Source organism: Bufo gargarizans, chromosome 1 (assembly GCF_014858855.1).
Source record: "Bufo gargarizans isolate SCDJY-AF-19 chromosome 1, ASM1485885v1, whole genome shotgun sequence".
Classification (NCBI taxonomy): domain Eukaryota; kingdom Metazoa; phylum Chordata; class Amphibia; order Anura; family Bufonidae; genus Bufo; species Bufo gargarizans.
This window is the reverse complement of record NC_058080.1, coordinates 370,203,652-370,275,740: the sequence shown is the minus strand read 5'-3', so window position 1 is coordinate 370,275,740 and position 72,089 is coordinate 370,203,652. Positions and strand designations below refer to the sequence as shown.

Below are 72,089 nucleotides of genomic sequence, written 5' to 3'. Positions count from 1 at the left end.
ACAAAAATACACCCTTTTTTAACATCATTTCCTGTGACATCATTTGAGAATCGGATTTGAGAATTAATTTAACACGAAATAATCGCATGGCGATTTCAACTTAAGCACTGTTATGTTCCATATTCGTTAATTCTAGCCTACTATGGAATATAGCAGTGCTAAGTAGAAATCGCCATGCGATTATTTTGTGTTATATTAATCGCATCGCGATTTCAACGTTTCAAATCCGACAGTACATTCTAGTATATGGAGACGTTCCCATGGTGATGGGGACGCTCCATTAGTACTGCTATATTCCATATTCGGCGAATATGGAATATAGCAGTACTAAGTTGAAATCGCCATGCGATTATTTTGTGTTAAATTAATCGCATCGCGATTTCAACGTACAGTAATTCTCAAATCCGACAGTACATTCTAGTATATGGAGACGTATATTGCGTCTCCATATACTATATGTAGTATATTGCTTCCTTCTCTTGCTGCAATGAACAGACACAAAATGGTGGCTGATTCCCCTTCCTATTACATACATGCGGATTTTGATGCGGATCCGCATCAAAATCCGCACTGTGTGCGTGTACCATCCGGATTTTAGCCTCTCCATTGAAGTGAATGGAGAAAATCCGCAAGATATCCGGACAGGAAAAAAAAAATTAATTGACATGTCGCGGATTTTAAAATCCGCACGCAGGTCAAAATCCGCGCGCGGAAAAATCCGCATCGTGTGCATTGAGAATTTCAAATTCTCATAGAATACAATGGACATGACCTACGGTGCGGATTTACCGCACGCAAATCCGCACGCAATCCTGATCGTGTGCAGGGGGCCTAAAGCTTCCATATACTGCCTCCATTTTTTTTTAAGAAAGGCCCCGTAAGTTTCGTTTTGGTTTGTTCTGCCTCTATTCGTTCGAGTATCAGAGAATTGTTAGTCTGTTGGGACTTTTGGTAGCAGACAGTGATTCGGTAGACACCTCTTGGAGGCCAAAATTAGTACGTGGAAAGCTGGTGGAATTTTCAGAGACAACTCTGACTGCCCAACATGAAATATTAGGACCGCTGGACCCATACTAATCATTAGATTACACTTTGTGTCTAGCATGTCAAGCAGATCCCTCCAAAAGGTGTGCACCGCAGCACATTCCCACAGCCCATGAGTGACGTCAGTGTCTGGCATGTTGCATTTTGGACAGTGTGTCAATTTATCTGTCAATACCAGATTTGCTGATTTCGGCAGATAATGTATGATTTTTAAATATGTCTCCCGCCAAATCTCACTACCCACCACTTTTCTTATAAGGGTCCACCCATCCAGAAGTTGATCCGGTAATATCAGATTAGGGAAAAACTTGAGCCATGCCTTAAAAAATGAGTTATCCCCCAGTTTAGTGTAAAGATCTCTTAAGTGACCATAAATGGATGCCAGATCTTTTTTTTAGTTCTTTGGAGAGCAGGAAAGAGTCAAAGATGTTGGACGAAAATTCCTGTGACAACTCTCTAATTCTGGAAGACAAAAATTACATCAGTTGTTGGTATGCCAAAAAGTGAGATGTCAGCATTTGGTACTTCAACCTCAATTCCTGAAAAGAGTAGTATTTACCCCCCTCTCGATTCCATACATGGTCTACACTACTTATCCCCTTAGCTCTCCACTGGGCATTTATGGATAAGGCCTTAAATTCTGGGTGGTCCCAAAGGGACATACGTTTGGAAACCAGGAAGGGAAGCCCAAACATCTTTCTCACTGCCTTCCAAGCGGCTATTGTGTCTCTGAATAAAATGCTATGTTTTATATTGTAAGGCATTTGTGCATACTTGGTATGCAGAAGCGCGTTTAAGCCCCAAGGTCTGGCCATTTCCTTCTCTATCTGCAAGACTGAGTAGTGTGACGTATTAAGTACCCAGTCTAAACTATGTCTCAGTAATCTAGCAAGGTTGTACTTTCTTATGTCAGGAAATCCCACCCCTCCCCTATCCTTTTGCCTAATCAGAGTCTTCATAGCTATTCTACTCCTCTTTGATCTCCATATAAACTCTCTGAAAATCTTTTGTAAGTTCTGGATGTCCTTGTGCTTCAGGAGAATAGGCAGTGTCTGCATAGGATACAATAATTTGCTAAAACTCATTATTTTTATCAACGAGCATCTACCAAGCAACAAGATGGGCAAGTTCATCCAAGAATTAAGTTCCGCAGTGATTTTTTAAATAAAGGGGGGTAGTTCAGAGTGTATAATGTATCTGGCGTCTTACCTATTTTTATACCTAGGTATTTAATACAAGTGTTAGTCACCTCAACTGGTATATCCTGTAGTATATTTGGTTTCAGGTTATGCGAAGGGGACAGATTCAGTAATTCACAGTTGGATCTGTTAACTTTAAAACCAGATAGTTGACCGAATTGTTCCAGCAATTTGAAGACTACAGGAATATCAATTTGAGGATTCGATAAAAATAATAAGAGATCATCCGCAAAAAGCGCATGTTTAAGGGTCTGGGACTTGATGGTAATACCTCTAATAGATTGGTCCTGAATAATCGCTCTAGACAATGGTTCTAAGGCAATATTAAATAACAAAGGCGAAAGCTGGCACCCTTGCCTAGAACCCTTTTGTAACACAAACTGTTCTGACAGGAATCCCAGAATTGATATCCTAGCTAATGGGGAGCTATAAAAACTTTCTATGTACCTTCTAAAAGGACCTTCAAATCCCATCACATCCAACACCCTATTTCCACATCAATAGTGAGAAAAGCTGGAGATGGATGAAGATGCGGATTAATTTTGACGTCATCAAGTATCGCCAGAACCTTGCGAATATTATATACCGCTGATCTACCCTGAATAAAACCCACTTGATGTGGGGAGAAAAGCAGAGGTAGAAAAATGACTAACCTGTCTGCCAGAATCTTGGATATATATTTTAGGTCATTATTAATCAGGGATATTGGGCGATAGGATGAAGGTAAGGTACCGTCCTTGCCATCCTTCGGCAGAACTTTTATGTATGCCATATTCATGTCTTGGGGTATCTCCTGTCCTTGCAAGAATCAATTATACAGGGATACAAGAACCGGGGCAATCTGAGGGTTCAATGCTTTATAAAACTCATTAGTAAAGCCGTCTGGTCCCGGCGCTTTCCCATTACTAGAGTCCCAGATGACCTTCTGAACCTCCTCTACAGTTATTGGTTTATTCAAAGTCTAACTCCTCCTGAGAGACCACCGGCAAGGACAAACTATCCAGCCATGTTTTTCCCTGAACTTCAGGGTTCATATCGGATGAATAAAGATCCGAATAGAATCTGTTTGGGTCTTGTGAGCAAAGAACCTTCATTGTCTCTCAGTGTCGCTATTTGAGTAGGGGGGCTTTAACCCTTTCGCTAGGGTGGCTAAGAGTCTTCCCGCTTTGTTACCATATTTATAGTATTTCGCCTCTCCTCTTTTCCCCTCTAATTCCTCTCTCTACCTAATCCAACTGTCGTAAGCCTCTTTAGCCTCAAACCAGATTGTTTTGGTAGATATAGAGGGACATAATAAATATTGCATATATGATTTCCTAAGTACATCTAAGTTCTCTTAATTTCCCATTTACCTTTTTCTTCCAATTGGCAATATTTGCCAGTATCCTGCCTTTTAACACTGCTTTACCTACTCTCCAAACCAATTGGGAGTCACTCGTGGGAGAATTTTCATCCCAGTACTCTATCCACCAATGATTCAGCATTTCTAAGAAATTTTCATTGGAAGTTAGATCTGAAGGAAATCTCCAAAGAAAATCGCTTCCCCTTGGATTCGAATCTGTAATTTCCATGATCACTGGAGAGTGATCCGAAATGACTAGATCCCCTATTTCCGTTGAGATTGTGCGTTGTAGGAGTGGTTCAGTGACCAAAAAGTAGTCAATGCGTGACCAAGAGTTGTGGGGTTGGGAAAAATGAGTGAATTCCCTATCTTCTAGATGGGTGGCCCTCCAAACATCATACATATGCAGATCAGCCGCAACTTTACCTAGTATAAAGTCCCTATTTCTAGGTTTAGGTTGATGATGTGCGTCACTTCGCCTTTCTCTGAGAAGGACATAACCGTATTCATGTCCCCTGCTATTATACAGAGTGGAGTTGTGTCTTGCATGACCATAGTGCGTAGGGTATCGAAAAAAATAGTGTTACTCTCATTTGGTCTATAGACGTTATAAATACTTAAGGTCTCTGTTGATAATTGAATAAGGGCGTGAAGAAATCTGCCCTCGTTATCTTCTTTGCTATCTAGGATTTTTCACTGCAAACGTCTATGTATCAGAAGCAACACCCCCTTAGATTTATCTGCCGGTGAGCCAATGACCTGACCTACCCACAGACGTTGCATCCGGTGAAAATCAGATCTTGACAAGCGAGTCTCCTGGAGTAAAGCAACGTCTGTGCGTAGCCGTTTCAAATGCCTTAGAACCATGATCCTCTTGTGTGGTGACTTTAACCCCTTCACGTTCCACGTTACAATCTTGGTCATTGTTGTGACCTAAAGTAGATACCTTCTATAACGTCCCGAACTCACATGTTAGACAATGACCCCTGAATCTGAGATGAGAACACAAAAAACTTTTCCCCAGAAACAAAGTCCCCCCCCCCCATAGTAACAAACCATATATTACTAAACTCGGACCTCACTTCTTCCCAACATAACATTACAGCGCAAATCATCATCCCGCTGAGGCAATATGCTGAAGCACTATTCCACAATTAGCCCTGTGAAAAGGTTAAAGTAAAAATAAAGAGCATTCACCGAAGGCCTCATTCACTGTAACTGAACAAATGCACAATCAAGTCCGGGAACAATGATCGTGGCGAGCATTTTGGGTATGGCGAATATCAAGTCGCGTCTCAAGCGACTCGGTTCCGGAGTGTGTCCTGACCAAGTCCGATCAATCGCCTTAGGGCGTATAATCCGGTACTCCCCGTAACACTAATTGTGAGAGAGTCATATGAGGCACAATCCTTTCCAGTCATGCACTGACCTTTACACTACTGGAATGAGCGGCTTCTGCTGCTTCTATCTCGTTATACAAACTAAAAAGACAGGGTGGCATTAGCAGGAGGTGCTCAAACCCACATGCAGTCGTGCATATATACAGGGGAGCAAATCCTGCACTTGTGGCCCGTTGCTAATGGCGATCCCCAGCAAAATGCATACGGTGGAGGATGCCCGCGGCGAACCACAAGTACCACAATAGACATCTCACACAAGGTAACAAGGGCGGATGTCATAATCAACAAAACAAAACAATACCAAAGACAGGTGCACTCTGCAGTCTCACTAAACCCTCAAACTGATTTTAAAATTTAGAGATGAGTCAACATGTCCTACGGTGTAGAACATGTCTAAGCCCGGGCACCACGCCAAGGTTTCTCAAGTAGCCCGGGACCTAACACTCTCCTACCTGAGCCATATGGGCAATACCAGGAGCCAGTGGGCAAATTACAGGAGCATGAGGCCGACTCCAGGAATCTATATATACACAAACTAAAAAGACAGGGTGGCATTAGCAGGAGGTGCTCAAACCCACATGCAGTCGTGCATATATACAGGGGAGCAAATACTGCACTTGTGGCCCGTTGCTAATGGTGATCCCCAGCAAAATGCATACGGTGGAGGATGCCCGTGGCAAACCACAAGTACCACAATAGACATCTCGCACAAGGTAACAAGTGCGGATGTCATAATCAATATAACATTTGCTCCCCTGTATATATGCACGACTGCATGTGGGTGGCCATATCAGCCAGTCTTGAGTGGGACTCGCAGACTCCTCCCTCCTCCCATTGCAAGCATGGCTACATGCTGTAGGTAACTGGTGAGCTGTTTGTGAGTCGGCCTCATGCTCCTGTAATTTGCCCACTGGCTCCTGGTATTGCCCATATGGCTCAGGTAGGAGAGTGTTAGGCCCCGGGCTACTTGAGAAACCTTGGCATGGTGCCCGGGCTTAATCATGTTCTACACCGTAGGACATGTTGACTAATCTCTCAATTTTAAAATCAGTTTGAGGGTTTAGTTAGACTGCAGAGTGCACCTGTCTTTGCTATTGTTATATTGCTTCTATCTCGTGGAGAGCGTTCTCCCTCTGATCGAAGTATGTGCTGCAAGGCGCTTCTAGCTTCCTGAGGATCTTGGTAAGTAGCAGTGGATCCCTCTGCATCATGGACTCGCAGGATAAAGTAGGGCGAATTTCACCTGACGTTATAGAGATCCGAACAGAGTGAAGAGAATTCCAGGCCGTCGCCTGGTGACCTCTGCTGAGAAATCTTCAAATAAGAGAGCTCTGGAACCTCTTAACATCAGGGGTGTCTTATTTTTGTAGGCTCTGAGTATAGCCGCCTTTTCTGAATAAATCAAGGTATCTTACTATCACATGCCTCGGCCTTTGATTGAGAGCCGCTTGCGCTGCAGCTTTTCGACCAGGTCTCCCTACCGGTAACTGTGCTTAACCGATTCTGTGAGACCTCTCCACTTTACAGTGAGCAGGTAGGTTCAGTGCCTGAGGAAGTTCTTGCTCACATAGTTTTACCAGCTTATGTAGGGGTACTGTTTCGGCTATACCCACTAACCTCAAGTTGTTCCTTCGCGAACGATTCTCCAGGTCATCTAATTTCAGAAAGATTCTTTTGTTCTCTTGTTGGAGCCTGGAGCATTCGGAGCGGTAGTGTGTCTGTTCCTCTTGAAGGTAATCCTCCCCTCTGCTTCAGTAAGACAGCAGCCATTTTCTGCCAGGTCTTGATGGATCTGCGACAGGGAGGCTGACACTGTAGTAGAGAGGGACTCTTGCAAATCCGGTAAGATACGTGCCGCAACTTCTAGAGCTAGTTGCTTGTAGTTCACTGCGAACTCCTCAGGCTGATCCATCTCCACTCCAGGTTCTTCTTCTGGTTGTATTGGCGGTGTCTCTGTGAGCCGCGTGAGAGGCGCGATCCGCCATGTTTCGCGCCACTGACTGGGATCTGGTAACCTTCAGTGGCCCTTTCGGTTTGTTCCTGCTCCCCATTGTAAATAGAAACCGATCCATATGTAACCAGAAGGTCTCTGTGTGGGGTAGACCCAGATCTTGAGCTCTGTCAAGTTCGGTAAGTCAGGAAGTCAGGTTTGCCAAGTGCGGGCTTTTGCGGAGCTTCACTCAGCACGACTTGCCATGCTGGCGCCGGAAGTCCCTGACATTCTTTTAAATGTACCTCATGCAGTAGGGAGATCCTGGTCCAAGGGAACACCTGGCCAGACTGGCCTGATCCTATGCTACATTTCAAGTGGAGGCATAGGTTTAGCCAGGGACTGACCTCATACTAATGGACTAATAGTTAAGAATGGGACAGAAAAGCCAGTTGCTGCCCAGGAATCCCGCTCTAAGCCTCCCAGCTGTAAGCAAGGGAAGAGAACAGGCTGGGCGGGAGCTTTGCTACTCTTGCCATGAGCCGACAGGAGTCTTCCATGTGTCCTGAGAAACAGGAAACAACTAGAAGGGGTTGTGTCACTTCAGCAAGTGGCATTTACTCTGCCCTTCATTACACAGACAAGCCCTTGACTTGAATGAACACTGAGTAATGGTTAAATTCTTGTGTGGTGATGCTGCAGGTTACTTCCAGGTTTGACCACATATTACAACAAGGATCAGCAACCTTCGGCGCTTCAGCTACTGTGAAACTACAACTCCCAGCATGCAGACATGCTTGGCTGTTCTCACAACTCCTATAGAAAGGAATGGAGCCTTTCTGGGAGTTGTAGTTTCAGAACAGCTGGAGTGCTGGAGATTGCTTATCCCTGTATTACAAGATGACACCCTGCAATCAGCTAATTAGCCTTCTAACAAGTAATGATTGCCCAAACCAGAGAACTCATTTAATGTCAAAATGAAAACCATCCTGTCATAAGAGATCCCTTGGAATATATTAACCAGTTCAAGAGGAAGCCATTTACCACCTTTCCTGACATGGGTAATTTTCAGTTTTATTTTACTGCATGCATACCTAATGTCCCAACTTTTTTGGTTATGTAAATCATTTTGTGCCTTTTTTGGTGACACATGTGGTTTTATTTATTTTAGTTTTTTTTCTTTTATACCCAGAAAAATGTTAAAAAGATGGGAGAAGACAGTCTAATTATTATATATATATATATATATATATATATATATATATATATATATATATATATATATATATATATATATAAAAAGAAACGTATGGCAGCACCAATTCACACCATTTAGACCGGGTGCTATGTCCAGGGAATTCACTGCTTACCCTTGCATATGATCGGAAACGGACAGCAACTCCAAAGATACCAAAAATATATTTATTGGGCCACAGTGGCACAGTGAGGCGACGTTTCGGCCCCAAATCCCGAGCCTTTCTCAAGCAACAAAACACAACTGATAGTGCACAATATAAATAGGTGTACATAATTAAAAAATAACAATGATCAATAATCATAAATGGTGTACAACACAATCAAAAGATCAATATATCATGATTATAAAAGTAACAATATTACGAAACAGATCCAATGATACATAATTATATTTGTGATATACAAAAAATAATGTGAATCAATATGATATGAAATATAAATATAAGTGGCTCCAATATATATCATCTGTTACGAATCCCTTTAATTACATTAAATAAAAACAAGGAGGAGCAAAGAGGGGGCCGATGACAACATACCACAGAGTTAGCGTGTCTTCACATCTCCGCAATGGCCACAGTTGGCGTCTACCTCGATAGAATGCGCAGGCGTCAAGGTCCGTCCCGGCAAGATCGCATCATGTGACGCCTAACTTCGGCGTCCCACGTCACAACCTGCGCCGCGAGTCGCACAATGTCCATTGCTCTCCAGTGCGCATGCTCACACAACTGTGACAGCAAACACGCCATCTTGAGTACTGGACAGAGGGCCCACAATTGATTAATTTACATATTCCGTGGCTAACCGAAGGCAAATAAGGAAACCATGTATCCCTGTCAAGAGATCATGGTAATCCTACAATGGGCATGCAATATGCGCCAGGTCGACACCCCCATATCGATCGTGCAGCAAGTGCCGCCCCAATCACGCCTCCAGAAATCGCCACAAACAGGGTTCTCCTTATAAATATATATATGTAGACACATTTACGGGATCTGTCGGAACATGGCCCGACTCCCAAGCATAAATCTTCTAAGTATAACCAATTTATGGACCAAGTTGGATGTGGGACACGATATATCTCAAAGTGGTAATACTGCATTATCCTCCCATCGCTCCTCTTCTTATGTAAACTAATCATCTGAAATATAAGATGAAAAAAATTTTGAGAAAGAAATGCATAAAAATGCATAAAAATGTAGGTTAGATTTTATAATAACATTTGTGTTTTGTTCATACCTACACACAAAAAACCGAATAACAGACAGTATATGACATCAAAGGGCAAACCACCCTTCTAAACACACACCCCTAGATTAAAATCTACATTGAGGCCATTAGGTCTCAATGTATTCAACGTGTGTATCCAAAACAGCTCCTTTTTCAATAGTAAATTCCTATTGCCTCCTCGTCTAGGTAGAGGAATATGATCTATTATCCAGCATTTTAATTGATGTTCTGTATGATTCATCTCCACAAAATGTTTGGGGACAGGTAGATCCCGACGTTTTTTCTTAATCGTGGAGCGATGATTATTTAATCTAGTTTTTAGATCAGTCGATGTCTCGCCTACATACAATAGTTTACAGGGGCAACTTAAGACATAAATCACGAAATTTGAGTTACAGGTGAGATAAAATGAAATAGACCTGGTTTGACTCAGACAACATTGACACAACGGAGCATGGGATGTTTCCCATGTCTTAGTTGTGTCAATTGTAAACACATTTGTAAAGGAAAAACCTTTATTCATCCATTCACTAATGTGAGATATTCTATTTCATTTTATCTCACCTGTAACTCAAATTTCGTGATTTATGTCTTAAGTTGCCCCTGTAAACTATTGTATGTAGGCGAGACATCGACTGATCTAAAAACTAGATTAAATAATCATCGCTCCACGATTAAGGCTACTTTCACACTTGCGTTGCTTGATTCCGGCAGGCAGTTCCGTTGCCTGAACTGACTGCCTGATCAGGCAAACTGTATGCAAACGGATGTCATTTTTTCTGACTGATCAGGCATTTTTCTGACTGATCAGGATCCTGATCAGTCAGAAAAATGCCTGATCAGTCAGAAAAATGCCTGATCAGTCATAAAAATGCATTGCAATACCGGATCCGTTTTTCCGGTGTCATCAGGCAAAACGGATCCGTTTTTTTTTTTTTTTCATTTTTAAAGGTCTGCGCATGCGCAGACCGGAAGGACGGATCCGGCATTCCGGTATTTTGAATGCCGGATCCGGCACTAATACATTCCTATGGAAAAAAATGCCGGATCCGGCGTTCAGGCATGTCTTCAGTTTTTTTCGCCGGAGATAAAACCGTAGCATGCTACGGTTTTCTCTTTTGCCTGATCAGTCAAAACGACTGAACTGAAGACATCCTGATGCAAACTGAACGGATTACTCTCCATTCAGAATGCATGGGGATATGCCTGATCAGTTATTTTCCGGTATAGAGCCCCTGTGACGGAACTCTATGCCGGAAAAGAAAAACGCAAGTGTGAAAGTACCCTAAGAAAAAACGTCGGGATCTACCTGTCCCCAAACATTTTGTGGAGATGAATCATACAGAACATCAATTAAAATGCTGGATAATAGATCATATTCCTCTACCTAGACGAGGAGGCAATAGGAATTTACTATTGAAAAAGAAGGAGCTGTTTTGGATACACACGTTGAATACATTGAGACCTAATGGCCTCAATGTAGATTTTAATCTAGGGGTGTGTGTTTAGAAGGGTGGTTTGCCCTTTGATGTCATATACTGTCTGTTATTCGGTTTTTTGTGTGTAGGTATGAACAAAACACAAATGTTATTATAAAATCTAACCTACATTTTTATGCATTTTTATGCATTTCTTTCTCAAAATTTTTTTCATCTTATATTTCAGATGATTAGTTTACATAAGAAGAGGAGCGATGGGAGGATAATGCAGTATTACCACTTTGAGATATATCGTGTCCCACATCCAACTTGGTCCATAAATTGGTTATACTTAGAAGATTTATGCTTGGGAGTCGGGCCATGTTCCGACAGATCCCGTAAATGTGTCTACATATATATATATTTATAAGGAGAACCCTGTTTGTGGCGATTTCTGGAGGCGTGATTGGGGCGGCACTTGCTGCACGATCGATATGGGGGTGTCGACCTGGCGCATATTGCATGCCCATTGTAGGATTACCATGATCTCTTGACAGGGATACATGGTTTCCTTATTTGCCTTCGGTTAGCCACGGAATATGTAAATTAATCAATTGTGGGCCCTCTGTCCAGTACTCAAGATGGCGTGTTTGCTGTCACAGTTGTGTGAGCATGCGCACTGGAGAGCAATGGACATTGTGCGACTCGCGGCGCAGGTTGTGACGTGGGACGCCGAAGTTAGGCGTCACATGATGCGATCTTGCCGGGACGGACCTTGACGCCTGCGCATTCAATCGAGGTAGACGCCAACTGTGGCCATTGCGGAGATGTGAAGACACGCTAACTCTGTGGTATGTTGTCATCGGCCCCCTCTTTGCTCCTCCTTGTTTTTATTTAATGTAATTAAAGGGATTCGTAACAGATGATATATATTGGAGCCACTTATATTTATATTTCATATCATATTGATTCACATTATTTTTTGTATATCACAAATATAATTATGTATCATTGGATCTGTTTCGTAATATTGTTACTTTTATAATCATGATATATTGATCTTTTGATTGTGTTGTACACCATTTATGATTATTGATCATTGTTATTTTTTAATTATGTACACCTATTTATATTGTGCACAGTATCAGTTGTGTTTTGTTGCTTGAGAAAGGCTCGGGATTTGGAGCCGAAACGTCGCCTCACTGTGCCACTGTGGCCCAATAAATATATTTTTGGTATCTTTGGAGTTGCTGTCCGTTTCCGATTATATATATATATATATATATATATATATATATATATATATATATATATATATATATTTTTTAACATACAACTAAAATATACTTTTAAATTCTGTCCCCTTTATGTAATGGTAATTTTGATATATGTGAAAATATAGTTTAAGGTCACCAGGGGTGGGGCTACACTAGATCTCTAGACTTTTGAGGGGCTTTTAACATTACATTTTTTTATTACCGTTTTCTCCTGTAACTGGGTGACATTATCTCCAGCTAAAAAGAGGAAATACAATCCCCTGAGATTGCAAAGAGGCTGTTAAGCCTCACTGCACAGCTGATCTGGGTCTGCTAAGACCCAGCAGCTTGTACAGTAATCCAGCCCTCACATGATCACTAAAGCCAGGGCATTTATTGAGCAATGTGTATACAGTGACTGAAAAGGCAGGGACGGTAAAAATGGTCCTTGCCTTTTCTATGGGTGCCCAGCTGTCACAGTGGGATCCCCTAGCCTGCAATTGCATGACTAGTTTAGAAATAGTTTAGAGATTAAATATTCAGGAACGACTTTGTAGAGTTAAATGTGCACAGCATGGATGTATATAGTCAATGGGTGGTATGCAACTGGTTAATAAAATTAAAAGAATAATGTCAACCTTGGGGGGGGGGGGGGGGAGGGAACAATACCCATTGGTGGTTCTGGTCACAGAAAAAAACCCTCAAAACTTGATTGCTGTATTTACAAATGTTTATTCACATATGGAGTCTGTACAAATGAATGTGATATACTGTAATTTCTCTTAAAAAAATTGATTGAATATAAATAGTTGTAAAGAACAAGACAAATATTTTATTTTCCAAGTACATAACCAATTATGAAATATGCGCAAAAATCTGCACTGTGCCTTCAGAATGCTGGCTAGAAAATAAATATCTTAAACAGCCTCTGTCAGCATGATCAACCCCATTAAACCAGGCATACTGCCTGTTTGGGTTGCTCATGCCAAGATAAAAGATTGCTCTGTATTTGAAATAAGTGGTCATGTTAGGGTGCTGACAAATGTTCAGACATTTTGATGCAGTGTTGAACCCAAACTCAGGTGTGGATCATAGGAAAAATATTAAGGGCAGATACAACTTATCCACTTTTTTCAATCCACTCCTGGTTTTGGATTAAAAAACTGCATAAAAAAACCTGAATGTGTGTCAGCACCCTTACTTTATTGCATATGCTAATGATACATTTGGAGTCCTGAGGGACAGGCCTAACCCTACTGAGCACTGCTTCACCACTACCTTTCTCCTTTTTCCACGACCCCCCCTACCCTGACCAGGCCAGACAGACATTCTCCCTCTCTTACTGCTTTCCCCTGTATTCCTGTGCAAGTGCTGGTGAATGCTGAATCAGTGCATGTGCAGTTTGGATCTAAGCAAGCTTTCCCCGATGCAGAGATCCAAACTGCACTGTTCAGAACATATTCTGGTTCATTTTTTTACCGAAGTGCTTACAGTGGTGGTGAATCAGTGATCTAAGGGGCTAGGCCTGCCTATTAATACCCCGAATACATCATTAGCCTATGAAATAAAGTGCAGATTTCTCTACAATAGGGACACCAATTTCAAATACAGAGGAATCGTTTAACTCAGCATCATGGCCTGGCTTAATAGGGCAGATCGTGCTGACAGATGCTCTTTAATGCAGGAGTATTGGGTGCCTAGAACAAACTCTACGTAGATGCAGCTCAAATGAAATACAGCAGCTTAAATAGGCAAACAATAAATGCATCTTACAATTTAAAGTGTATTAGCAAATATGTACAATAGTACACGCTTGTGGATTGGATATTAGAATGCAAGTGGTACTGAAAATCGGTTCAATCTATGGAGGTACAGAAAGGCTTGAACCAACATGCAGCACTGCTCAAACTGCAAACAAACCAAGAAAATGTCTGCTCAGTCTACTGAACATTACCAGTGACCATCCCTTCATATAACAGCAGGTTCTGAGCTCATTCAGTATCATTATTGCAGTCCACGAAAGCAAGTAAGCCAAGATGGCTGGCAGTACAAAATGGCAGTGGCCATACTCTACTGTGCTAGGCCCGAGATGCCAGTCCGGGCCTAAAAACAAAAGGTTTCAATACGTACCATGAACGTAACAGGTTTGTCAAAAATTAATTTATTTAAAAAGTCAACAAACTGACCAAGAAGCACTTTGAAAATGACAGTGCTTGCATAACAAAAAAAAACAAAACAAAACAAAAACACTAGTACATTATATGAGCATATTATATATCAGAACTGGTTAGTGTGCAATGTCACAGGTCAATTGCAAACCCATAAAAAAAATTACAATTAAATAAAAAGAGCATATGTTACATATCTAGTTCCTGCATATGTCACCACTCAATACTTCAAATATCAAATGCTCCAAAACATCTGGTAATGTTGGGTATGTCTTCCTGAGATCATAAAAATAAGCAGATAGGAACACAAGTAACTAGTGACCCAATAGTGGACGCATCAAGTGTGCCAAAATAGCCTTGTCTTCATTTATGCCAAAAGGTGTGAAATCAGGGGGAGATAGGATTGGTACAAAAAATTGATGGTCTTGACATGAAGCCGGGAAGGGACAAGTCAGCCATATTAAATGCCTCCAGAGGATGGTCTTGTTTCCTGACATCAAGCAATACAGGCCTTTCTGGAGGACAGAGATCAAGACTAAGATTTCCACTGCTGATTGGAGGAGGTACTTGATGATCCTCCTGGTTGGGGGAAGGGTGGGAGTGGAGTCCACAAGTAAACTGATCTTTCTCGCAGGAGCAGGTAGTGTTCTGGGAAGAGTTCTGCTTAGAGCCTGCTGTATTCATGAAGAGAAATAGAAATCATTATGACAGCTGATAATATAGCACTAAAGAATGGAGAAAGAGTACAGCACTACATTATCTAACATATCTCCATGTGTGTGATGGGAGCTAGTGGGGAACCCCCAAAGAAAAAAGGAAGCTAAAAAGGTATTCTGTCTGACAATACCTTTCACAATATCTGTATGAAAAACATAGTACCATGCATCTGAAGTAATTATCTGACTCACACTTTGTGCTGGATGCATGAAGGAGTTATCAGACCTATATGATAAAACAGTGGCAGACACTTTGTAATCTCTGTGCTCCTCATCAAGCTTTAAAGGGGTTGTCCACTTTCAGTTGTGCACCAAAGAGGCCAGTGAATGGCTGCAGTGGTCACATATCATCAACCTGATGTCACCGCTGCAGCCAGGTGAACAGAGTCCGGGTAGGGGAACTGGATGCTGGAACAGCTAGGTAAGTACTGCTCAATTCTTTATTTTAGGCTATTTTTCAAGGTTGTCCACTTTCTTGCTGAAACCAAACAACTCCATTAATAAAGAGGACTCCTCTGTCTTAACAGAGACATAATTCACCCAATAGGTGTCAGTATTGCACGGTCATGTGGCGGCCTGCTTAAAACGAGGAGGACATGATAGCTAAACATAAGGCTACTTTCACATTAGCGGCAGCCTTCTCAGACATGTCGTAGTTTTATTCTGGCTGTCTCTCGGCAGGTTTGCCGTGCTGCCGCTGGACCTCTGGCCTGTCCCCGTGATAGTCAATGGGGCCGAAGCATTTTATGTTGGACGTCACTTGTGGGTGCCACTGTATTTGGAAGCTGTGTGGTTATAGCCATATATAAGGGAAGGTAGCTTTTACTGTACAAGATATTGCCACTATTTGTATTCAGCGGATTACACTCTTGAAGGGGTGGGGAGAGTGCAAGTATCTCAGATGGCAGGACACAAATTTGGCCCACATTAAGGCCCCTGTATTATGGTGGTTTGACCACTACAGGTATGAAACCTTCTCACCTTCACATTATTCGGAGGTTTATGTTTGAGCATTATCTATTAAACTGTATTTAATATTAGAACACTGACAATACCTTTAAAAGGGGTTGTCCGCTTTTGTAATATTGATGGATAGGTTATCAATATCAGATTGGTGGGAGTTTGACACCCGACACCCCGCCGATAAGGTGGTTGAAGAGAAGGCCGTGCGCCGTGCCAGCGAGGACTGGTACCTTGGAACCGAAGAAAAGTTCGGTTTCAAGTTTTAAAGTGGTTTTCCACTTTAAAAATCAACTACCAAAGTTATTCAACGAAGTCTTGGGCAACTTCACAAATAACTAACTTCGGCTCATCGGAGGCCATACATTTTAATACTGTATGGAGACAGATCTCTGTGCAGTATTAATCCGAAGTTTTGAATGAAGCGACTTTGGATGTAACTTCTGAAGCTCTCTTCGCTCATCACTATCGATGATGTAACATTCAATGTGGCTAATCCATGTGTGGATAGCCATCGCAGCCTCTGGGCAGAAACAATGCCAAGCAGTAACATCCTTTTTAGATATAAATAGCAAATTTGCATTAGAGAAAAAAATAAAAAATCTCAGTCATGCTGATTCCCATAGATTTTTTTTTTTTGTCTAGAAACACATAGGGCCACATTTATCATACACTTTTTCAATGGCACTTGCGCTGGCGCATGTGCCGTTACTCTGCCAGCCTCACTACTTTCCCGAAAAAGGGGCAAAGCGAGGATGGGACCACCACATTTACCATCTTCTACTGCAGGCAGGGGATGGCTTACATTTCAATTCAGGCTCACGGACTGCTGGATGCTGCACCTAATTTATGATAAAGCATACACCTCATCATAGAGCAGGCACAGCATCCGGAAGCACGCCTGGTTATCACAACCCAGCATACGTGGCCAGGCTATGATAAATTTGCCCCATAGATTGAATGTCATAATTTACAGGCAATAGGGATGCAATTTAATTAGTCTTACCAATACCATCTTTTCTTAAGGCCAATCCCCGCAACCCAAATCGACAGTCCAAGTTTGGCACATCACATTCATACTCTCTAGCAGAGGAGAAAAGATACATATTCCACATTATTTCTAGCTGTGTGCATGAGTGCTAGACCAGCACATAAAACTGCCACCATTAACAACTTACACTGATGTAGTGGTCAGCAGCTGCTTCCTCCTGCCCAGGCGGCTCTGTGAGAAATGCTCAAAACGCTCAGATTTCTTCCAGGTGTAGTAGTACTGCACACACTCCCCCACTGACCGTGTACGCACCTTGGAGAAAGAAGGAGGACAGGGTTATTCCGTCAGAAAACAACCCATCGCGATTCAAAAATGCACACACAAATAACAAAGCAACTCTTACCTTGTTTGCCTGGATAAGATGGAAGTTTTTACCATAGACCCGAAACCCTTGCTCAAAACTTCTACATTCATCCTCACTCCATGCACATAGATGACCTAGATAGGACATAGGAAAGAATACATAAAGTCCAGGTAGGATTCTTTTTTACTGCGTGCAACTATACAGTACAAATATCTGCTCATGGCTAGAAAAAAAAATTGATTCCTCATTACCCCTTAAACTATGTAACTGCACATCCCTCACCTTGTACAACCTTGACATTAAAAGACAGCCTCCGCAGAGCCTCGTCTGTGTTAAATCTACATTTCACCAATTCGTAGAGAGCCTAAAAAAAGGTGGTGGAGAAATACTAAATGGAATGGAAATAAGAGGGAAGTCAACCGGTTGCAAATGTAAAACCTCAGAACATCACATGCAGTCATTAGTAAAGGAAAAAACACAGAATTAAAGACCCAGAAGTCCTCTTCATACAAGACAGATAAACGTCAGAGACATCTATATAGTCACCTGTTCATTATCCTTGACGTTTCCTTCATCTTGGCAATATCTCCCCCCGGCTTGGTTTTGATATTCTGCTGCCTGACTGAGGTAACTCTCCACTTCTCTTTCTGGTATGACATTAGGATCCCACAGCAGTTGGTCCTTTTCCTGAGAATCTGGCATTCATGGAGATACAAATGTATATTCTACATTTTCTATGCGTCATTTACAAAGGAACAATATGGGGCAAATCTAATACACTTATGCCTAGTACAGGGGGCCGAGCCAACTTTAGAGGTGTCAGAATTTTTGAGCTTCAGCTTAGCTCTAGCAAGATGGAAACATATCACAGTAAGCGCTGGACCAGGGTGGCCAGAGTTTGGGGTGTTTCACACTAACTGTAAAACAGATACAGCAGGCTATCCCGGCCGAATCTGAAATGCCCTTGCCTGGCGCAGCTAGCAATCCATCTGGCTCCATGTGGCTGGACCTCCGCTGGAACCCATTACAGTCAATGGGGCCGGACGGATTGCCAGCTGCGCCTGGCAAGGACATTTCACACAGGCTGTTCTCGGCCGGAACATCCTGCTGTATTTGTTTTACTGTTAGTGTGAAATAGGTCTTACAGAAACAACTGAACGGAAAACGAGGAGTGCTGGCTGCTCAGCTGTTTCCATAACTCGGCCTCTCTGGGTCAGTGCTTACTGCAACATATTCCCATCTTGGCTATCAATATCCCTTTAATATCATATTTTTGCAAGCAATCCTTTTATATCAAGTGATAACAGATGAGAATTTTTAGGGCTAGATTTGATTGTCTCCTAAATATAGCTGTATGGTGGTTAAGACCTCATGCACACAATGGTATCTGTTTTGCAGTGATCTGCAAAACACAAATCCTGGCTGTATGCATGCCACCATTTTTTTTTTTTTACTCCTGTAAAAATGTATTTTCCTTGTCCGCAAAACATTTTCACTTTTTTGTGGGGCCACAGAACGGACCTACACATGTGGACAGCGCACTGTGGATGTTGAAATGAATGCGGATTGAAAAAAAAAGATCGAATACAGATCAATATTTAAACACAAAAATATTAGGGTAGGCTCTTAGAGGTCTTTTTCAGCGCTCGTGCTTTCACTTTTTTTCTTGCACCTGTGCTGTGTGTGTGTTTGGAGGTAAAAATGCCATCGCCTGAGTTAGCAGTATATGGGAAGTATGAAACGCAGGCTACACAAGCTTTTTTTTTGTGTGTGCCTACTGAAATTTTTTCACTTTTGTTCATTAGGTTGAGGTTTTAGGGTCTCTGGGATATGTAAAAAAAATAAATAAATAAAAAACACACGTCGAAGCTCTGGCATTTTGCCTTCTTCTCTATAGAGAATAAAATGCCAGAAAGAAACTGTATTCGCTGTATGGAAAAAAAAATGCAAGTGGTTTATATGACGATTTTTTAGTGGTAAAAAACTGAACAAATTTATGTGTGTAGGGGACCATATAAATCACATACTAGTACATTCCTTACCTCTCTTACCTGTTGGAGTGTATCTTAGATATGGAAGCTGAGGCTCAGATCCAAACATAGCCTCCTGGAAGAAAGAAGAAAAAAATGAAATCAATATGTGTATCGTTTTATAACATTTTATATACATGCTATAACCTTTTTACAGTATAATTCCTTTAAAGCAGAATCCAATAATTGCAGCACAGTGGCTCAGTGTTTCAATCTGACCAAGGACAACATCTGCATGGAGTTTGTATGTTCTCTCTGTGTTTGCGTGGGTTTCATCCAGGTACTCCGGGTTCCTCCCACACTCCAAAGACATAATGATAGGAAACTTAGGATTGGGAGCCCCATTGGGGACAGCTTGATGCTAATGTCTGTAAAGTGCTGTGGAATATAGCAGCAAAATATAAATGTGTAAAATAAATAAATTTAAAAATTTATAAAATAAAAAAATAAAAAAAATATCTGATAATTCACCGCTTTCAGCTTGTGTGAGTAACATCCTATTGCCATAAGTAAATGAAAATTGAATATAAGCATTCATAAATGCTTCAGTCTTAAAAATGACCCTAGAGATGAGCGATTCGATTCTTAAGAATTGATTCATCTCAAAAGCAAATTTCTACATCTTCGAGGATGTGTCCCCAAAGCTGAGAACTCTCCCACTGCTGCTTGATTGACAGGGCCCTTACATTCTCACCTCTATGCAGCTGCTCTGAGGGGTGGCGCAAGCACAGAGGATCTGCTTGTGCTCCCAGAGCAGCAACTGTTCATATGCTGCTATCTTGAAGTGTAGCAGAACATGCACAGTCCCTGCTCCAGTAGCAGAAGCAGGGCCTCTGCGCTTGTGACGCTACTCAGAGTTGTAGAGTACAGTGGGTTGTCATTGCAAGCCAAGTATTGCATCTCCTCTAACCTGTGATATGTCGATAAGACGGCTTCCTCCATTCAATGCATACCGCTAATTGAGCATTATGCAGCAGGAGCTCTAAAGAGGTTTTCTGAGATTTTTATACTGATTATTTATCCTTTGGATAAATCCTCAGTATCGGATTGGTGGGGGTCTAACACCCGGGGTCCCCGCTGATCAGCTGTTCGCTGCTTTTTCTAGGCCGAGTGATGACACGTTCATGTGTCACATGGTCTAGGAGCAGCTCAGCCCCATAGAAGTGAATTGGGGAGAGTTTCGATACCAAGCACAGCCGCTATGCTAGGTAGGCTCACAGAAGCCCCTCTGCCTTCTCAAACTGCTGATCAGCAGGGGTCCTGGGTGTTGGACCCCCCACCAGATACTGATGACCTATCCGGAGTTTGGATTAAAACACTTAATCCAAAACCCGGATTAAAGCCCTGCACCAAGCGCCATACATATAAAGCGCTTGCTTCTTGTGCAGTTAATATGGAAGATTATCACTGTAAGGGGCCTAAATAGAGTCAGCACAGCAGGTCCATAGGAATTTTAATACTACCACTCTGAGCAGCACTAGTAAAATTCCCCAACTGGCTGCAGTATTGTCCCCTTACAACCTCTCCTACACTAGCAGCAGCATAATCCCCTGACCACCCATACGTCTGGCAGCAGTATTGTACCCATATGTCATGCTTCTCTCGAAAACTTGCAAAACAGAAGTAGTGAGACTGGATTTGGAGGGAGGGTAGAAGCTACACATAAGTGGGTAAAAAGAGGCATGACATTACTGGGCACATGTCACTGATGGTCATGTGGCTTTAGGCTACATAGGTAAAGCGTTTAAGCGCTTCATCTAGCCTGAATGCTGCAGTGTGGGTTATGGTTTAGGGCTAGGTACAGGGTTAGAGTTCAGCCTAAATTACTGATTCTGCATTGAATAACTCCTTTTATCCACTGCATTCTAGCCTGCTTTACACAAAGGCTACATTACTGACTTCATAGGGAGGACCTCCTTTAAAACACTCCATTCCAGTCTCAACCTTGGAGGGAGAGAGTTTCTCCTGCAATTCTTCTATATACTATTAGGGGGTGAAGGACTTTTGATGATGTCATCCACAAGTCCTGCACCTTTCTACCGTTAGAACTACACCATTGACAGTACAGTGCCTTTAATATCAACAGGTTCGGTACCTGAAATCACAATCACAGGTACTTTAGCTTTCTTTATAAGCCTCCGAAGTGCACTAATGATGCAGGGTTAGCATCATCAGTGCAGTTATTGTTCAGCAGCGCGGGCATGGGTATTGTCTTGACAGAATCCGGCTGGCTGAGTGTTCCAAAGCAGTTTGGCACCTGGAAATATTTGGTCTTGTCAATCAAGTGGCAGGGGTAGTGTCAGTCTTTCAGGGACACCTCCTCGCAGGTGTAGAACTCTGCTTGATGAGGCAAATCAGTTCTTACAAACTAGTTCATCTCTATTCAGAAAGTGTCTGAGGCTCTTGTGTGTAACATCGAGGATCAGTGTGTCCATCATATCAGATTTTTAATTTGGCACGTTATGGCTAAAAACGAATAAAAATGCTTAAAACAGCCACCGATTTATTGCCATATACATTAGGTAGCTGTTTGCCAATTACTTGTAGGTCTGTCAGAGATTCCCCCCTCAACCCCACGAGAATGCACGAGTACTGAAAGGGAGAGGAGACTAAGGCCTGCTATACACACCAGAGAGCATGTGGCTGACACTCCATTACACGTGTAAGATTGGCCTGGCTGAGCACATATGTGTTCTGAACAGGGAAAGGGGAGTAAGCTGCCGCAAGACTCCTCAGGAAGAGGCTTTCTCCATGAGAATAGATCGGAGATGTTGAAATTAGATGACTCAATGCTCATGTCTCTCGAGTTATGCTGTTGGGGAACACTCGGGAGGTCCCCATAAACAAAGTGTTGGTTGGTCTTACCAAAATCTGCAGAGTCAGCCAACACTGATCTTATGTGCATGTCCAGCTTAAAGCGTACCGTAGTAAAAAAAATAAAAAATAAGTGTGCATAATGGCTGTTTCATTGTAGGGATCAACAGATACTGATTTTTTAGGGTCGATACCGATAAATCTGTGAACTTACAGGCCCATAGCCGATAATTTATACCGATATTCAGCGAATTTTCATTTTTGAAAAAAAAATTAAAAATAATTCCTACACAAATCTGCTGAAAATGAAGTGTAGTTTATTTTTTTGTAAATCTTTCTTTTTTCATTCATAATTAATATTTTGTTTTGTTTTTTTTACGATAAGCCCCCTTAGGGACTAGAACTTTTGTCCTATTCACCCTGATAGAGCTCTATCAGGGTGAATAGGACCTCACACTGTCCCTGCTGCTCTGTGCTTTGTGCACAGGGAGCTGACTATGGCAGCCAGGGCTGCCATGGTAACCGATCGGAGCCCCAGGATTACACAGCTAGGGCTCCGATTGGAACTTCCACTGAGGAGGAGGGGAGAGGGGACCCTGTGGCCACTGCCACCAATGATTAATACTGGGGGGCTTGGGTGGGGGCGCACTATGCCAACAATGATTCATACTGGGGTTGGGGGGAGCACCCTGCGCCACCAATGAAGATAACTCTCTCATTAATTAATATACAGGAGGCGGGAGCTGGCTGCAGAATCACATAGCCGACTCCCGACCTCTATGAGCGGCAGCTGCGATCTGCGGTAGTTAACCCCTCAGGTGCCGCACCTGAGGGGTTAACTACCGCAGATCGCAGCTACTTGTCATAGAGGTCAGGAGCCGGCTAAGTGATTCTGCAGCCATCTCCCGCCTCCTGTATATGAATTAGAGTTATCTTCATTGGTGGCACAGTGGCCATAGCCCCGCCCCTCCTCTTGTCCCCTCTCCTCTCACTGGCGGCAGCAGCAGCACAGGGGGAGGGAGACACTGCTTCCTTCTCCCCTGTGCTGCTGAGGGAACACAGAACGCTGAAAGCAGCGCGATCCTTGTTCCCAATACGTTATCGGTATATCAGCAAAATAGATGCAGATACAGATAACGTTCAAAATCCTGACTGACTATCGGCCGATAATATCAGTAAAACCGATAATCGGTCGATCCCCATTTCATTGTACAATCATAACTGTGAAAGAGTAGGCTTTTTTGGGCTTCCCTAATGTCTTCTTCAGTCAAGTTATTCCCTATTTCACCTGCACAGCTAGATGCATTTCTCTCAGAAGCAGTGGACATCCCCTTCTATGAAAGTCTGCCAGTATACTGGCAGTGACTTCCTTACTATTTACCATGTTTGTTTGTTTTCATCTAAGGAGCGCACACAGCAGTTAACCCCTTCACGCAATATCACGTACATGTACGTGGGGGAATGTGGTGCCTCACCGCATCCCCACGTGCATGTACGTGATCGGCTTTCACTGTCAGCGCAGGGACCGAAGCGCTGAAGATTCAGTGAAGTCGGCGTGCTGGGGTTGATAGGCAACCAGAGAAGCCGGAAGGAGCTGTATTGGCCCACTGACCCGCCCACGATCGCTGTGATTGGTCCAATACTGCAGAGGGACCAATCGCAGCGCATCGGGGCAGGTAAGGGGGGTTAGGGAGGGACTGTGTGCCTCTCCTTCTCTGATCGTCCCCATTCCTGTCAGGGAAGCGATCAGAGAAGGAGAGAGTGACAATCTACTGTACCTGACATATGTATACTAGTCATGGAGCACTGCTACTTAGCGCTCCATGACTAGTATACTCCTCATCGCATTTAACTGTCACCATGTCTGCAGACATGGTGACAGCGCTGAGTGCCGGCTGTTACGCACAGCCAGGCACTCAGGCTCAATGCCGAGGGGGGTCCTGTGACCCCCCCATATCGGCGATCGCTGCAAACCGCAGGTCAATTCAGACCTGCGGTTTGCAGCGCTTTATGTAGTTTCTGATCCCTGCGGTCCCTGACCGCAGGGATCAGAAACCTAAAAATTGCCAAAAATCTATTTTTTTAACCCCCCCTGCACCCCTCAATTCATTTATGTGGCGGGGTGCAGGGGGCGGTTTGTGGGCGGTGCGGGGCGGTGCGACAGTTGCGGGAGGTGCGGCAGGCGGGATCGCGATCCCCCGCCCGCCTCCCATTATAATAATCGTTGGTGTACAGTGGGTATACCAGGGTGCCAGCACATTGCTGGCACCCTGGTATAAACGGCTGACATCGGTGATGCGATGTCAGCCGTTTAACCCTTTCCATACCGCGGTCCGTACGGACCGCGGTATGGAAAAGGTTAACAGCTCAGGGAGCTCCCTCTCTCTCCCATCGGAGGGCTGCTGTACCTTTGCAGCCCCCCGATGGAGAGGGAGAGCTCCCAGACAGCCCCCCCAGAGCCCCGTCCTTACCCGTCTGCGCAGTTCTGAACATAACTGAGCAGACGGGGAAGGTTCCCATGGCAACAGGACGCCTCTCAGGCGTCCTGCTGTCCATGGTGCTGAACAGATCTGTGCTGAAAGCATAGATCTGTTCAGTGTAAGTAAAAGATAGTACAGTGCAATATATATTGTACTGTACTGTATTATACAGACATCAGACCCACTGGATCTTCAAGAACCAAGTGGGTCTGGGTCAAAAAAAAGTGAAAAAAGTGAAAAAAATGTTAAAAATCAAAAAACACATTTATCACTGATTAAACATGAGAAAAATAAAATTCCCTACACATGTTTGGTATCGCCGCGTCCGTAACGACCTGATCTATAAAATGGTCATGTTACTTTTCCCGAGCGGTGAACGCCATAAAAATAACAAATAAAAAACTATGATGAAATTGAAATTTTGCCCACCTTACTTCCCCAAAAAAGGTAATAAAAGTGATCAAAAAAGTCGCATGTACGCCAAAATTGTAACAATCAAACCGTCATCTCATCCCGCAAAAAATCAGACCCTACTTAAGATAATCGCCCAAAAACTGAAAAAACTATGGCTCTTAGACTATGGAAACACTAAAACATCATTTTTTTTGTTTCAAAAATGAAATCATTGTGTAAAACTTATATAAATAAAAAAAGTATACATATATTAGGTATTGCCGCATCCGTATCGACCGGCTCTATAAAAATATCACATGACCTAACCCCTCAGGTGACCACCGTAAAAAAATAAAAATGGTGTAGAAAAAGCAATTTTTTGTCATCTTACGTCACAAAAAGTGTAATAGCAAGCGATCAAAGTCATATGCACCCCAACATAGTGCCAATCAAACCGTCATCTCATCTCGCAAAAAATGAGACCCTACTTAAGATAATCGCCCCAAAACTGTAAAAACTATGGCTCTTAGACTATGGAGAAACTAAAAAAAAATTTTGTTTTAAAAATGAAATCATTGTGTAAAACTTACATAAATAAAAAAAATTGTATACATATTAGGTATCGCCGCATCCGTGACAACCTGCTCTATAAAATTACCACATGATCTAACCTGTCAGATGAATGTTGTAAATAACAATAAAAAAAACGATGCCAAAAAAGCTATTTCTTGTTACCTTGACGCACAAAAAGTGTAATATAGAGCAACCAAAAATCATATGTACCCTAAACTAGTACCAACAAAACTGCCACCCTATCCCGTAGTTTCTAAAATGGGGTCACTTTTTTGGAGTTTCTACTCTAGGGGTGCATCAGGGGGGCTTCAAATGGGACATGGTGTCAAAAAACCAGTCCAGCAAAATCTGCCTTCCAAAAACCATACGGCGCACCTTTCACTCTACGCCCCGCTGTGTGGCCGTACAGTAGTTTACGACCACATATGGGGTGTTTCTGTAAACGGCAGAGTCAGGGCAATAAAGATACAGTCTTGTTTGGCTGTTAACCCTTGCTTTGTTAGTGGAAAAAATTGGTTAAAATGGAAAATGAGGCAAAAAAATTAAATTCTCAAATTTCATCCCCATTTGCCAATAACTCTTGAGCAACACCTAAAGGGTTAACAAAGTTTGTAAAATCAGTTTTGAATACCTTGAGGGGTGTAGTTTATAGAATAGGGTCATTTTTGGGTGGTTTCTATTATGTAAGCCTCGCAAAGTGACTTCAGACCTGTAGTGGTCCCTAAAAATTGGATTTCAGAAAAATTTCAAGATTTGCTTCTAAACTTCTAAGCCTTGTAACATCCCCAAAAAATAAAATATCATTCCCAAAATAATTCAAACATGAAGTACACATATGGGGAATGTAAATTCATCACAATTTTTGGGGGTATTACTATGTATTACAGAAGTAGAGAAACTGAAACTTTGAAATTTGCAAATTTTTCCAAATTTTGGGTAAATTTAGTATTTTTTTATGCAAAAAAAATTAATTTTGGGACTTAATTTTTCCAGTGTCATGAAGTACAATATGTGACGAAAAAACAATCTCAGAACGGCCTGGATAAGTCAAAGCGTTTTAAAGTTATCAGCACTTAAAGTGACACTGGTCAGATTTGCAAAAAATGACCTGGTCCTTAAGGTGAAATAAGGCTGTGTCTTGAAGGGGTTAAGGGAGAGAAGAAGAAAAAGACACAGGACATTCCTCTGCTCTCGAGGAGACAGTGATTCTATCAGGTCTCACCAGCCTAACAACAGACAGTGGACTGCAAATTATGTGGAAGTGAGACTGCTCATGGCCATCACTTTACAGCTTTTTTTCCTCCCCCCAGGTGGATGTTGGCAGATTTTTTTTAAATTAAATGATTTATACATTTGTTAATTACATCATTCTCTATCAAATTGTGTGAAAGTTACAGTGACTCTTTAAAGGCTATGAACACCTTAGGCTTCCCATTTCTGAGATCCGTTCAGGGCTCTCAAAAGCGGTCCAAAACGGATCAGTTTTGCCCTAATGCATTGTGAATGGAAAAGGATCCGCTCAGAATGCACCAGTTTGCACCATTCCACTTTGGAGGCGGACACCAAAAGTCTGCCTGCACTATTTTTCTGTCCGCCATGTGATGCGGAGCAAGATGGATCCGTCATGGCTATAGAAGACATAATACAACCGGATCAGTTTATGACAGATGCATGCGGTTGTATTACTGTAACGGAAGTGTTTTTGCAGATCCATGACAGATCTGCAAAAACGCTAATGTGAAAGCCTTACACGTTACACATTTTGCGCTAAAAAAAAAAAAAAATTCAATGGGTCTTTATTAAACTTTTTCAGCAGTTTTTGTCATAAAGGGTTAATTTTTAGGTGTAAGCATCTTACTTTCACTTTGAGACATAATCTAAGGGATATGTAGAGTTCTTATCTCTGACTTTTAACAGCTCATATTCTTGGGTTTCATATGAACTGTGCTATAATTAGAGATAAAGCTTCACATGTGCCATCAGCTGAGTTCCCTGACGGGACAGTGTAAACACACAGCCTGCTACTAGAGAATCTCAATGCTGTACAGAGAAAGGGCTAAATTGTTTTTAATAACGACCAAGTAAATTATTCTTAGCTCAAAATGAATAGAAAGCAGTATATAAAAAAATAAATAAAAAAAATTGTCCTCAAAAGTGTCCATAGCCTTTAAGCTACAACCAGACACCTATATCGGTAGCTTATCTGCCCTAGGAACAAAAAGGATCAGGCATGTTAAAATCAAAAAGCCCAATCATTCTCTCCTCAACTTCTGCTGTCGGGATGGGCGAGAGGAATTTTGGATGGCCACCTATGCCTAAGATGGGCAGTTGGTCCCACGTGATTTGGCAGGTTCAAGTGACAGAGCCTAAATAAACTCTGACATCAACACGACTGCCAGTTGACATCCGCCTATGTAAAAAGTTTTCACATCAACAGCGGCCACATAATGCTGCAGCCAATCACTGGTCTCAGTGTATTGCGAGAGACCAGCAAGGCCAGTGATTGGCTGCAGCAGCATGTGGACCATCAGGAAGGAAGTATTTTATTATTTTACCAGATATCTTGGTAAAATACTCTGGAAGAATAAAATAAAAACCACGGACAACACCTAAGGTCAGCATTCCTTGTAATCTAGACTGTGGGGCATTAACCCAGTCAGGACCCAGCCATTTTTCACCTTAAGGACCAGGCCATTTTTAGCAAATCTCACCAGTGTCACTTTATATGGTGATAACTTTAAAAGGATTTTACTTATCCAGGCCATTCTGAGACTGTTTTCTCCTCACATATTGTACTTCATGACAGTGGTAAATTTAAGTCAAAATATTTCATTTTTATTTATAAAAATAAAAAAATCCTAAATTTACAAAAAAAAATAATCGAAAATTTAGCAAATCTCCAAATTTCTATTTCTCAACTTTTATAATAGATAGCAATACCTCAAAAAAAAAAAGTTATTACTTTACATTCCCTATATGTCTAATTCATGCTTGGATTATTTTGAAAATGACATTTTATTTTTTGGGGATGTTAGAACAAATCTTAACATTTTTATGAAAATTTCCAAAACCCATTTTTTTCAGGACCAGTTCAGTTATGAAGTCACTTTGTGGGGCTTACGTATTAGAAACCACCCATTAATCACGCCATTTTGGAAACTACACCCCTCGAGCTATTCAAAACTTTGTTAATCGTTTAGGTGCCCCACGAGAATTAAAGGAAAATGGAAATTAGAGACTTATTTTTAGCAGATTTTAAATTTGTATCTATTTTTTTCTGCAACACATCAAGGGTTAACAGCCAAACAAAACTCAAAATCTATTACCTTGAATCTGGAGTTTCTAGAAACACCCCATGTGTGCTCAAAAACTGATGTATGGGAAGGAGCATCATATGGCTTAGGAGAGCGGATTTAGCTGGAATGGTAATTGGGAGCCATGTCGCATATGAAGACACTCTGAGGTGGCCCTACAGTGGAAAGCCCCAAAAAGTGACCGCATTTTGGGAACTACACCCCTCAAGGAATCTTTCAAGGTGTGTAGTGAACACCTTAACGTCAAAGGCGTTTTCTAGAATTAGGAAACACTTGCCAGTCAAAATGAAAAATTGCTTTTTTTTTCCCCCCACCCACAAAAAAGTTGCTTTACACCCACATTTTTCACATTCCCAAAGGGTAAGACAATGCACATCACATTTTGTTCCCCATTTTTCCCTGAATACAGCAATGCCTGATATGTGCTCAAAAAATTATGCATGGGCGCACAGCAGGTCTCTAGAGTAACAGGAAAATATGGATTTTGCTGACCTGAATTGGCAGACATTGATTTTAGGTGCCATGTCACATTTAACCACTTCCCATCTGGGCCATTTGCCCCCTTCCTGACCAGGCCTAATTTTGCAAAACTGACATGTCTCACTTTATGTGGCAATAACTTTGGAACGCCTTTATTTATCCAAGTCATTCAGAGATTGTTTTCTCGTGACACATTGTACTTCATGATAGTCATAAATTTGAGTCAAAATATTTCACCTTTATTTATGAAAAAATCCCAAATTTACCCAAAAATTTGAAAAATTTCACAATTTTCTAAATTTCTATTTCTCTGCTTTTAAAACAGAAAGTGATACCTCATAAAATATTTATTACTTAACATTCCCCATATGTCTACTTTATGTTGGCATCATTTTGGAAATGTCATTTTATTTTTTTAGGACGTTAGAAGGCTTAGAAGTTTAGAATAAATTCTTCAAATTGTTAAGAAAATTGCCAAAACCCACTTTATAAGGACCAGTTCAGGTCTGAAGTCACTTTGTGGGGCCTACATAGTGGATACCCCCATAAATGACCCCATTGTAGAAACTACACCCCTGAAGGTATTCAAAACCGATTTTACTAACTTTGTTAACCCTTTATGCGTTCCACAAGAATTAAAGGAAAATGGAGATCAAATTTTTAAATTTCACTTTTTTGGCAGATTTTCCATTTTAATCCAATTTTTTCTTTAACACATCGATGGTTAACAGCCAAACAAAACTCAATATTTATTACCCAGATTCTGCGGTTTACAGAAACACCCCACATGTGGTCATAAACTGCTGTATGGGCACACGGCAGGGCACAGAAGAAAAGGAACTCCACATGGTTTTTAGATGCCATGTTCCATTTGAAGCCCCCTGATGCACCCTTACAGTAGAAACTCCCAAGAAGTGACCCCATTTTGGAAACTAGGGGATAAGGTGCCAGTTTTATTAGTACTATTTTTGGGTACATATGATTTTTTGATCATTCATTATAACACTTTAAGGTGCAAGGTGACCAAAAAATTGGTTGTTTTAGCACAGTTTCTATTTATTTATTTTTACAGCGTTCACCTGAGGGGTTCAGTCAAGTGACATTTTTATAGAGCAGACTGTTACGGACGTGGTGATACCTAATATGTATACTTTTTCTCATTTATTAAAGTTTTACACAATAATAGCATTTTTGAAACAAAAAAATTATGTTTTAATGTGTCCATGTTCTGAGAGCTATAGTTTTTTTTTTTTGGAGAGATTATCTTATGTAGGGGCTCATTTTTTGCGGGATGAGGTGACGGTTTTATTGGTACCATTTTGTGGGACATACGCGTTTTTGATCACTTGGTGTTGCACCTTTTGTGATGCAAGGTGACAAAAATTGCTTGTTTTGACACAGTTTTTTTTTTTTTTTTTACGGTGTTCATCTGAGGGGTTAGCTCATGTGATATTTTTATAGAGCTGGTTTTTACGGACGCGGCAATACCAAGTATGTCTATTTTATTTTTTCTATTTTTAAATTTTTTTTTTTTATTCCTTACTTGGGGACCTTTTTTTTTTTACATGTGAAACTTTTTTTAATTTTATTTTTTCAACCCTTTATTTTATTTTATTTTTTACACTTTTCGTCCCCCATAAGGTCATACAAGACACAGCGGTGAGCGCTGTGTCTGCAGCGATCTAGAAGGCAGGGACACCTGGGAACTGTCCCTGCCTTATCTCTGGGTTGCCCTGCTGTCACTGACAGCGGGCAACCCGATCAGCAGCTGCACGATTAGCGTGCAGCTGCTATTTCTGAAAGGACGTTTTAAAACGTGCTTTCAGAAATAGAGGTCCACCCATAGGACGTTCATATCCTATGGGCGGACGTAAAGTGGTTAAAAGATTCCTGAGGTCCCCAGAAATGTAAATCTCCAAGAAGTGATTCAATTTTGGAAAGAGCAGCCCCGTTCAAACATTTTAAGTGGTGGAAAGGGTACTTTTCAGCAAACAGGTGTCTCAGAAACACAACTAGTGGTTGTGGTACCTCGTACAGGAGCAGGGAATCTGGCATTAGTGTGAATGGTGGTCAGTACAAGGACATCCCTCTTGCCCAGCATATTCTCATGGAGGAGAGCCCTACTTTCACCCATTCTCAGTGGTTGCCCTAACAGGGATCTATGGAGGCCTCTCTGATTTTTGCGCATTGTACTGCAAGCCACAGTACCTCTGCCAGTTAGGGACATGAATAGGGGTATGTTGGTATAATAGTTATCCAGAGGTGGTAACCCTTATCCAGCACTGGGTGCAGTAAGTCCCACACTATCTTCCAACTAACTCCTAGGACAAGGTGGCATTCTAGGGGTTGTATCCGGGAATCTTTCCCTTCGCAAATACAGAACTTGTGGGTGTACCCGGAGCTACTCTAAGAAAAGTTTGTATATCTTTATGCCATACCTTGCCCGTTTGCTAGGCAGGAACTGGCAAAATCTGATCCTAACTTTGAAAAGTAATAGGGACTCATCTACACAGACATTTTTATCTGGGTTGTACACCTCAGCAAACTTTGTGTTAAAGTGGTCAATGACAGGCCTCACCTTGAACAGACGATCAAATGGTAGGCCGTTTTGGGGTGGGCACTGTGCATTGTTGTTGTAGTGTAGGAATATCCTAATTGACTCAAATCGCTTCTGGGTCATGGCTTTACTGTAAATTGGAGTCTGGTAGAAAACATCCAAACTCCAATATTGTCTAACGAGTTTTTTTTTTTTACACAACGTCCATATGCAGCATGGGTCCCCAAAACGTCATCTCTGCTGCACTTACTGGGGTCCAACCTAGGGGTCTAGCGTATGCTGATGTAAGGTTCTGATCAATAAATTGTTGGGCGTATAAATTGGTTTGGGCCACTAAATTTACAAAATCTTCAGAGAAGAAGAAGATTTTGAAAAAATCTAGTTCAGTGAAGCCTGCACTTCATCTGTATTCTGGACCTGCCCTCAAAATTTGGGGCCGATGATCGTCAGGGGGTGGGTTCCATAAGGGTTCACTCTAGGGGGCTGCCTCCACTGCTACTCTCGGGCACCTTCTAGAGGGTCCCTCATCAGCGGATAATGATGATAATGAACAGGTAGAGGAGTAGAGGAAAGTGGCATCCTCTTCTCCCTTACTGGCAGACTCAGTATCGGAGGCAAGCATGGCATATGCCTCTTCAGCTGAGTTGTTGGGATGGACGGGCCATTTTTATTTTATTGGAGTGACGTGTGAAATGTGTAAATCTTTACATTGTGTGAGGGGTATGCATGTTGTGTTTTCACACATGAAGGGGCTAGTTATAAATTTGAAATAAAATTAAGAAAAAAATAAAAAATAAACTTGCAAAACGTGCTGATCAGTAATGGACACTACTGATCAGTGCTCAGTGGTTGCAAAATGCACGTACGCAGATCCTATGCAGCAAGAGCTCGGCTTTCTTCTCATGACAGCCGGGCTTCTACTCTAACGGCATTAGTGGTTAGTGACCACAGTATGTAAGCAGTTTACAACAGAATTGCCGTTTTTGCTTATCCACCACAAATTTCTGAGTGCTGAAAACACCATTGATCCCTAGAACCAGGAAAAAGATGATGATAACTAGAAAAGCTACAATTTCTGGGGAAATTGTGTGAAGTGTTCTTGCCTCCACCAGTAGTCTACAACTGGAGTGGGCGGAGTAACTGGGTGGAGTGGCTGGAGTAATTGTGGAAAAGTTAGACTGGGCAGAGTAACTTTATGGAGCGGTCAGAGTAATTGTGTGGAGTTTTGTAGTGAGTAAAGATAGTAAACATTACACTAACCAATTGATTCATTAAATTTAATAAGTGAACATGGCAAGCTTGATAGAGTGAGAAATGCATTTCAACTTTTATTTCTATAGCACATTTAATTGCATTGTTGCTGCCCAAAGTGCATCACAGTTACATTAAAACATACATTTATAAAAACATTAGCAGCCGATTTGCGTAGGTGGGCTTAAAAATTAGGGGGTGGTGGCAGTTTAGAAACCATGTCCTGATTTTTCAGCTCACACTCTAGCTTTTGTCACTCTGCTGGCCCCTCACACACCTGGGTTCCTATGGCAACTCACTCTACAGCAAGGGCAGAGAAGAGCGGTTAAAAACAAACTGCTCCCACTTGCTCACTACACTGGCGGTTGCCATCTTCAAATGGTTGTAGTTTAAAAATTATGAATCCTACAGCGAAGAGCTTTATATTGTGAGAATCACAAGACCCAGACCTACATGCATAGTATGTCTCTGAAATATTAAAAATGAAGGCACAATCGCAGTTTAGAAATTGCCCTTCAAATTTTACTGTCTATGTAGTGTATAAACTGTGGGAGGAGTTAGGGTGGTAAATTTGGCTATATTAAGAATATATATGTGAGAACAGTAATTATACCGGTAATTGGAATTTCCATTTAGCCTCCACAACGGCGCTAGGCAGGTGGATACCCTGCCTCCAAGGGACAGGAAACAACGTGGAGAACAATCTTTAAAAGCCTCCTCCCCTGTACTTTCTCCAGTAAGTATCTGAGAAACTCAAGATGATGCTGAATAGGCATATTTATTAAGTGTTCTTGCATGGCAAGACCACTTACTGTCGTCTCACATATATATTATTATTATAGCCAAATTTACCACCCCAACTCCTCCCACAGTTTTTACACTACATAGACAGCAATATACAGAAACGTGCAGATTGTCCCCGATTGGTGTGCTATTACTTTGTGGAATGTTTCACGAAACATCTGTTTTTGTGGCGAAATTTGTCCCATAGGAATGAATCGCGGAATGATCAAAACTAGAGTGTGAGCTGAAAAATCAGGACATGATTTCTAAACTGCCACCACTCCCTAATTTTCAAGCCCACCTACACAAATCTTGTATCAAAACGTTCAGCTATCCCTGCTGCCAGTAAAATGTCCACGGCTAAGCTATAGTCCTGATCGCTTTCACAATATGACCATTTGTTTGCAACTCACGTCGCCCATTGACATTCATTGAAACTCCACTCTAGCCACCTCAAATTTGAAGGGCAATTTCTAAACTGCGACTGTGCCTTCATTTTTAATATTTCAGAGACATACTATGCATCAAAATGTAGGTCTAGGTCTTGTGATTCTTACAATATAAAGTTCTTCGCTGTAGGATTTATAATTTTTTATTTATTTTTTAACTACACCCGTTTGAAGATTGCAACTGCCAGTAAGTGAGCAAGTTGGAGCAGTTTGTTTTTAACCGCTCTCCTCTGCCCTTGCTGTAGAGAGTTGCCATAGAAACCCAGGTGTGTGAGCAGCCAGAGTGACAAAAGCTTGAGTGCGAGCTGAAAAATCAGGACATGATTTCTACTGCCACCACCCACTAATTTTCAAGCCCACCTACGCAAATCGGCTGCTAATGTTTGTTATAAATGTATGTTTTAATGTAACTGTGAAGCACTTTGGGCAAGAACATTGCAATAAAAGTATAACTGTAATTTTTTTTTTTTTTATTGGACTGTGGTGATTAATATCTCCTTGGTGGCCCTATTTCAACTTTTCACTGTGTACTCAATTACCCCTTAGGGCTCTTTCACACCTGCGTTCTTGTCTTCCGGCATAGAATTCCATCGTCGGGGCTCTATGCCGGAAGAATCCTGATCAGTTTTATCCTAATGCATTCTGAATTGAGTGAAATCCGTTCAGGATGCATCAGGATGTCTTCAGTTCCGGAACGGAACGTTTTTTTGGCCGGAGAAAATACCGCAGCATGCTGCGCTTTTTGCTCCGGCCAAAAACCCTGAAGACTTGCCGCAAGGCCGGATCCGGAATTAATGCCCATTGAAAGGCATTGATCCGGATCCGGCCTTAAGCTAAACGGCATTTCGGCGCATTGCCGGATCCGACGTTTAGCTTTTTTAGAGTGGTTACCATGGCTGCCGGGACGCTAAAGTCCTGGCAGCCATGGTAAAGTGTAGCGGGGAGCAGCATACTTACCATTCGTGCAGCTCCCGGGGCGCTCCAGAGTGACGTCAGGGCTTACGTGATCGCATGGCACGTCATCCATGCGCATGGGGCGCTCTGACGTCACTCTGGAGCGCCCCGGGAGCCGCGCGGACTGTAAGTATACCGCTTCCCCGCTCCCCACTACTACTATGGCAACCAGGACTTTAATAGCGTCCTGGCTGCCATAGTAACACTGAAAGCATTTTGAAGACAGATCCGTCTTCAAATGCTTTCAGTACACTTGCGTGTAATTCCGGCAAGTGGAGTACACGCCGGATCCGGACAACGCAAGTGTGAAAGAGGCCTAAATTCCACAGTTTTGTTTCCTCTACTACCTATTTTTACTTGTGCTTAAAATCAGGTTGCTATGCAGGTCCGAGGACGGAGGACGCAGAAGCACGCAGCCTGCAAGGTCAGATTACCGACAGCCAGGGACTGTGTGTAAATGATTAAAGCCAGGTCCTCCCCAGCAGCTGACAACAGTGCCTGGGCTGTGTGCACTTCTCCCTGTCCCTGCGCTTGGCAGACGCTCCCTTACTCAGCAGACTGGGACAATGCAGAGCCGAATCAGCGCAAAGCAGGGAAGGGAGATCTGCCGTCTGCTCAGTGTATAAATGAAAGCAACATGTGTTAAGAGGACCCCTTTCTGCTGCAGGAGATTAACCCTTTAGGGTGGAGGGCTCTGGTTACTGACACTTTTGGGGGGTATTGTTACTGGCTAGTGAGGGCAGGTGGGATTAGCCTCAGGGTGAGGGCAGTGGCGGCCATCTTAACTAAATAGAGAAATTGCAGTTTTATGCAGACTGGTTGCTAAGGGCTGAATCTTATTAAATATGGGGTAAGTCAGTCTAATAGTAACTGATTCTGGAATATCATGTTATTAGTAACTACATATATGAAAATTGAAATTAGGGTCTAAGTGTGACAGTTATCCTTTAAATGTGTTATATAAATAAAAGTTGAAATGCATTTCTCACTCTATCAAACTTGCCATGTGCACTTTTTAAATTTGATCAATTGGTTAGTGTAATGCTTACTATCTTTACTCACTTCCAAACACTCCAAAGTTACTCTGCCCAGCCCTTTCCACAGTTACTCAAGCCACTCCACCCAGTTACAGACTACTGGTGGAGGCAAAAACAATTCACACAATTTAACCAGAAATTGTAGATTTTTTAGTTTATACTTCCTTTATCTGATGAAAAGGTATAGAACATAGTAACGAAAAAAGCATTTTTATTGACAAATCAACATAAGTTTGGGTTGGAAATCCCAGTGCCGTTGTGGAGGCTAAATAGAAAATCCAATTACCGGGAAGTGTAATTATCTATTCCATACGCCTCCCCAATGGTACTAAGCAGGGGGATTAACAGAGGAATCAAAAAATTTGGGTGGGACCACTGCAGACAAGACTTTACCCCTCTAGGAAAGTTTCCTTATTAGGCCCCTTTCACACGAGCGAGTTTCATGGGGCATTTTTTTTTAACGCATCAGTTTTGCGTTGCGTGAAAAACGCAGCATGTTCTATATTCTGTGTTTTTCACGCAGCCCAGGCCCCATAAAAGTGAATGGGGCTTCAGTGAAAAAAGCACTGCATCTGCAAGCAAGTGCGGATGCAATGAGTTTTTCACTGATGGTTGCTAAGAGATGTTGCTTGTAAACCTTCAGTTTTTTTATCACGCGTGTGCAAAATGCATTAAATCGAGTGAGTATTCCGTGTGGGTGTTGTGTGACACGAACGCATTGCGCCAACACGGAATCAAGAACCATTCATTTCAATGGGGCTGTGTACATGTGCGTTGGTTTTCATGCATCACTTGTGCGTTGTGTGAAAATCGGATCACGTTCTATATTCTGCGTTTTTCACGCAACGCAGGCCCCATAGAAACCAATGGGGATGCGTGAAAATTGCAAGCATCCGCAAGCAAGTGTGCATGCGGTGCGATTTTGACGCATGGTTGCTAGGAGATGATAGGGATGAGGAACCCCATTAAAGTCAATTTACTTTATTATTTTCCCTTATAACATGGTTATAAGGAAAATAGCATTTTCAATACAGATTGCCTACTAAAATGTGGCTTGAGGGGTAAATAAAAAAAATTAACTCACCTCATCCACTTGATCGCGCAGCCGACATGTCTTCTTTCAGGACTTGCAAAAGGACTTTTGATGACGTCACTGCGCTCACCACGTGGTGAATGCGATTACGTCAGCGCAGGTCCTGCTGAATGAAGATAGAAGATTCTATCTTCATTCAGCAGGAACTGCGCTGACGTGACCGCGCTCACCACGTGTTGAGCGTGATTACGTCCATCAAAAGGTCCTTGGGCAGGTCCTGAAAGAAGAAGAAAGAAGATGATGCTGGCTGCGCGAATAAGTGGATGAGGCGGGTTATTTTTTTTTATTTACCCCTCAAGCCACATTTTAGTAAGCAATCTGTATTAAGAATACTATTATTTTCCCTTATAACCATGTTATAAAAAGGGAAAATAAATTTTACAGAACACCTAACCTCGAACTTCAGTAAAGAAGTCCGGATTCGGGTCTGGGTACCACAATCAGTTTTTTCTCACACGTGTGCAAAACGCATTGGACTCACGCGAAAAAAAAAACAACTGAGCAACACAACACAATTGCAGTCAAAACTCACTGAAATTGCGTACGCACTAACCCGATTTTCCCTGATCGCAGACGCAATGCATCCGGACACGCTCGTCTGCAAGGGGCCTTAGCGATAACATCCAGTCTGTAGTGTTTGAAGAAAGTACTTGGACTGGACCAGGTGGCAGCCTGACATATCTGGGCCAGGGAAGCAGAGGCACCTTCCGTCCAGGAGGTAGAAATTGCTCTAGTTGAATGGGCTTTTAACTCTAAGGGAGGAGCAGCACCCCTCGCTCTACATGCCATGGCAATGGTAATCTTAATCTAGCGGGAAATTTAAGATTACACTTACCGGTAATCACTTTTCCATAAGCCCATGACAGCACCCTTGAGAGACCGCCTCCATCCAGGACAGGAAACAGGAACTTTCGTGGAGAGCTCATAAGGAGGAGCATGGCCCCGAGACCACCAGTTAATCGCAAGAACTTGTCCTAGACCACACTCCTCTTTTTTTTTTTTTTATATTTTCTCTCTCTCTATATCTCTATATATCTATATATATATATATATATATATATATATATATATATATATATATATATATATATATATATATATATATATTTTTTTTTTTTTTCTTGCATTAATTCTATACAGGGTGGGAATAAACCCGGGTGCTGTCATGGGCTTATGGAAAAGTGATTACCGGTAAGTGTAATCTTAAATTTCCCTTTCGCCCATGACAGCACCCTTGAGAGACGATTAGAATAGAAATCCCTTTATTTCTTAGGGTGGGACTACCGCCTGGAGGACTTTCCTACCGAAGGCTAGCTGTTCTCTATTGCCTAGGTCCAATCTGTAGTGACGAAAGAAGGTGCCAGGCGACTGCCATGTGGCTGCTCTACAAATCTGTTCTAAGGTAGCGTCAGCCCTTTCTGCCCAAGTGGTGGAGACTGATCTTGTGGAATGAGCACCAAAACCCCCCGGGGGAGCCTTTCCAGCTGAAGAATAGGCCAAATTAATGGCTCTCACGATCCATCTGGAAAGGGTTTTAGAAGAGGCTGGGAGACCCTTATTTTTCCCACTAAATTGAATGAAAAGTTTTGAGGTTTTCCTCCACTGACTAGTAACCTCTAGATAATGAGATAGGCATCTTTTTACATCTAAACAGTGCAGTTTTTCCTCTTTTTCATTTCTCGGATTTTGACACAGGGAAGGAAGGATAATGTCCTGTGTTCTATGAAACATAGAAACCACTTTCGGTAAGAAGGAAGGGTCTGGTTTAATGAGTACCCTATCATCTAGGATGTTAGTGTAAGGAGGCGAGGTAGAGAAGGCCGAAATCTCACCAACCCTCCTTGCTGAGGTAATTGCCACAAGAAACGCTGTTTTGAAGGACAAGATTTTTATGGGTAACTGTTTAAGTGGCTCAAAGGGAGGTTCTGTGAGGCTAGTGAGGACCAAGTTGAGGTCCCAGGGGGGAATTGAAGGTCCAGATATAGGCCTAAGCCTGCTGATGGCTTTAAAGAATCTTCGGACCCACGGGTGGCTAGCGATGGGAGAATCAAAGAATGCACTCAAAGCGGATACCTGTACTTTAAGAGTACTTGGCCTCAAATTTTTTTCATGTCCAGCTTGCAGAAAATCTAAAATCTTACACATAGGTGGGGGATTTAAAGGATTCACCGGATCTTTGGCAAACTTCTGGAAGGTGTTCCAAATTCTGAGATAAATAGAGGAGGTGACATCCTTTCTGCAGGATAGTAAAGTGGAAACTACATTCTTGGAGAGTCCTCTACTTTCTAGGATTTCCCCCTCAAGAGCCATGCTGTTAGGTGTAACTGCTTCACACTCGGATGATTGACTGGTCCTTGGGATAGAAGGTCTTGCCTCTCCAGGAGAATCCAAGGGTCCGTCAAGGATAGCTTCCTCAACCAGGTTCTTCTGGGCCAGAAAGGAGCAATTAAGATCACTGTCGTTCTTTCTTGTCTCAACTTCTGTAAGAATCTTGGAAGAAGTCTTAATGGAGGAAAGGCGTAGAGGAGCTGGTTCGGCCAGAGAAGGGAGAAGGCATCTATCCCTGTTGGTGAATCTCTCGCGCTGAGGGAAAAGAAAAGATGACACTTTCTGTTTTCTCTGGTGGCAAATAAGTCCAGATGAGGACGACCCCAAAGTTGAATTATTTGATCGAACACCATTTGGTTCAGACACCATTCCCCCTGGTCTAGTGTATTTCTGCTTAAGAAATCTGCCACCTTGTTTTCTGTACCTTTTAGATGTATTGCCATAAGGGACGGAACAGAAGGAATTATAAGGGAAAAGATATCCGTTGTTAACTGCATAAGATTTTCTGATCTGGTTCCTCCTTGTTTGTTCAGATAGGAGACAACTGTGGCGTTGTCCGAAAAAACCTTTATAGATTTTCCCTGCAGTAAAGGAAGAAACTCTTTTAAGGCGAAAAAGACCGCTCTCAGTTCCCTCATGTTTTGGGAGTCTAGACTCTGCTCTTTTTCCCAAACACCTTGTCTTAAGTACCCTTGGCAACAGGCCCCCCAACCGGAAGGACTTGCGTCGGTGGTAAGGGTAACAAAATTTTGTTGGATCCAAGGGAGCCCCTGGGACAGGTTTGCAGGATTCAGCCACCAGTGAAGGGACTGGATCACTTGGGGGGGTGAGTGTGAGAGGTGTATCTAATGGGCGGAGGGAACCCTGCCACTCCTTCAGAATTTGCCACTGTAGGGGTCTGGAGTGAAGATGGCTCCAACTGAGCGCTGGTATAGTGGAAGTCATTCTGCCCAAGACCGCCATCGCTTGTCTGATAGTAGGGTTCTTTGTCGATATCAAGGACTGAACCTGTTGTATTAATCTCTGAATCTTGTCCTGGGGTAGAATACAGAGTAGTTTCTTTGAGTCCAGCATCATTCCCAGAAAGACACAAACTTGGGAAGGTATTAGATGTGATTTTTCCCCGTTTATTTGCCAGCCGAGGTCTTCTAGGATCTGCACTACTTTTTTGAGGTGTACTTCTAGAAGGGATTCTGACTCTGCTACCACCAGGAGATCGTCTAGGTAAGGAATCACTAAAATGTCTCTTTCCCTTACATGAGCCATGACTTCTGCCATGACTTTCGTGAAAAGTCTGGGAGCTTGAGAAATCCCAAAGGGAAGGGCTGTAATATTGTAGGTGCTGAATGTGACCTCCTATTGAAACAGCGACTTGAGGAATTTTTGACAGTCTAGCCGAATAGGGATGTGGTAGTACGCATCTCTTACATCTATCGTAGCCATGAAGCAGCCCCTGAAAAGATGTCTTACAACTGATTGGATCGACTCCATTCTGAATTTTTTGTAAGAGAGGAATTGATTTAAATCCTTTAGATTTATAATAGTTCTGAATGTTCCATCCGGTTTGAGGACCAGAAAAAGGGAAGAGTAAAAACCCCCGCCCTTCTCCGCCTCCGGAATTAGAACATTTTTTCGAAGTAGGGATGCAATCTCCTGTTGTAAAGCTAGATTTTTTCCCGGGTTTCCTAGAAAATTCGTAATTTTGAATCTGTCCGGTGGGTGGGAGACAAACTCTAGACAAAACCCTTCCTTTATAACGCTTAAAATCCAGGGACTTGAGGAGATTTTTTCCCAGGCGTAAAGGAAGAGAGAAAGTCTGCCCCCCACGGGAGAGAAACCGTCATTGCTGTGATGGTTTAGAGGTTGAGGAGGATTGGGAACTGAAAAGGAACCCCTTGCTTTTCCTATTCTTGTTGTCTGCTCTGAAGTCTTTCCTCTGCCCCCTAAAAAAAATCCTTCTTGTTTGTTTTTTCGGGGGTCTGGAGACAGGGAATCCTTTTTTATTGTCCGAGGCTTTATCCAAAAGGTCGTGTAAGACGGACCCAAAAAGATAATCGCCCTGACAAGGAATTGCGCAAAGCTTATTTTTAGATCCAGTGTCTCTCGACCATCCTTTTAGCCAAATAGCTCGTCTGGCTGAATTTGAAAGAGCAGCTGACCTAGCATTTAGTTTTAAAGCATCTGCCGATGCGTCAGAAATAAAGTCTACTGTTTTAAGTAGAGTGGGAAAAACGGCTAACAATTGATCTCTCGGGGTCTTATTCTGAATGTGAGATTCTAATTCTTCTAGCCATAATTTCAGAGACCTAGCAGTGGATGTGGCAGCAATATTTGGTTTGAACGCTTGAGCTGAGGTCTCCCAAACTTTTTTTTAGGTAAACCTCTGCTCGCTTATCCATAGGGTCTTTAAGAGAACCCAAGTCCTCAAACGGTAGGGCCGATTTTTTTGAGATTTTTGCAACAGGTGCATCCAATTTAGGAGGTCTGTCCCAGTTTACTGAGTCTGCCTCGTCAAAGGGATATTTCCTTTTCACATTTTTTGGAACAAAAACATTTATCGGGTCTTTTCCATTCCTTCTGTATTAAAAACTTTATATTCTCGTTTACGGGAAATACTCTAGATTTTTTCTGCCCGAGGTCACCAAACATGATATCCTGAACGGATCTTGGGTCTTTGGGTTCGTCTACTTTCATGGTTGCACGAACTGCTTTTAGTAAAGCTTCCGTATCATCCGGGGAAAAAAGTGGCCTGCCCGTGGATTCTTCATCCTGGGACGAGTCTGGGCTATCTAGGATTTCTCCTGTATCACTATCCTCTAAAAGGATCCGAGTCAGATTTATTAGCCGTGCCTGATCTGGTTCCAAGGGAGGTAGAGGCTACAGAGGGAAAGCTCTTTTTGAAATCTTTCAGGGAATCCGAGACCTCCGTCTTCACCATCTCCCTAATACTCTGCAGAAGGGATGGGGACTCCTCCTCCACTAGTTTCTCAATGCAACATTGACATAGTTTTTTCAACCAAGAGGGGGCCAGTTTCTTTTTACAGACGGCACACTCCTTCCCTCTGGTCTTTGAAATTGCCTTTCTAGGGCCCTCTTTTATAGTCTAAAATGCAGGAAGAAAAAAGAGGGAAAAGGAGATTTAGCCTAACTAAAAAGAAATAAGTGATGGGGAATGATCCCCCTTACCCCACCAGGAGTACCGGTCTGCTCTCATGACCCTCCTGTTGATTGGCGCGTTGGGCACTCTCCTCCTCCATGCTGCTGTGGGATAGAGTGACTCCCAGGATCCAAAAGAAATCTGGCTTCCTATAAGGCTGGCTGGCTGGGCTGCTGCTGACCGTGCGCCTGTGGGTCCAATCCCCTCGGTCGGGTCCTGCTGAAAACCCTCTGCGGCCCAAGTAGGAGAAGGCAGTTCCTACTTCCGGAACGCACGCTACATGCGTTCCAAATACCGGAAGTCTCGACCGAGACCCGGATCTCGCTTGGATCGCGAGGTGGAGGAGGAGGCCCCGGCCCGCCTGAACACTGTCAGGAAGGACCGGCGTGCCGAACGCACCTCTCGGTGAGCCCGGGACTGCAGAGTAGCGGCCAGCGCAGCGTAAGCCAGACCCCAGCAGCAGGCACCAGACTGCGGCCGGCGGCTCCTAGAGGAGACTTATGCCGGAACAGGTAACCCCACTTAGATAAAATCCTCCGGGGCCCTGCAGCCTAGCTTTTCTCCTCTTCTCCACGAACCGTCTTCTGTCTAGGACAGGAAACAGGAACTGGTGGTCTCGGGGCCATGCTCCTCCTTATGAGCTCTCCACGAAAGTTCCTGTTTCCTGTCCTGGATGGAGGCGGTCTCTCAAGGGTGCTGTCATGGGCGAAAGGGAAATAGTTATTTTTGAAGCCCCTTGACCTTTGTTCTTTCCTGCATTCTAGACGATATTTTCTTATCTCCTTAGTGGCTTCTAGGTAAGTAAAAACGCATCTCCTGAATTGTGGTACTGAATTTCCTTGCTGGACCTAGCCTGTGGACAGAAGGTAGGTAATGAAATTTCCTGCTGACAATTGAATTTTGTAAATACGTTAGGAAAAAAGTAGGGCTCATGTTTTAAAGCTATTCTGTCATCTAGAATAGTTAGATATGGTGGACGGCAAGATGAGGCCTGGATCTCTCCTACTCTCCTAGCCGAGGTGATAGCAATTAAAAAGGCTGTCTTTAGGGAAAGTAACCTAAGAGGGATCTTCCTTAGAGATTCAAAAGGGAGGATCCATAAGTACAGAAAGTACCAGACTAAGGTCTCAGGGAGGAACAGTGGATCTAACTGCTGGGTTTAACCTATGGGCACCTTTAAAAGAAACTCCGGATTAAAGTTACATCAGCTAACAACTTCCAGGAAAGCACTAAGGGCCACTACCTGGACCTTCAGAGTACTAACCCTCTACTATGCTTTTCTGTAGGAAGTCCAGAATTATCTTGACATCTGGCAAGACAGTGGGATTCCAGGCATCTTTTGTGAAACAAAGGAAAGCATTCCAAATCCTAAAATAAATCTTAGACGTGACAGGCTTTCTATTTAGTAGGGTGTTAATAACTGCGTCTGACAGTCCTTTGGCTCTCAAGATGGAACGTTCAACATCCACACTGTCAGATTCCACTGGCGCACATCCGGATGTTGGGTCGGGCCCTGAAGAAGGTCCGGAATCTGAGGAAGAAACCAGAACTTCCCACTCGAGAGGCTTAGAAGGGACAACCATGTTCTTTTGGGCCAATATAGTGATATCAGAATTACATGGCATTTGTCCTCCATTATTTTAGTCAAGACTCTGGGAATCAGGGATATTGGGGGAAAAAGCATATAGAAGGCCTTCCAGCCAAGGATCCGAGAACGCATCTACTCTTAGTGGTCTGTCCTCGTAAGATAGGGAGTAGAATCGATCTACCTGTCTGTTTATTCTGGAGGCAAAGAGATCCAGGATTGGGATTCCCCAGCTGTTGCATATTGACTGAAATATCCTCTTGTTCAAGGACCACTCTCCTGGTTTCAGAGGTTTTCTGCTCAGAAAATCTGCCAGAGCGTTTTCTTTTCCCTTCAGATGAACTGCTGAAATTGAGTTTGTGGCTTTGGGCCCAGGAAAATAACGGGAACGCTGTCTGACAAAGTTTTCTGCCTTTTGTGCCGTCCTGTTTGCTTATATAGGCTACAGTTGTCGGACAGAATCTTTACATCTCTGTGATGGATGGCTGGACAAAAGTCTTTCAAGGCTAGGAATACTGCTAGAAGTTCCTTTGAATTTGAGGATAGAGGATGCAACTCCTGACTTCAAACACCCTGGACTAGCTAATCTCCGCTGTGAGCCCCCCCAACCTGACCCGCTTGCATCTGTTATCACTATTGGGTCTGGGGATCTCCACTGAACTCCTTGGTTCAAATTTTCCCGTCGTAGTCACCACTGTAGAGAGGCTCTCACCTGAGGAGGAAGAGACACCCTGTTGTCCAGGGATAAGCAACTTTTGTCCCAGGTGGAAAGGAGAAAAGCCTATAGCATTCTGCTGTGGAACTGCGCCCACCTGACTGCTGGGATGGCTGAAGTCATTAAACCTAGGACTACCACAATTTCTCTGAAGGACACCCTTGGGTGAGACCGGAAAACTGAGATTCTTGCCATTATATTCTGGATCTTCTGCTCCGGGAGAAAGGACGTCATAAGGTGGGACTCTAGAGGATCCTCAGGAATATTATCTTTTTGGTGGGGATCAAGTCCGACTTCTATAGATTTAATTTCCAGCCTAGGGATTGAAGGACATCTCCGACTACCTGGAACCTTCTGAGGAGAATGTATGTACACCTGATGTAGGAGCCGTAATCAGGAAATCGTCTAAGTAGGGTATAAATAGGATCGGTTGCTGATATAAAAACCCAGATATTTCTGTCATGATCTTTGTAAAAATTCGGGGAGCAGATGAAAGACCGAAAGGGAGGACATGAATTTGTAGATGGGTAAGGCGATTTTCTAGGTAAATCGCAAACTGCAGGTATTTCTGATGATCTCTGTGAATGGGATGATAATAGGCGTCCGCCAAATCCAGAGTTATCATGAAACAGTCCTGAAATAACAGATTAATTGTTGATCTGACTGTTTCTATTTTTAATTTTTTGTATGTGACATGTTTGTTGAGATCTCTCAGGTTTATAATGGCCCTGTAAGAGCAGTTTTTTTTTTTTTACTAAAAAGGACTGGCGAGTAGAACCCCTTCTCTTTCTGATCCGGTGGTACTGGAACAACAGCTCGTTTTAACAGTATCTGTGAACGGTCACTGTATTTTCACACAATTAAAATCTGATAAATAATGTCCTAAATAGCAAAAATGTAAATCACTAACAAATATGCTGCAAATCAGTCGGCACTGCAGGTGTAGCGTGGCGGTGCACGTGTCCTAGGATTGGCGTCCCACGGAAACCATGGTAATAAAGGACCGGCACTCACAAGAATACGAACAGTGAGTGCCAGTCCTTTATTACCATTGTTTAACAAATATGCTGTCTACCACCTCTACAGATACCCTAAATTACTGGCTACTAGTGGTCTCCCTTCTTGTGAAGTTGCTGAACACTGCTGGTTTTTATGTGAACTTTGTCTCTAGCAGCAGAGACACCAAGAAGCCAAAAGGACAATATCTGCTACAAACCCGTGCCTGGAGTTCACATTCTGCAGAAAGTAAAGGAGTGCTTTAAATAGGCTTTCTCAGAACAATATACATGAACTAAGTAATAGATTGGTACAGAGGGAGAGAGGACCTTGGCCGCAAGGGCTTACAATCGACAAGGAAAGTTTCCGACACAGCAGGTGGCCAGAAGTACGACTTTGCAGGGTAAAACAGTAAAGTGCTAAATAAGGGCTGTGCTCCTTTTTTCCTTAGGTATATAGGGGGTCTCAGCAATTTTTATCCTGCAGGGATGCTTTGGGAAATGCAAACAAATGTTACGTCTGAAATCCAAGAAAGAATTCCATGTCTGCCCATGGCGTGAAGAAATTGGTTCCACTTTTGAATAGATTGCAGTATATAAGTATTCAGATATATATTTCAGGAAAGCTATGAATTGTGCCAGTGTAGAAGCCCTCAGATGCACCCTCTCAAGGAGTTTACCTAGCATAATAGGAAAGACAAGTTGATCTAATGTTTACCAGAGCGATCCAAACATAAATTTACCTCGGTTCTCATTTCCGACTCCAACGTCCAGTCATCTGGAGCTGTTAAAACAACGCAAACACATACAAAAGGATAAGCATAAATGATGTAAAAAAAGTACAGTATATTCTTCAGTGTCAAAAATAAATGTTCTCACTTATGCGAGTGCTAAAACTTATTTCAGAGAGAGTTTCAAGTAATACACAGAATGAATCTGGGCATGAACCTGGATTTGTTTTCTCCCAACTATGTTTCTGTTCAAGTTACTTAGGTGTAAAATGGATTGCTGTCAAGGGCGCAACTATGGGGCCCAGAGATCAGGGGTCCTTTGTCAGGTGCAAGAGCATTATACCTTTTTGTGGGGAATAACAATATGATGTCTTTTTTGCTATAATGTAGGTTTCTTGATATATGGTGTTTTGAGAAGGCAGCGGCGCTCCTGTGAGTTCATCGCAACTCAGCCCCATTCACATGCAGACAGCCTATAGCACACCTTATGTACCTACCCAGCCAGCTCAAGACACGTCACTTCCTTCATGAGCTATGTACTCCAGGCTGATATTTCTGTGTATCATGCTGACAATCTCAGCTTTAAAACAAGACAAAGATTGATCCTCTAGCCATGGTAAATTGCGACTTCGAGCACTTAGGCTTCGTTCACATCATCGTTCAGCCTTTCCGTTCTCCTGCTTGGTTTAGGAGCAGGAGAACGGAAAGGACGGAGAAGGCACATAACTGAGCCGAACAGAGCCCAAGGACCCCATAGACTATGATGGGGTCTGTTAGATTTCCGCTCAGAAGATGATTTTGGAGCAGAGACAAAAGGTGTGCATGCAGGATTTTTGTCTCCGCTTCAAAATCATATTCTGAGCGGAAATATAACGGACCCCATTATAGTCTATGGGGTCCTAAGGGCTCCATTTAGCTCAGTTATGTGCCTTCTCAGTCCTTTCCGTTCTCCTGCTCCTAAACAGAGCAGGGGAACGAGAAAACTAAAGGGTGATGTGACCGAAGCCTTAGAAATCAGGTCAGAAATTAAAGTTGCAGTTAAATGCAGCCTTCTCTGAGACCTCATTGTAATTGCTCTAACTTGTGATTTATCAAGGCTAGAATATACATCTTAGTCCTATTTTAAAGCAGAGATTGTCGGACATTTCTAGCCATGTAACATGTTGCAATGCATGCTGGAGGATCCCATCTGCCCCAGGGAGATCAATCAGTATGTATGGGTATAAGTTATCTGCAAGGATGGATTCATACCCAAATTGGTTTAGAGTGCCTTCCTACATGGGTGAGTGGGCCCGATAATGTCACGAAAACATTCCAACAGACCATACTGCTGCAACCACCAGTTTATTTTCTTCAGGCTTGACTTTTAGAGTGTTAACTGACTGGCAAATAGCGCAGTTTTTATTTATTGATTTCTGTTACGGCGTTCACCGCATAGGAGATATTTTTTTATCTTTTAATAGTTTTGACTTTTCGGACGTGGGAATAGGTTTATTTATTGTTTATATATTTTATATGTCAAATTGGGAAAGGAGGTGAATTATACTTAATATTTTGGTACTTTTTGCTTTTTATTTAATAACCATTTCCCTCTTAGGGGCTAGAACCTGGGATCTTTTGATCCCTTGTCCATCATGCTGAGTGATCTTGACGTGGTGCATGATGGGCTCCGATATGTTCCTGACAGGAATATATTGGCAAAAGTCTCAGCTTTTAATATCTGCTTGTATGGCTAGCTAGTATAGTCAGGGGCATATCCGTTTGGTGCATTTTCTCTGTGATTTATATTATATTTTCATCCGCACAATGCTCCGTTTTATGTAGGATGCCTTTGTGGTGCATGTGGACCGCGCCGGCATCCTCCATTGTACGCATTTTTTGCTGGGGATGGTCATTTGCTGCGGTCCACATGCGGTGGGACTGCTCCCCCAATGAAAAACACGCTACAGTGTTAGGGGTTTGAGCAGTTCCCCCATATTTGCCACTATATTTCTGTGATTTTGTTCCCTTGTCCTATTCACCCTAATACAGATATCAGGGGCTGTGGAACGGAAGTGCGGATGCGGACAGAACACTTTCCTGGCCCCATTGAAAATGAATGGGTCCACACCCGTTCCGCATAATTGTGGAACTGATCCGGACCAGTCATATGGACGTCTGATCGGAGCCTAATACAAATACAGGATCACATAGCCCTCTATGACAGGGAGCTGAGATTAGCGGCAATTAACCCTCGGTTGCGGCACCTAAGGGGTTAACTGCTGCTGATCGCAACTCCCTGTCAGAGGTTGGCACAGGCGGGGACGAGCCTCCATAGCATCGAGGTGACGCTAGGGAGGCTCTTCCCCGTCCTAGAGAGGCATCCCCCCCCCCCACACACCGGATGTTTTAATCCGTGTACAGGGAGAAGCAGCAGCGGCAGTGCAGGGACCAGGATCGGCACAGGGAGCGGGGTAAGTATATTCTCTCTGAGGTGTCTCGCACATGGGGGGGTGGGGGGCTATTGTATGATGTTGGATAACCCCTTTAAAGACCCGACATCTGCTTTACATGTACGACGGATGTTGTGAAGGGGTTAATGGAGACCTATTCGAGTACAATTAAACAGAAACGGAGTGGACTGTGAGGCATTGGTGAATGACATCACCAGCTTGTGCCAACTCGCTACATAATGGAGACAGTGCTGTCATCTAAAGGTGGCCATACACATTAGAGGTTGTTAATGGCTGAAGAGCAGATGAACAAACATCTGGTGAATGATCATTTCACAGGCATTTTAGCCCACACTGGACATACACATTTATTTATTCATTTTATGCACTTATACAGCGCTGCTATATTCCACAGCACTTTACACACATTACCATCAAGCTGTCCCCGATGGGAGTCACAATCTAAGGTCCCTATCAGTCTGTCTGGAATTGTAAAACCACTGTTCGTTCATAAATTTCAACCGACGAAAGGAACACCAGTAGATGATGACCGTTGGGTGTAATGGGTGAGAGTAGAGTGGATATCTTCTAAGTGGATTAAAGTCTGATGGGTGGAAGGAGTCTATGGGTGTCGTTGTACTGTATGTTTTGTACTGTTAATCTAATTGCAAAAATACCAATAAAAATGATGGCTTGATTTAAAATAAATAAAATAATAAATGAATAAATCAACCGACGAATGTTCATTTTGGTTGAAATCATCCAACTTTACTGCTGCATATGTCGCCAATTAACCCGCAATAAAAAGCAAACGTATACCGTTTTTCACACATCTCCCTCCCTGCGTATTGAAAAGAATAGTCCACAGTTATGGTGATAACACTAACTGCTTTTCACAGACATTCTCATGAAAATAAAATGTCAGCTCCTGACATTTTATGAAACGTGACTTGGGTTCACTAAGAGAAAAAAGAACCTCTAGGATACTTTAAAAACAGTTTGAAATGAAGCTTGAAAGATTCTAGTCCGCTTTGGATTTTGGGAAGGTACAATGTTGTCATGGAGACCATGTGTGGATCCAAATGCAGCAATGTTCACATCATAACTAGTGGGACTTACAGTACAGACCAAAAGTTTGGACACACCTCCTCATTCAAAGAGTTTTCTTTATTTTCATGACTATGAAAATTGTAGATTCACACTGAAGGCATCAAAACTATGAATTAACACATGTGGAATTATATACATAACAAAAAAGTGTGAAACAACTGAAAATGTCATATTCTAGGTTCTTCAAAGTAGCCACCTTTTGCTTTGATTACTGCAGATGGTTTTAACACTCAGATTTCCCCCTCGAACATACATTTATCACTTATATTGTGGACTCCTTACCATCATGGCTTCATATTATCTCATGGTGTATGAATTATGGAAGCAAACATCACATTAAAATGATTTGTTGGGGGTTCTTAGTGCAACACTGCTCCCGTTCTTATTTGTACCACTTATGTCCTTCTACATTTCATGTGTGAAGGTGACCTTTGTAATTTTTTTTTTTTTAGAGTGATATGTTCTGGTAAAAGTCCAGTACCAATATGGTGTGGGTCTACCAAGAACAGCTTCAAGCTTTTCTCTACTTTTCATGAGTATAAGTGTACCATCACTGATCTGCAGAGGTGCATGCCATAGAAAATTAAAGATAGCTATGTGAACAATGTGGAACGATTAGTAACAGAAGCCTAGTGCATATACTTACAGTCAGCAAAGCGTGGGGAGAGATCAGTTGACCCTCCTGAAGCCAAGGAGGGAGACATCTGTGAAGGTTCAGGGCACACTTGCTCCTGCACAAAAGATATACCGGTATACAGTAAGACATATATACTCCACATATCACCAAATTTACTTTATAAAGTTAATCTATGCCTTGCCTAAGTGTCTTACCGCTTGTAGAAAACCAAAGGGCTGTGTGGTTTCAGGCTGAGTATTATCTACTTCACTGTCTGATAAACAATTTGATTCGTCATAGCCATAAAATGTCAATAAGTCATGAAATCCAGCCTCCACTTCCTGAAAAAATAGAATAGGTTTAGTAAAAAACAACAACAAAATAACCCTCTATATTAAAACTAGCGTCTGTTGTCCTTACTGTGTCCCCAGTGGCCCACGATGGTTCCTGCTCCTCCTGCGCCAGGATCTCAGCTATTCTTAACCCTTTTTGGAAGCAGACCACTGGAGGATAGACAAGATACAAAGGTTACAGGCTTGAATGAACTGCATGTAACCATATGATGGCCCCCACAGTACATCCCAATGCCAGAGAACATTCTTAACTGAGCACTGAATGTATAGGGATGATTAGATGGATCTTCAGTTGCCCGCAATCTTGATAATAGCTGAAAATCTGCTGTGGCTACCTTGAGATATATCCAGCAAGGTAAATACCCTAAAGGCTCATGCGCATGAACGTATTTTCTTTCCTTATCCGTTCTGTTTCTTTTGCGGACCGTATGCGGAACCATTCACTTCAATGGGTCCTCAAAAAACAAACAAAAAACGGAAGTTACTCTGTGTGCATTCCATTTCTGTATGCCCGTTCTGCCCAAAAAAATAAAAATAAAATAAATAGGATAGTACTGTTTTATTAGGGGCCAGCTGATCCTTTCCGCAAAATACAGAATGCACAAGGACGTCATCCATGTTTTTTGCGCACCGCAAAATACATACGGTCGTGTGCATGAGCCTTTACACGGGCTGATAATTATGATAACCTTCCTGTGTGACGGTGCTTTTTGACGTAGTTTTTGAATCCAGAATCAGCAGTGGATCATAACAGGAGAGAAAGCATCAAGGGCAGATACAACGTCTCCACTTTTTTCAATCCACTCCTGGTTTTGCTTTCAAGAAACCTGAATATGTGGCAGCACCTAGGCTTGGGTGAATCGTGCTTCGGGTCACAAATTCAAAGTCGATTCGTTCAAAAAAACTTTGTTTGAAAATTGAAATGCTGTTTCCGTACAGCATTAAAATATATTGGCGTCGTGGAGGAAAACATTGTTTCGCCCAAAGTTGCGCGAGACTTCAGTATTCCCATCTGTATTTTTAAAAGCATTTTAAAACCCAAAGTTGAGGTTCGGTACTGGCGGGTACCTCGGTACCAAAGGATTCATATTCTAAAATGTTTTTAAATAAGCAGATAGGAATACCGAGGGTATATACCAAAGTGTAGCTCAACTTTGGGCGAGACCACGTTCTCCTCCAGGGAGCCAATACATTTTAATGCTGTACGGAAACAGTTTTTCAAACAAAGTTTTTGATCCAAAGCTTGATTCGCTCAAGCCTAGCAGCACCCTAAACTAGGGATCGACCGATTATCGGATTTACCGATATTATCGGCCGATATTCAGGATTTTGAACGTTATCGGTATCGGCATTTATTTTGCCGATATTCCGATAACATCCTGGGAACACAGATCGCGCTGCTGACAGCGCTCTCCGTGTTCCCTCAGCAGCAGCACAGGGGAGAAGGAGCAGTGTCTCCTCCCCCTGTGCTGCTGCTGCCGCTCCAGCCAATGGGGAGGACAGGGGACAAGAGGAGGGGAGGAGCTATGGCCACTGCGCCACCAATGAAGCTTAATCTCACATTCATTCATATACAGGAGGCGGGAGCTGCAGGATCACATAGCCGGCTCCCGGCCTCTATGAGCTGTAGCTGCGATCTGCGGTAGTTAACTCCTCAGGTGCCGCGGATCGCAGCTACAGCTCATAGAGGTCGGGAGCCGGCTATGTGATCCTGCAGCCAGCTCCCGCCTCCTGTATATGAATAAATTAGAGATTAAGCTTCATTGGTGGCGCAGTGCGCCCCCCCCCTCCCCAGTCGCAGTGCGCCCCCCACAGGATTCCCTCTCCCCTGCTCCTCCGATCGGAGCCCCAGCAGTGTAATGCTGGGGCTCCGATCGGTTACCATGGCAGCCAGGACGCTATTGAAGCCCTGGCTGTCATGATAAGCTCCATGCTGCTGTGTGCACAAAGCACAGAGCAGCAGGGACAGTGTGAGCTCCTATTCACCCTGATAGATCTCTATCAGGGTGACTAGGACAAGGGTTCTAGTCCCTAAGGGGGCTAAAAGTTAGTTTAAAAAAAAAAAAAAAAGTAATAAAAATAAAAACACCAAAATATTAAATATAAATGAAAAAGAAAGATTTACAAAAAAAAAAAAAAAATACACATTAACAATAAACATTAATTTTCAGCAGATTTGTGGGAATTTTAATTTTTTTTTCAAAAATGAAAATTCCCAGAATATCGGTATAAATTATCGGCTATCGGCCTGAAAGTTCACAAATTATCGGTATCGGTATCGGCCCTAAAAAATCAATATCGGTCGATCCCTACCCTAAACGCTCGTTTGTTGGGTGTAAGCATGTTGATACAGCACCCAAGATAATCCTTTCTGGGCAGCAAATTGTTGACAGGGATCTGCTGCCCAGAAACGATGGGGCACATTTACTAAAGTGTTTGCGCCTGTTTTTAGTCTAAAAATTACTGTTTTAGACAGTCTTATTTTTTGTCACATTTACTACTGATTTTGCGCCTGTTTTGGTGTCTTTTGCATCTCATCCAACTATTTGGATTTTTTAGGCTAAGGCTACTTTCACACTCGCGTTTTGTGCGAATTCATCATGGACAGATCCGTTCAGATAATACAACCATCTGCATCCGTTATGAACTCTACTGAAAGTCAATGGGAGATGGATCAGTTTTCTATTGTGGCAAATTGTGTCAGAGAAAACGGATCCGTCCCCATTGACTTGCATTGGGGGTCATGCCGGATCCGTCTTGCTCCACATCTTAGAACGGAAAGCAAACTTCAACATGTTGCGGTTTGCTCTCCGGTATGGGAATGCAACTAAACAAATAAGAATGCATTTTGGAGCATTCCGCTCTGTTCAGTTTTGTCCCTATTGACAACGAATGGGGATAAAACTGAAGCGTTTTTTTCCGGTATTGAGATCCTATAACAGAACTCAATACCGGAAAACTAAAACACTATTGTGAAAGTAGCCTAATGGCTCATGCACACGAACGTATTTTCTTTCCGTGTCCGTTACGGCTTTTTGGGGACCGTATGCGGAACGATTTAAAAACGGAAGTTACTCCGTGTGCATTCATTTTCCATATGTTCGTTCTGCAAAAAAATTAAACATGTCCTATTATTGTCTGCATTACGGACAAGGATAGTACTGTTCTATTAGGGGCCAGCTGTTCCGTTCCGGACCGCAAAATACATACGGTTGTGTGCATGTGCCCCAATTCAGACGTTTTCTAACTTTTGGGATCTTTTGCCGTATATAGATGCGCCTGACTGTCACAAAAACAATATAATTTCTACGCCACTCCAGGGCTCTTATACTTTTCTTTGTTTTACAGTGGTGAATTGTAACTTTTTTTGCATTAAAAGTTGCCCTTTCCTGTTGACATGTGACTTTACTCCGCAAAAATGCAACTTTTTTCATGAGCAAATAAATTTGACCAGTCTAAGTGAATATGAACCTGTCTAACTGGAAAACAGACAGGTCAGACTAATAAAATAAAAATAATAAAATAAAAATAAAGGATCAACTGCTGTATGACTTAATAAATACTGGGCAAAAGACAGCCAAATAAACTATGCCAGTCTCATTTTACATCTAAGAACAGGGGAGCTTGATAAATGTGCCCTGATGCATCTATAAGGGGGGAGAGCAATCACAGTAGTGACTGATCATTCCTATACAGTGGGGAGGACTGCCGCATATAAAGGCAGCTCGTATCTCCTCTGACGAGCCTGCAGTCATCAGAAATGAACTGTCACGGTAAAGGGGTTTTTCCAGGATTTTAATATTGATTACCTATCCTAAGGACAGATCATCAGTATCAGATCGGCAGGGGTCCAACACCCCCGCCGATCAGCTGGTTGAAGAGAAAGACGTGTTCCTTGGGAGTGCAGCCTTTCCTTCACTGCGAGTGGGCATAACTACAAGCCATCCCATTCACTTCAATAGGACATCACCATCCTATTCAAGTGTATACTACAGAGCCGTCCAGCTATAGACGACCTATCCTGAAGAAGGGTCATCAATATTAAAATCCCAGAAAACCCTTTCAAAGGGTGTATGCATATCCGTATACTGGTCATCTTCTTTGAGACCACACACGGAACCTCCACTTGATAATGTACCTTTAGGTGGTCGCCCTATATATCTTAACCTGCATCATGTCAATGAGTTAGGGTTCATGCCTGTATTGTGGCCAGCAAACAGCAGGTCCGCAGTATACAGGGACTGGCCATGTGCGCACCGTATCACAGATGTGGACCCATGGGTCCTCAATCCGGAAGATATGGATCGGAGACACGGAGCGGAAGGCCATGGAAGCACTACAGAACGCTTCCATGGCATTTCCATCCACACAAAGACATGCTCTATTTTATGCGGTGCAGACGTATTCAATTTGAATGGGTCTGCATTAGTGTTGAGCGAACTTGTGTTTTCAGTTCGGCGTCTAAAGTTCGGGTTATCGAAGAATCGCGTTATGGATTCTAAATTCCGTTATGCTCCGTGGTAGTGGAATCCATAACGAGATACTTCGATAACCCGAACTTTAGACGGCGAACTTAAAACACAAGTTCGCTCAACACTAGTCTGCATCGCTCATCGCAGGCCACACATTCATGTGCATAAGCCCATACTCCATCTTGCCGTGGCACATACAAGTACCATGTTACACAGAAAGCCCCCGATTTTCTCAGAAGATGCCATCTCCATGCACAGTAAAGTTGCCAAAGTCTTCCAGTATAAAATCCATAGCCACAGCAATGATACATGCACCTCCCAGAGCCCCTCTAGCCCTGAGGACCGCTGCTGCCCTACAAGCCGTGCTTCTGTCACACCAGGTGTCACCAGTCTCACTTTACTCATATACGGGGACGAGCTGCCATCCACTGGGTCCTTTTATTCACTGCATGGCACAGGCACGTGAAAGGTTACAGCTGGCATGCCGATAGTTCTCACAGCTCCCACGTCATCTTCAGTCCCCAGCGAGCCCCGCACTATCTATCCTCCAAGCAACTGCACTACAGTCACAAAGGCAAAACTTCCGCCAAGACCCGGCATTTAAGAACTGTCCCCTCCCAATGAGGGTCCCCCCCAAGCGGAGTCAGCCCCGGTCGTGCCACACCCTGGTCCCGGTTACCTCCAGCCGCCGAGCACCGGAGCAGGAGGAGCAGCGTGGCCCGGATGTGAGCGACGAACACGATTGGCAACTGAGCGGAAGGAGGCGTGGCCCAGGTAGAGCGTCACGTGACGCGCATAGGCTGAGACCCCCCTCAGCAGTAATTAGTAGGTATGGGGGTGTGCAGTGTATTTCTGTTACTTCCATGGCTACCGTGAGAGGGTGCTGACCGACGTCTCCGCTCATAGCCCTGCGTTACTGAGCGGCGCCCAGCGGTTGTTTCACGGGAAGGTGTCTGTAAAAATGGAAGCGGCGCCTTATGATTTGTTGAAAGTAAAGGATGTTTTATATCCTGTGGAAACCGCAGCAACCAATCAGATCACGGTTTATATTGTGTAACCTGAGATAGGAAATAAAAGCTGTAATCTGATTGGTTGCTAGAAGTAGCTCCACTTTTGGATTAGTTTTGCTCTTTGATATATATATATATATATATATATATATATATATATATATATATATATATATATCTCGTCCTAACCTACTCCTCGATGCTGTACAGACCATTGGGAGGGATTAACCAAACTGGTGTACAGAAAAACTGGCTTAATTGCCTGTATCAACCAATCAGATTCCACCTTTTATTTTCTAGAGGAGCTCTGAAAAATTAAAGGTAGAATCTGATTGGTTGCTATTGGCAACTAAGCCAGTTTTTCTGTACACCAGTTCTGATAAAATGTGAAAGGCTAGTTTCACATTTGCAGCAATGTCAGAGTTCTACGGATCAGGCATTGCCGGATGTTGACTATAATGGAGTCTAGCGGAGACCCGTCTGCTACCTGGCAAATATGTCAGGATTCTGCTGGAAAACAAGCGCTGCATGCAACAGTTTTAGTCCAGCCAATTTCTGGCATTCTATGGTGTAAGCAGATCTAAGAGAATACTAAATTCACTTACTGTAGATTTCCTTTTATTTTATTTTTTATTCTTTTTATTGATTTTCAATAAAAGGGGAGTTACACTACATGACGGCAAGTCAAGGATGTGATAAGACCACGTATAATGGTACAGACAATGGTACCGAGTCACATGGAGCGAACATTTACAAAACTATGAGAGTGGGGACTTTTACGCCCTCATTGAGAAAGAAAGAAACTATTCATGAGGATTCATGAGGGAGCAAGGAACAAGAGCAAAAACTACGTTAGCTTTGTATACGTTTAAGTAGAGATGTTCTGGTAAGACCATTAAAGTTATATGATGCCTTGAATCTTGTATACTGAACGTCTCCAAACCCTGGAGTCCTTAATGACCTCCACCTCCAAGTTAAGGATACTACAAAGTCTATTAAAGATCTCTATATAGAGAGGGAGGCCAGGAGGGACAGCAGGGAGAGGCTACCACTCGTCATCTCTAGCTCTGTAGTGGCCTTAGTCATTAAAGGAGATTTACTTACTGTAGATTTCCTAACCACATCCGATGGGAGTTTATTCCAAGCCTCAACTACTCGTTCGTTGTGCTGATCTCCCCCGACTCATTTTAGATTTCGCCCCCTTGTTCTCTCTTTAGTTTTTATTAAAAGACTAGCAGTAGCTATATTTCATCAATTTAATGTTTCTGTGTGTCGTTAAAAGATATTGACAGTATCCCCATAACAGCGACGTCTTTATGAATGAAGCAGGCGGCGCAGGCGCGTGACGTAGTGACTCACGCTGCTAGCGCCCGTCCTCCCGGCCTGCCTCCTCCCTTCTCTCTGCTACCGAGCGCTTGTTGTAAGTAATACAGGCGCTGATTACTATTAACAATGCCACAATTATAGATGAGATTACGGTATATACAGTGAGCGGGGCCAGTGTAGTAGAATACAGTCACTGCACGGACCACACTGTCATTATAAAACCAGATGCGACCCCCCCACCCCCTGTATTGGGGGTCATTCACACTACAGGGACACTGTTATGGAGGGGATCTGTGGATGACACATATACACTCACCTAAAGAATTATTAGGAACACCATACTAATACGGTGTTGGACCCCCTTTTGCCTTCAGAACTCCCTTAATTCTACGTGGCATTGATTTAACAAGGTGCTGATAGCATGCTTAAGGCTGCTTTCACACTAGCGTTCGGGTTTCCGTTCGTGAGCTCCGTTTGAAGGAGCTCACGAGCGGACCCGAACGCAGCCGTCCAGCCCTGATGCAGTCTGAATGGAGGCGGATCCGCTCAGACTGCATCAGTCTGGCGGCGTTCAGCCTCCGCTCCGCTCGCCTCCGCACGGACAGGCGGACAGCTGAACGCTGCTTGCAGCGTTCGGGTGTCCGCCTGGCCGTGCGGAGGCGTGCGGATCCGTCCAGACTTACAATGTAAGTCAATGGGGACGGATCCGTTTGAAGATGCCACAATGTGGCTCAATCTTCAAGCGGATCCGTCCCCCATTGACTTTACATTGAAAGTCTGGACGGATCCGTCCCAGGCTATTTTCACACTTAGCTTTTTTTAGCTAATATAATGCAGACGGATCCGTTCTGAACGGAGCCTCCGTCTGCATTATTATGGGCGGATCCGTTCAGAACGGATCCGCCCGAACGCTAGTGTGAAAGTAGCCTTAGAAATGTTGGCTCATATTGATAGGATAGCATCTTGCAGTTGATGGAGATTTGAGGGATGCACATCCAGGGCACGAAGCTCCCGTTCCACCACATCCCAAAGATGCTCTATTGGGTTGAGATCTGGTGACTGTGGGGGCCATTTTAGTACAGTGAACTCAATGTCATGTTCAAGAAACCAATTTGAAATGATTCGAGCTTTGTGACATGGTGCATTATCCTGCTGGAAGTAGCCATCAGAGGATGGGTACATGGTGGTCATGAAGGGATGGACATGGTCAGAAACAAATCTCAGGTAGCCCGTGGCATTTAAACGATGGCCAATTGGCACTAAGGGGCCTAAAGTGTGCCCAGAAAACATCCCCCACACCATTACACCACCACCACTAGCCTGCACAGTGGTAACAAGGCATGATGGATACATGTTCTCATTCTGTTTACGCCAAATTCGGACTCTACCATTTGAATGTCTCAACAGAAATCGAGACTCATCAGACCAGGCAACATTTTTCCAGTCTTCAACAGTCCAATTTTGGTGAGCTTGTGCAAATTGTAGCCTCTTTTTCCTATTTGTAGTGGAGATGAGTGGTACCCGGTGGGGTCTTCTGCTGTTGTAGCCCATCCGCCTCAAGGTTGTGCGTGTTGTGGCTTCACAAATGCTTTGCTGCCTACCTCGGTTGTAACGAGTGGTTATTTCTGTCAACGTTGCTCTTCTATCAGCTTGAATCAGTCGGCCCATTCTCCTCTGACCTCTAGCATCAACAAGGCATTTTCACCCACATGACTGCCGCATACTTTGTAAACCCTAGAAATGGTTGTGCGTGAAAATCCCAGTAACTGAGCAGATTGTGAAAATACTCAGACCGGCCCGTCTGGCACCAACAACCATGCCATGCTCAAAATTGCTTAAATCACCTTTCTTTCCCATTCTGACATTCAGTTTGGAGTTCAGGAGATTGTCTTGACCAGGACCACAACCCTACATGCATTAAAGCAACTGCCATGTGATTGGTTGACTAGATAATCGCATTAATGAGAAATAGAACAGGTGTTTTTAATAATTCTTTAGGTGAGTGTATGTGTCATCCACAGATCCCCCCCATAACAGTGCCATCCAGAGACCCCAATAAGAGCCATCCAGAGATCCCCATAACAGTGTCACCCACAGATCCCCCATAACAGTGTCACCCACAGATCCCCCATAACAGTGTCACCCACAGATCCCCCATAACAGTGTCACCCACAGATCCCCCATAACAGTGTCACCCACAGATCCCCCATAACAGTGTCACCCACAGATCCCCCATAACAGTGTCACCCACAGATCCCCCATAACAGTGTCCTCCACAGATCCCCCATAATAGTGTCCTCCACAGACCACCATTAATTCAAAACACACCAAAAGCACACCTTTTTGTTCAAAATATATTTTTTCTTATTTTCCTCAAAAACCTAGGTGCGTCTTATGGGCAGGTCTGTCTTATAGGGCGAAAAATACGGTAGTCGTGTACAGCTTGTATAACAGTGTAAATTTGGTGTGCCGTCAAATTAACTCAACACACAGCCATTAATGTCTAAACCGCTGGCAACAAAAGTGAGTACAACCCAAAGTGGAAATGGCTAAATTGTGCCCGAAGTGTCAATATTTTGTGTGGCCACCATTATTTTCCAGCTCTGCCTTAACTCTCTTGGGCATGGAGTTCACTAGAGCTTCACAGGTTGCCACTGGGATCCTCTTCCACTCCTCCATGACGACATCACAGAGCTGGTGGATGTTAGAGACCTTGTGCTCCTCCAACTTTTGTTTGAGGATGCCCCACAGATGCTCAATAGAGTTTAGGTCTGGAATCATGCTTGGCCAGTCCAGCACCTTTATCCTCAGTTTCTTTATCGAGGCAGTGGTCATCTTGAAGGCGTGTTTGGGGTTGTTATGATGTTGGAATACTGTCCTCCGAGGGGATGAGACTCTACTTCAGTATGTCACAGTACATGTTGGCATTTATGGTTCTCTCAATAAACTGTAGCTACCCACAACGGGCAGCACCCGTGCAGCCCCAAACCATGACATCCCAGGCCACCACCATGCTTGACTGTAGGCAAGACACACTTGTCTTGTACCCCTCACCTGGTTGCTGCCACACACGCTTGACACCATCTGAACCAAATAAGTTTATATTGATCTCTTCAGACCACAAGACATGGTTTCAGTAATCCATGTGTCACGGATGGTGTTGCAGACAGCTGGAACTTATAAATAAACATCCGACTGGCTTGATCCCAAACTAAGGAGCATATGGGTGAGCCCTATAAAACCCCTAGAGCTCTCCCTGACTGCTATGCCCATGCAAAGGTCTTTATGGTAGACAATTGCATGCCCACGTACCTAATACTGTGTGACACCTGAAAACCCTATAATAGTGAGGGGACACGACCACCGGCTCCCTGCACTTAATACGGACGGAGTCAGGGTAACCTAGACTCAAGGAAGCACAAATAAAGGAAAAAGACTTATCTGAGGAATCAGCAGTAGCAGCCTCCAGCAGTGAACAACTCATCCAGGAAGAAGTATAAACCGCAAAGTAAGGCAGTATGGGCGGGAATATAAAGGGAGACAATTAGTGTAAATAGGTGATAGCTGGGAGAAGGAAAGGAGATGACAAAGTCAAACCAAAATAAAGAACGTCATGCAAGAGGTAGAAAAGAACGTCTAACAGACCATCTCACAGAACTGGCGGTAACAGTACCCCTCCCTCTACGGGTGGACTCCGGACACTCAGAGCCCACCTTCTCAAGATGAGACCTATGGAAAGCCCTGATGAGACGAGTGGCCTTAATGTCCGCCACTGGGACCCACATCCTCTCCTCAGGACCATAACCCTCCCAATGAACGAGGTACTGGAGAGAACCGCGGATAATGCGAGAATCCATAATCCTAGAGACCTGAAATTCAAGATTACCATCAACAACAATCGGAGGAGGAGGCAGAGGAGGGTACAGTGGGTTGGACATAAGGTTTTAATAGGGACCTGTGAAAAACATTATGGATCTTCCAAGTCTGAGGAAGATCAAGACGGAAGGCAACGGGATTTATGACGGACAAGATCTTGTAAAGCCCAATAAACTTAGGACCCAACTTCCAGGAGGGAACCTTCAGTTTGATATTCTTTGTAGACAACCACACCAGTTCACCCACATTCAGGTCCGGACCAGGCACACGTCTCTTATCCGCCACACGCTTATATCTCTCACTCATCCTCTTCAGATTACCCTGAATCTTTTGCCAAATAAATGACAAAGACGAGGAAAATCTCTCCTTATCAGGTAAACCAGAAGCCCCCTCTCCAGAGAATGTCCCAAACTGCGGATGAAACCCATATGCACCAAAAAATGGTGATTTATCAGAGGACTCCTGGCGACGGTTATTTAAAGCAAACTCAGCAAGGGACAAAAAAGAACACCAATCCTCCTGATTCTCCGCCACAAAACAGCGCAGATATGTCTCCAGATTCTGATTGAAGCGTTCGGTCTGACCATTCGACTGTGGGTGAAAAGCAGAAGAGAACGACAACCGAACCCCCAAGCGAGAACAGAAGGCCTTCCAGAATCTGGAACCAAATTGCGTGCCCCTATCGAAACGATGTCTGAAGGAATGCCATGCAATTTAACAATGTGATCAACAAACGCTTGCGCCAGCGTCTTAGCATTGGGTAACCCAGGAAAGGGAATGAAATGCGCCATTTTGCTAAAGCGGTCCACTACTACCAGAATCACAGTCTTCCCCGAGGAACGAGGCAGGTCCGTAATGAAGTCCATGGACAGATGCGTCCAAGGACAGGAAGGAATGGGTAACGGGAGGAGAGAACCCGATGGCCGTGAATGAGGGACCTTGGCACGAGCGCAGGTCTCGCAGGCTGCCACAAAACCCTCAACCGTCTTATGAAGAACCGGCCACCAGAATCTCTGAGCAGTGAGATCCACTGTGGCTCTACTCCCCGGGTGCCCAACAAGGACAGTATTGTGGTGCTCCTTAAAAACCTTCTGTCGTAAAGCGAAAGGCACAAACAACCTCCCAGGAGGACAAAGATCAGGAGCCTCTGCCTGGACTGCCTGAACCTCTGCCTCCAAATCAGGATAAAGAGCAGAGTCGACCACCCCTTCAGCCAAAATGGGAGACGGGTCTTCAAAGTTCCCCCCTCCCGGAAAACAACGTGACAGGCCATCCGCCTTTACATTTTTAACCCCAGGGCGGAACGTAACAACAAAATTAAACCTAGAAAAGAACAAAGACCATCTGGCCTGTCTCGGGTTCAGATGCTTGGCCGATTCCAAGTAGGCCAGATTCTTATGGTCTGTAAACACGGTAATAGGGTGTTTGGCTCCCTCTAACCAATGGCGTCATTTATTAAAAGCTAATTTGATGGCCAACAACTGCCTATCTCCCACATCGTAATTTCTCTCTGCAGATGAGAGTTTCCTTGAGAAAAAGGCACACGGCCGCCATTTGGCAGGAGAGGGACCCTGAGATAAGACCGCACCCACACCCACCTCAGAAGCGTCCACCTCAACAATAAAAGGTAGAGAGACATCATGTTGTACCAAAATGGGAGTGGAAGCAAAACTGTCTTTGATACTAGAAAAGGCTTTAAGCGCATCTACCGACCCATGAAGAAAAATCTACCCCCTTTTTAGTCATATCAGTGAGTGGTTTAACCAGCTCCCGACCACCTAACGCAGGGATGCGTCCTGCGGGCGGTCGTGTTATTCCTCATCGGCGCGTCATCTCGCAAGACGCGAGATGACGCGCCAATCCGGCCCGCACATGAGCAGTGCGGGCCGGGAAAAGTCGCAGCAGAAGTTCGTCACCAGCCTGCCAGCCAATGATCTGCGCTGGCAGGTTGGTGACTTTTAAAAAATCGAATCACAAGCCATATAACATTATATTTATAAATATAATGTGTTAAATGGCTTCTGTGCTCTCTGCTGGTTCCTCGGTTGGTTCCAGCAGAGAGCACAGATCACTGTAAATACACAAAACACAACACATTTAGCCCCAGATCACCCATCACACCAATTAACCCCTTGATCACCCCTGTTAATCACTAGTGAAAGGGAAAAATGTGATCAGTGTAAACTGTCACTTTTTTTTTTCCACCAGTATTGACTGTTAGGTTTCAGGTTAGTATAGGCCCCTTTGGTAGGTAGTTAGCATCGATTAGCGCCCAGCCCACTGCACCTCAGTAACTTATTCGCTGATTAGCGTATCACTAATCAGCATTGGTACTTTAATAGTATCTGTAAGTGATCAGAACTAGTCAGATCTATAATAGTATTAGTGTCACCTTAGCTCGCCCTCCACCCAAAACGCAGTGTTTGCACGTGCGTTCGCCCACGCCCGCCCCACCGCAGTGACAAAAAATATATATATTTTTTCTATCACTGCACAATCACTTCACAAGTGCTGCGGCAATAAAAAAAAAATCAGTTTTGATATTTTTTATCAATCGCAGCGGCTTCCTGTACTTCGCTAGCCTCCCATTTGTAAGACAGGCTTGCTTTTTTTCTTGGGTAGTCTTAGGGAATACCCCCTAAATTTAGTTGACCAAATGGCAAGTAAGGGGTATTCTTCTGAAGAGGCCTACAGGCTTCTGACCCAGTCGGATGGGGAATGGGAACCCTCATCTGACGAATCCAGAATACAAACCTGTAGAAAGCAGTGGCAGTCTGACCCAAAGTTCGGACGATGAGGTTGAGGTCCCTGATACCACCAGGCGTACCCGGCCCCGTGTTGCTAGACCACAGGTTGCGCAGGATCCGCTTCAAGGGCAGCAGAGTGGGGCTGGCGCTGTTGGATTACGTGGTGAGGCATACACCAGCAGCGCAGCCCATCCTGGACCTAGTACCAGCACTGCCGTAGAACATGGTGAAGTGGCAAGCACCAGAAGGGCAGTTGAAGCTTGTACGGTGGCATGTGCAGTAGTTACCCCATCGCAGCCACCACACAGACAGGCCCGTAGAGTCCCTGAGGTGCTGGCAAACCCTGATTGGCAGCCCCCATCTTCAGCCGCAGCAGTAGTTCCCCCTTTCACTGCCCAGTCTGGAGTTCGGGTTGAGACAGCTTGGATCGGCACTGGGGTTTTTATTGAGCTGTTCTTTACTGCGGAGCTCTTTGACTTAGTTGTGGCAGAAACAAACCGGTACGCTATAACTTTTACCCAAACCAATACATATACACTTATTGCATTTTTATTTATCAAGAACAATACATTTTGAGAAAAATTTATTTTTATTTATCAAGAACAATAAATTTTGAGAAAAATGTAAATAGAAATGTAGGTTTTTTTCTCCCAGGCTGTGAGCTGTGCGCTGCGATTGGCCAGCGCTGCAACCTAGGAGAAGGATACACCCACAGGACAAGTGCAGACACCGCCTACTATAACTTACAGAGGGAAGATACCGGAGGGCATAACGGGAGAACGGAGCGGCGCCCAGGGATAATAGTAAGTGCAGTGAGATCCCCGGGCGCCGCTCTCCATGTCAGAATACTTAGTTCACATTGTTTTTACAGGTGAAAGGTCCTGTTTAAGGGGGTTTAAGCTAGGGGAGCTGAGGTGGTTAACAACAGAGGAATAATTCAAAATGAACTTTCTATAATAATTGGCAAAACCCAAAAACCGCATCAGCGCCTTCTGATTCTCAGGAAGCTCCCAATCAAGCACAGCGCTGACCTTCTCAGGGTCCATGCGAAAACCAGAAGCGGAGAGAAGAAAACCAAGAAATTGAATCTCCGGAACCGCAAACACACATTTTTCCAGTTTAGCGTACAATTTATTCTCCCACAGAATCAGCAAGACCTGACGTAGGTGGTCTCGATTAGTCTTGAAATCAGGAGAAAAAAATCAAAATGTCATCTAGATACACCAGTACAAATTTCGTCATTAAATAGTAAAAAATGCTATTCACAAAATGTTGGAAGACGGCCGGAGCATTCATCAAACCAAAGGGCATAACCAAATTCTCTAAATGACCCTCAGCGGTATTGAAGGCCATCTTCCATTTTCCCCTTCCCTGACTAGATTGTATGCCCCTCTTAAAGCCAACTTAGAAAAAACTTTAGCCCCAACAATCTGGTTAAACAGGTCCGGGATCAGAGGAAGCGGATATGGGTCATGAATCGTGATACGGTTCAGCTCCCTGAAATCCAGACAAGGTTTTCTTAACAAAAAAAAAACAGTGGCAACAGGTGACTTCGAGAGTCGGATGTGTCCCTTTCTCAGGCTCTCAGAGATATAAGTACGCATAGCGACTCTTTCAGGTTGGGAGAGATTGTATAAACGTGATTTTGGCAGTTTGGCGCCTGGGATGAGATTAATAGGGTAGTCTTACTCCCGGTGAGGGGGCAACTCCTGGACACTACTCTCGAAAAACACATCCGGAAATTCAGAGAGAAAAGATGGCACAGTCTTGGTAGAAACCTCTGAAAGAGACGCCGTGAGGCAATTCTCTCTGCAAAACTCACTCCAACCATTTATTTGCCTTGCTTGCCAATCAATGGTGGGGTTATGTTTAGTGAGCCAGGGTAGCCCCAACACTAGAAGAGTAGGTAAACCGCTTAAGACGAAACATGACATATCCTCAACATGAGCGTCACCCACAGTCAAACGGATATTGTGAACTATGCTCTTTAACGATCTTTGAGAAAGTGGAGCGGAATCGATAGCAAAAACAGGTATATCCTTTTCCAAAGTGCATACCTGGAAACCATGCTTTATTGCAAATTGATTGTCAATGAGATTGACAGCTGCTCCACTATCTACAAAAATCTCACAAACAATGTTCTTGCTGTCTAGCGCCACCCTGGCAGGTAGGAGAAAGCGGGAACTACAAGTAAACGGCAAACCTTCAATTTCCGCATCAACCTTGTCAATAGTAGCAAATGGAAAGTTTTTAGAGGGTTTTTTCTTTTTGTTTTTCTTTTATTACCCTCAGAAAACTCCATGAATCTCCTAGAGGGGCAAACACTAGCCAAATGATTTATACCCCCACAACAGAAACAAACCCTCCTCTGAGAGCTGAATCCTCTACTATCAGAGGCAAGCAAACCCAGCTGCATGGCCTCCTCCTCAGAGGGGATTGAGAGAGACTGAGACCCCTGCGCACTGAATGAGACAGCCCCACTGTCCTTGGACTGAATATGACAGGAAGTAGTAGTCTCCTCTCTCTCTCTAAGACGAACAGCTAGAGACATGGCAGATTCTAACGAGGCTGGTCTCTCATGAAAAGCAAATGCATCTTTCAATCTTTCCGAAAGACCATGGCAAAATTGACTTCGGAGTGCAGCATCATTCCAACCAGTATCAGCTGCCCATCTCTGAAATTCAGAACAATATATCTCTGCGGACTGTTTACCTTGGCATAAAAGACGCAGTTTAGATTCAGCCAGAGCAATACGATCGGGGTCATCATATATCTTCCCCAGGGCTACAAAAAATTCATCCACCGATCGGAGGGGCATTGCCCCCACCGGCAGCGAAAAGGCCCAAGATTGAGCGTTATCTCTGAGCAGCGAGATGATGATCCCCACCCTATGCTCCTCCTCACCAGAGGAATGGGGACGTAGGCGAAAATGGAGTTTGCAAGCCTCTCTAAAGCGAACAAAATTCTCACAACCCCTGGAGAACGTATCCAGAAGCGAGATCTTAGGCTCGGAACAAATTCCATGAACACCAGCAGAACCGGTCACCTGAAACTGAGACACAGTTTTACGGAGATCTGCTACTGCAGTCCTGGTTGCCATGGTTACTTAGCAATATTAGAAGCATCATACTTACCTGCTGCGCTGTCTGTGACCGGCCGGGAGCTCCTCCTACTGATAAGTGACAGATCATTAAGCAATGCGCGGCACAGACCTGTCACTTACCAGTAGAGGGAGGGAGGAGGGGGCCGCACACTGGCCACCAATGATAATACAATAGAGGGAGCGAGGGGGGGGGCACACTGGCCACCAATGATAATACAATAAAGGGAGGGAGGGCCGCACTGGCCACCAATCATATTAATACAATAGAGGGAGGGGGGCCGGGGGGGGCTGCACACTGCCCACCAATGATATTAATACAATAGAGGGAAGGGGGGCCGGGGGGGGGCGCACACTGGCCACCAATGATAATACAATAGAGGGAGGGAGGGCCGCACACTGGCTACCAATGATATTAATACAATAGAGGGAGGGAGGAGGGCCGGGGGGGGGGGGGCGCACACTGGCCACCAATGATATTCAAACTGGGGAGGGGGTCTGCGGCACCTGAGGGGTTAATTGTGCGGATCAGAGAGATTGGGTGCTGCCAGGCAGCAGGGGGCAGACATGTACACAGTTCGTAGTATATTCTAACTTGAAGCGCCCCCATCACCATGGGAACGCCTCTGTGTTAGAATATACTGTCGGATATGAGTTTTCACGATGTAACTCAAATCCGATGATATATTCTAACATAGAGGCGTTCCCATGGTGATGGGGACGCTTCAAGTTAAAATATGCCATCGGATTGGAGAAAACTCTGATCCGATGGTATAATAGGGACTCTTGACTTTACATTGAAAGTCAATGGGGGACGGACCCGTTTGCAATTGCACCATATTGTGTCAACGTCAAACGGATCCGTCCCCATTGACTTGCATTGTAAGTCAGGACGGATGCGTTTGGCTCCGCACGGCCAGGCGGACACCAAAACAACTTTTTCCTTCATGTCCGTGGATCCTCCAAAAATCAAGGAAGACCCACGGAAGAAAAAACGGACACGGATCACGGAACTACGGAACCCGTTTTTGCGGACCGCAAAAAAAAACGGTCGTGTGCATGAGGCCTTAGAGGTTTTTTTTGCTTTGAGGTGCCATGTTGAACTTCCAGTGACCAGTGTGAGAGAAATAACACCAAATTTAACACACCTTCCCCCCCATTCACACCTGAGACCTTGTAACACTAACAAGTCACATGACACCTGGGAAGGAACATGGTGAATTGGGGACAATTTGGCCATTTTCACTTAGGGGTGTACTCACTTTTGTTGCCAGCAGTTTAGACATTAATGGCTTTGTATTGAGTTATTTTGAGGGCACACCAAATTTACACTTTTATAAAAGTTGTACACTGACTACTTTACATTGTATCAAAGTGTCATATCTTCAGTGTTGTCCTATGAAAAGATATAATAAAATCTTTACAAAAATGTGAGGGGTGTACTCACTTTTGTGAGATACTGTAGGAGAGATTTCAAAATTTTATATTTTTTGCAGATTATCCATTATAATGACTTTATTCCTGTAACAACGCAAGTGTTAACAGCAAAACAAACCTCAATATTTATAACCCTGTTTCTGTAGTTTACATAAACAAGATATATGTGTTCGTAAAGTGCTGTATAGGTGCACCGTAAGACTCAGAAGGGAAGGAATACCATGTTTTTTGGAGGGCGGTTTTGCTGGAATGGTTTTTCGGTGCCATTTTATATTTGAAGAGACCCTGAGATACTCATACAGTGGAGACACCCAAAAATGACCCATTTTGGAAACTACACCCGCAAGGAATTTTTTTAGGTGTGTACTGAGCGATTTGACCCCACAGAAGTTTCGTAGAATTTAAAGACACTTGACTTCCAATAAAATGTTGCATAAGCCCTAAATTTCTAATAATCACAATGGGTAACAGGAGAAAAAGCGCCACACAATTTGTTACCCATTGTCTTCTGAACACAGCAACACACCATATGAGGTCATAAACTACTTTATGGGCATACTGTAGTGTTCATGAGGGATGGAGCGCCATTTGGTTCTTGGAGGGTAGATCTAACTGGGATGGTTTTTGGGAACCATGTTGTATTTGAAGAGACTCTAAGATACCCCTACAATGGAAACAGTGCTCCAGACAAAAAAAAAAAAAAAACATCAAGGAGCCATTGGCTCCTAATCTGAAAAATTTAGGAGCCAAATGACATTTTTTAGTCACCAAATTTTTGTTGTAACATAAGGGTCAGAAACTGGGTTTTCTTTAGCCTCTTGGCTATTAGTTTTTCCATTCATAAACCTCCACATTGAGCTCCCAGCAGCAGATAGAAGCCTGCAGGCCATTTGAGATCATGGTCTTTGTTCAGCAGAGGTTCCGTTCCCGCCATGCTGTCCCTGGCACTTCATGAGCAGTCGGCAGCGGCCAGTGGCGTAGCGTGGGTTGCCAGCACCCGGGGCAAGCCAAAAATTGCGCCCCCCCCCCCCCGCGCCTACCCCAGGCACGCCACTTTTAACAGATACTATAGTAGATCACTAGCAGTCCTATGTAACACCTCAGATAACACAGAGATAACTCTCTGAGTACAGATAATGTAGTAGATGGGTGTGAGGCCCCAGAATTCAGAACACACACAGTGTGACCTGAAGTCTGGGGCCAGAATGCGGCAGTATGGGCCAAATTCTCAATCTTCTCCCTCAACCCTACCATGAAACAGATATGTGGATGGACATTATTATTACAGTAGAATACCGCACCATACCTGTTACATCCAGTGACATCTCCTGTGATGTAGACTCTCCTCGACGTCTTCATTCAGAGATAAGACCGCCATGATAACTTCTTTCAGCCGCTTCTCGTCTCTGCAGAGTTTCACCGAAAAAAATTTAGGTTCCTCACTTTACTATCATGCTCTCCTTCCTGGTGTCTCAACACTGTCATCCTGCTGCCCCCCAATACTGAGCTAGAGCCAGACAGATAGCTTTCATTCCCCATAATATTATTCCCCCTGTATATTATAATGGCCCCCTCTTTATTATTAATGTACTGGCCCCCTCTTTAATAACAAAGAGGGGGCCAGTACATTAATAATAAAGAGGGGCCATTACATTATTAATAAAGAGGGGGCCATTATATTAGCAAAGAGGGGGCCATTACATTAATAATAAAGAGGGGCCATTACATTAATAATAAAGAGGGGGTCATTATATTAATAATAAAGAGGGGGTCATTACATTAATAACAAAGAGGGGGTCATTATATTAATAATAAAGAGGGGGCCATTATATTAATAACAACAAGGGGGCCATTACATTAATAACAACGAGGGGGCCATTATATTAGCAAAGAGGGGGTCATTACATTAATAACAAAGAGGGGGCCATTACATTAATAACAAAGAGGGGGCCATTACATTAATAACAAAGAGGGGGTCATTACATTAATAACAAAGAGGGGGTCATTACATTAATAACAAAGAGGGGGCCATTACATTAATAATAAAGAGGGGGCCATTATATTATTAATAAAGAGGGGCCATTACATGAATAACAAAGAGGGGGTCATTATATTAATAATAAAGAGGGGGATCATTACATTAATAACAAAGAGGGGGTCATTACATTTATAATAAAGAGGGGGCCATTATATTAATAACAAAGAGGGGGTCATTACATTTATAATAAAGAGGGGGCCATTATATTAATAACAAAGAGGGGGCCATTACATTAATAACAAAGAGGGGGCCATTACATTAATAACAAAGAGGGGGTCATTACATTAATAACAAAGAGGGGGTCATTACATTAATAATAAAGAGGGGGTCATTACATTAATAATGAAGAGGGGGTCATTACATTAATAATAAAGAGGGGCCATTACATTAATAACAAAGAGGGGGTCATTACATTAATAACAAAGAGGGGGTCATTATATTAATAACAAAGAGGGGGTCATTACATTAATAATAAAGAGGGGGTCATTACATTAATAATGAAGAGGGGGTCATTACATTAATAATAAAGAGGGGGTCATTACATTAATAATGAAGAGGGGGTCATTACATTAATAGTAATG

The 72,089-nt window shown here is 43.4% G+C and overlaps 1 protein-coding gene across 1 annotated transcript; it reads right to left on the bottom strand.

The window, feature by feature from the left end:
- Positions 1–13,559: 13,559 nt before the first annotated feature.
- MIER2 (MIER family member 2) lies at positions 13,560–56,726 on the bottom strand. Its single transcript, XM_044269761.1, has 12 exons — positions 56,654–56,726; positions 51,570–51,652; positions 51,365–51,490; positions 51,180–51,264; positions 47,004–47,044; positions 19,315–19,378; positions 17,819–17,967; positions 17,555–17,636; positions 17,312–17,406; positions 17,096–17,220; positions 16,924–17,000; positions 13,560–14,915 (listed from the first exon to the last, which is right to left on the bottom strand). Exons 4-12 carry the CDS (start codon positions 51,235–51,237, stop codon positions 14,629–14,631), a joined length of 978 nt encoding a protein of 325 aa, XP_044125696.1. The 5' UTR covers positions 51,238–51,264; positions 51,365–51,490; positions 51,570–51,652; positions 56,654–56,726; the 3' UTR covers positions 13,560–14,628.
- Positions 56,727–72,089: the final 15,363 nt, after the last annotated feature.

Coding starts and splice junctions, on each gene's coding strand:
- MIER2 (XM_044269761.1), bottom strand. CDS start 51,237: ATGTCTCCCTCCTTGGCTTCAGGAGGGTCAACTGATCTCTCCCCACGC. Junction 19,379..47,003: donor AGTCGGAAATGAGAACCGAG/GTAAATTTATGT, acceptor TCTTTCTTCCAG/GAGGCTATGTTTGGATCTGA. Junction 17,968..19,314: donor CACTCCAACAGGTAAGAGAG/GTAAGGAATGTA, acceptor CATGAATGCCAG/ATTCTCAGGAAAAGGACCAA.